Below are 72,089 nucleotides of genomic sequence, written 5' to 3' on the forward strand. Positions count from 1 at the left end.
GAAGATCAATTTGTTGTCTCTGAGAGCCGAGTCGACTCCCAGGAAGCTCGAGTCGACTCCAAGGCAGCGGTACATCAAAAAGGCAGAAGACTAAGTTTCGGAAACTGAGAGCCGAGTCGACTCCGGAGAAGTTCGAGTCGACTCCAAAACTGGACGAGCCAAAAGACAGAAGATCGGGAGTTCGGGCTCTGAGCGCCGAGTCGACTCCCAGGATTGTCGAGTCGACTCGAGTGGGCCAAGTTGAAAATTAGCTCCATGGATTTCATGAGATGAGCCGACTCCGAAAATGCCAAGTCAGCTCCAGAAGTTGGCGAGTCGACTCCGGATCAAGTCGAGTCGACTCTCAGTCGAAGAGGCCACTTTAATTCAAATCCGGAATAGTTGCCGAGTCGACTCCAGAAAAGCATGAGTCGACTCCCGCTACAGCCGAGTCGACTCCTGATCGCGTGAGTCGACTCCGACCCCCAACGGACATATTGTCAGGTTGTGCAGAGTGTGCAGAATGGGCAGAAAAAGGTGTCTAACGGCTAGTTTCCGTGGGGGATGGCTTAAATAGCCACAGAGGACTGTAGCAAGGTAGGAAACTACTATTCCATTCAAAGAAATCAGGCATTCATTCTCTGCAAACTTGCTTTCAACAAAAAAGAAGGAAGAGCGCCATTAACTCAATCCAACAACCTCTTCCCAGCATTGAAAGAAGTCTCCTCCTGCATTCAAGTCGATCAGACGTTTCAGAGGAGACTCAAAGTTCAAGAAGCCTTATTCTACTCCAACGCAAAAGTGTTTGAGGGCTCTTAACTTCTCTCTAGTTTATATTGTAGCAAATCTGCTTTTTAAGAAGCTCAGTTTTTCTGTTTGTTTCTTATTCTTTCCATATTGTCTTTGCTTGATTCAATCGGGGGATTGAATCAAGGGTGTAGAGGTTGGTTGGTGAGCCGAGTGTAAAACCAACGTGTAAGGGTTCGATTGTGATCCCGGAAAAACAATCGGGGTTGGTTCTAGTCGGTGAGCCTGGGAAAACCGACCGAGTTCGTTGTGAGCTCGTAAAACAACAAGTTTGGTTGTGAGCTTGGAAAACAACCGGCTGTAATCCAAGGGGTTATAGTGAATTCCCAAGTGAGACTTGGGGAGTGGACGTAGGAGCAAGGGTTAGCTCCGAACCACTATAAACATCGTATTTGTGATTGCTTGTCTCTCTTTCTCTCATTCTCATTTCACTCACAGCACATAGCAACTAATTAATCACCTTGTAAAAGTATTAATTAGTCATCTACAAAAGTTTTAATTGTAAAATTATTTTAAAACCCAATTCACCCCCCCTCTTGGGTTGTCTATCTGGGCAACACTTTCACTTTCTAAAATTACTTCTAATCCTTTTGTCCTAAAGAAGACCACCTTGTCTTGGATTAGGATATCCTAGAAGCAATCCTAGAAAGAAGAAAACTAATGTAAGAAAGAAGGGATATGAGAGAGAGTTGGAATTGGAATCGGGATGATTGAAAACACCAGGAGTAACTCTCTTTTATAAGTGGCGTACGGATGCTTTACCAATGATGAATCCCATCCATTCAGCCATGAAGAGGGGCATGAGATCCAAGGGAGGCAACTTTGATGAGAGGGCATATCAAAAGTAGTTAGGATAAAATGAAGCACTTATGATATGGCGCTTCATCTTTATCCATTCCCAAAGCACCTCTTCATGATATTGCGCCGTACTCATCCCTTTCTTCACTTCTTATCACGCATGAAAAATAGGAACCAACCTTATCCATTGATCAATGCTTAATGATGATCCAAAGGCCATAATTAGTGGCGCCACATTTATCTTAGGCGTGAGAAAGAGTGAGGAGGGATTAAGTGGATAAGATCAAACACTTATTTCATCCTTATCCACTTGTTTTCCTTTCACGCCATACCCTCTCTTTATTTTCATATCATCATGCCTCCCTTGAATCCTCATCACGCCATCAGCCCATCATGCCATGGATCCCACTTTTTGATGCATCATCAAATGATCCAATGGCTAAGATTTAAGGCACCATCAAGGGAGGGAGTTATGTCATCATCCAATGGCGGAGTGAAGATCCAATGGCTCTAATTCAAGTCGCCTCATCATGATCACATTATCTATTCATCCAATGGCTGATGAAGATCAAACGGTCATGATTAAAAGCCCTTATCTAACCCAATCCAATTGGGTTCAAACCAACTCATCATTATGTCTTCATCTAATGGTAGATGAAGATCTAACGGTCAAAAATGAATATATCATTAAATCTAATCCAATTAGACTCAAAACAAGCCAATTAGGTGACAACTCTTGGCTAACCCATATTAGGATATGATCTAATCAAATTAGATCAATTAAGAATCAGATTCAAATCCAATTCGAATCAGGAGCTAAGGTTTGCAAAATGTGCTAGCATGTTCATCTTGCAAACATGATCTAATCTAATTAGACCCTCGATCAGTTTTCTTGTATGTGATCCATTGGGTTCCATACTTAGCCAGCAATAGGTGTGAGTGCGAGTTGACCCAACTTGATTAGAACTCTTCTAATCGATTTAGGTCTAAACTGTGCGAACCCGAACTTAACAATTAGAATCCTTTCTAATTGGTGATCAAATTAAACTCTTTAATTTGATCAAACCTATAAGGCAAGATTGATGTCTAGCAACGTATCATGTCTATCCGAAAAATATGAAATTTGGTGAAAATACCAAAAATACCCTTTAGTGTCAAGTTACCGCGCAATTCAATCCTTCAATCAAACTGCATCCTGAATATGTATATGAGTATGGATCTATATCAAACTCAATTGCATATTCATGCTTCTCTCAATCTTTTAATGATAATTCGAATAATGAAAAATTAGAAACTCTTTCTAATTTTCATTCTACTTTGATCAAAGATTTTCTGAATTATCATATGATTGGAATAAATAAGATGCGGTCTTCTCTTACTAGAAGTGATTGATTCCTTGTCGACCTACTCATAACCTTCGTGCACAATTCACCATATCCAGAAGATCCCGTGCACAACATATTGTCATGAATAAGAGTAAACCAAAATATGGATTCATGTGCACAAGATACCATGGTGATCTGAGGTCAAAGGATCAGTTGCACAATTTCCACTAAAAGAATCATCTTTAGACATGTAAGTAAGACTCCATAAGATATTCTCTTGAGAGATCAATTCAGTGAACTCATTCCTCTAATGAGCACCCACATCGTTGTATTAGTATCTCCACACAAGTGATTGTAAGATCAATCACCCTCTGTGTCGAGTATACATAAGATGTGCCAGTCTTGCCGGTAGCATTGATCCCCGACTCAATGTACCAATGACTGGAAATACTTAAGATTAGGGTTTTAGGATTTTAGGTCTCACTAGTATGATCTCATCATAGCCCAAAAACCATTGCCTTAATCTAAAGGGTTCGTCACAAATATAACAAACAGCATTTGATGAAATACAATGCCTTTAGTCATAATTGAGCAAAGAAAAATTCTTCGCAATACAAATTGCGATTGGCTTGTAGGGCATCTATTCTTTCATAGGCTAGCTCAAGCGAGAAAATTCTTGATGTTAGTTTTCTACAGTAAAAAGTTTTAGAGGCATCCACTTGCTTGAGAAATCTAGATTGTTTTTTCTTTAGCACATGGCTCTTTTATGATAATTCATCAAGATCAAGCTCAAAACCATAGCACCTCATGACTATTCTTCTCATTGAGTGGATGTTATATCACTTAAAGCTACTTTGGTCAATTTTTAAATTTTTTCCGACATGGCATTTAGTTCTATTTAAGTTAATAGTTTAGCTAACATTCTATTAAGTTATAGGTTAACGTATTAGATAAAAACAAACCTCAGAAAAATAAGCGTAGATTTTTCAAATTATTGGATGTAAGTATAATTTATTCTTAATCTTAAAAAATTTTTGTAATTTATGCGCCAAGTAGAGGAAATTTTAATTTTTTATATGAGGTAAGCAGATTCACTAACGCCATTACTTTAACTGGGTATAAGTATAGGTTTTACAAATTGGTGGGTATAACTATAATAAACGTAAACCTCAAAAGAGTTTTTGTAATTTATGATTAATAAAATGTCCAAGCTTGAGTCTAGATTTGTGACCCATTTAATAGACAGGTTGGATTCAAGTTGACAAATTTTTGATCTATCTTATATCCAACACGACCACCCCTAGTGTGTGTCGATATCATAATATTTCTTTTTGATTTTCTTATACTAATGATCATTTTTCTAAAGCCATGAATTTTGATCTAGTAGTTTTTATCGAATGCTAATATTTTAGCATTATGTTGCACTATTTAAGCATTTGCAAACACACTATTCAGTTGGTTGTATTAAACTATGACATTGTTGCATAGGTCATATTGCATGTTGTATAGATTTTTAACTTCTTGCACAACTATTATTAGTTTTTTGCAACACCTATAGTCAAAGTTTTGCTTGTCAAATTCTTTACAGCCTGTGATGTATATTAAATTCCATTTTCTTATTTAATGACATCTTCAATAAATCTATTTAATGTTTCAATTAATAAATTTTATTGTGGTAAATTTGAAAATAATTCCTAATAATTGCTTAAGTACTTTTAGTTTGTGTAGACATCATAATATTTCTTCTTGATTTTCTTATACTAATGATCATTTTTTGGAAGCCACCAGATTTTGTTCTAGTAGTTCTTACTGGATGCCAATATATTAGTATTATGTTACTATTTTTAAGAATTTGCAAACACACTGGTCAGTTGGCCTGTGTTAAACTACAACATTGTTGCATATGACATATTGCATGCTCTAGAAATTTTTAACTTTTTGCATAACTATTATTAGTTTTTTGCAACCCCTATAGTCAATGGTTTGCTTGCCAAATTCTTTACAGGCCATGATGTATATTAAATTCCATTTTTCTTATTTAGTTACATCTTCAATAAATGTTTTTATTTTTCACTTAGTAAACTTTCTTGCGGTAAATCTGAAAATAATTGCTAAATTTTGCTTAAGTAATTCTAGAGCTAATAATACTGTTAGTATAATCAAAGAGTAAAGAAAGTTCATGATTGAAACCACATTATTTTAACTTCTTTTAGTACTTCAAATTGGGAGTTAGTGTGGGAAAGGATGTGGGTGAAGAGAAGTGACGCTTTAGGAAATTATGGGGTATACGAGTGTAGGAAGCGAGATATCTAAAAGATTGCAAAGCAAGTGCAGCAACTTTTCTCGAAGATTCCATCCAATAGGCATAAAGAGTAGGATGGATTTACTCTATGCAGTAAGGTGTGCTTTGAGTTGAAATCAGCCAAGGAAGCTAGATGACAATTTTGTCCACTTTCATTTTTGTCGTATCCTTGAACCCCTTCTTAGGAGTTGTGTTCCAATCAAAATTAACAATATATAATGAGTTGAGTTTGATCGGCATTTTGAGGCAAAGTCTAACCAAACTATGGTGAAAATAGCACCAACAGGTTTGCAGAATTCATGCTGTCATGTTGCTTATTGAGTTTACTAATCGATACTTAGAGCATCAAAATCAGATGTTGTGTAATAAAGTAATGGTATCCCAAAGACGCAATAGTGATTAAGGTCTTGATGTGCTACTGTGCTGTTGGACCTGTTCCAAACATGACTGATGTATTCTAACGGATTGAAAATAATATGATTCTCCTAGATCAGATTATTTCACTTTGTTAGTTATTTAAAGTAAGCAGTAGAAGACTGTATTTACGGTATTACACTTTTTTGTGTGATATGATCTCATGCCACATGTGGGGAGCCTCATAGCCCTTTTACAATGAATTTTATTGCTAATAAGAATCTAATCAGATTATTCTAACGAGATTATTTCACTTTGAAGATCAAAAACAAATTACGAATTGCTGCTTTGATCTTCAAGCTTGCCATACTTTGACATGCAGGTAATCTCCAATTAGGGAAATCACTCGTTAGACAAAAATAAAATACAAGGAAGCTCCAAATGAATTTTATTTTTATCTTATTTTATTTGGGATGAAGAACTCTAGTATGTATAGGTAAGAGTGAAATACAAGGATATTAATGCCAAGCACAAAACTGGTCTTTTAACTTTATTTCTAATCCTACCAAATCCAAAAGGACCAAGATGTTATCACTAACAATCACAGAGCTTTGCTCAACAAAATGGATTAAAATGACATAATGAATTAGATAAAAAGATATATCTGGTAGTACAAAAAATAATGATGGGAACGAACACGCAAATGGATAGGAGATTTGCTTAGATAGAAAGTTAAAGGTTGCTAGCAGTATTCCTTCATAGATCTGAACCTGCATAAATGGCTTTAAAAATACTAGGATCAGTAATGATTGAATAGTAGTGTAATGTGTTTTGGGAACAAAATAACATCATACAAACTATCTTACGAGATCTTGAAGGGTTATTTCATTGGGCTGCTATATTTGCATCAATAAAGAGGTACTGGAGCAGCTGGTCATCATGCAAGATATAAATGGCTAACAGATGAGACTGCATGATGGATGTGATAAGAGCTTCAAACAAGCACTTAAAAAGATTATCTAGCCTGTGTTGAACCATAATTTGCATCACTTTGGTGCACCTTGGTCTCTTGCAAACTTATCATGCATGAGAAAGTATTTCCTGTACTAAACTTTGACAACCTAATTCATTTCTTGACTAATATCGATTGATCTTGTTACTATCAGATTCAGCTATTTATATAAATGTTCAATCATGTGGTTCTCTAGCAAGCATTTGTTTTAAACAATGGAGTTTGGAAAGTTGTTAAGTTTCTTATGTAGATATCATCCATGTTTTCCTTTTTTCATTATCATATCATTGGCTAACGATAGCAATGACCGATGATAACTGGTGTGGCCATTGGAGCAGGATGGCAAGCATTGGTTGCATATGTGAACATTGGTTGTTATTATATATTTGGTATTCCCCTAGGCCTTATAATGGGTTATAAGCTTGACATGGGTGTTCGGGTAAATACTCTTTTCTTCTTCCCATTTATGCAAATGGCTATTAGCCATCACAATCAGTAGCAATTAGTTTTGTGCATGGTTGGGCCTCTAGCTTGAACAGTATGCGACATGAAAGATAACTATTAATTGTTACCCCAAAAAGTTTCCATATTGATACCTTATTTAGATCACTAATATTGTGAGGCATACACCAGTATTTTCTCATTATTGCCTTTGATTAACTTCAATTCCAGGGCATTTGGTACGGAATGTTATCAGGCACCATCGTACAAACACTAATCCTATTTTGGATGACCTATCGGACAAATTGGAACAAAGAGGTATATAGGTTACATATTTTTTTTTATTATCAATACTCAAAGTATTCACACTTATGATGTTCTTTAACATTCTATCAAGAAATAAGCAATTCGAGACCTTATCTAGTAGCAGATCCAGTAATAAGAGAACAAAAAGCACATAATTAAAGTTCATTTAAAACTAGATGATTTAGTTTGGCCCTCTAAGCTGGCATTGTCTGGTTTATTGTACAATTAATGCAAAGAAATCATCAAGTTGTTCTATTTATGTTTGTAGTTTATTATCATTTCTCATTGAGAAATCAGGTTCTGTAGAATCTCATGTTTATCAGCTACATGTATCATGAAAAATGATATTGCATTGCAGGCTTCAGTAGCTGAGGAAAGTATAAGAAGATGGGGTGGTGAACCAGAAGTAAAGGCAATGCTTTAGAGAAGTAAAATAAGGTGCAAAAGAAGGCACGCGATTAGCCTTCAGGAGTAATTTTCAAAACTTTATTTTATGTTTATGAGTATAAAACAATGTTTAACAAACTTTTCATTCACCTACAAATGGAACAACTCCCAAGTATTACTTGTTGATTATGCACTGTTTATTAACTGAGATTTTTTGGTATCCAAAACCTGAGATTTTTAAACTTAATCTGCTCCATCTACCAATAGACAATAAACTAATACGTTCATAATGTATATACCCAAAGTGCTCTATTTTTTCTAATCTTTCTTATGGTTATTTGATGTGGAGCAAGGACCCCGAGGTTTTGGATACATATCCTTAGTCGATCTTGCAAGAAAATTTGGGACAAAAGCCTCGAGACTTAGATAGAAAGCCGAAGACTGCAAAATTTCAAGAAAATATGATGGTCACATTGAAAATTATACTGGAACAAACCTATACCTCAAGATCTTATTGAGTTACCCCATGCGCGATGCGACAATCACAGCAGAAATCACGCACAGGGTTTGTTCATCCATGAACTTGCTACGGATCGTCGAATTCAAAAAAAAATTTGGATTCAATAATCCAGAAGATCTCTTTGAATCATAAAGGAGAGGAGATTAAGATTAAAACTTGATTACAAAAACAAAAACAAAAATCAGAAGTAAAGATCTCATCTTTACCTTTGTGCAGGTAGAAGCTCGCCGCAATCTGATGATCGTTGCATAGGTTTTCCTTGTAGCCGCACACATTTCCGACCTCTACAAGTATCCATACGAGGATCTGAAAATCAGAGATAGGATCTCACCGGGGTGCTAGCTCCTTGCAGAGATCTCTCCTGATTGTCGTAGAAGAAAGGAAGAAGAACAGCAATCAATCCTTGCTCCTTGAAGAAGAAACTCTTTCTTCTTCTTCTTCTACCTTGCTTGCTTGCGATGGAAGAGGAGAAGGAAAGGAATTTTTCTTGCCACTGTGGAAGAGGAAGAAGGAGAGGAATAGGGGGCTTGGCGTGGAGGAGGAAGAGCTCTCTTATTCTTTCACACGCCTCCCCTTCCTCCTTCTTATACTAGGCGTTTAGGGTTTAGTCCATCCTTGGATTAATGTTAAGTGTCCAAGAAACCTTGATCAAGAGGATTAGAATTCTCTTCATGCTGCCCACCCTTGGATGCATGCCATGTGTTCCATGGCTAAATCCTAATCAAATTAGGAGAAGGAGGGGAGGCGCCATGCATGATCCTGTGCCATGTGGACTTTGGAATCCGCATGGTGTGAACACGACTTAAGGCATATTTATCCTACAATGTCATGTGGACTTTAGAGTCTGTATGGTATGAACACGACTTAAGGCATATTCCAAGAATATATCCTGATCTAATCAGGGTCTAATAATTTGACCCAATTATGAGCCTAATTCAAATTTAGTCGAACCCAATTTGATTTGGCTCATCAAATCAACCCAATTGCAATCCAATTGCAATTATTTTCACTTAATTCTTCTTCCTTTAACTCACTAACATTTAGTGGGTTAATTCAATCACCAATCATATTGATAATTGACACCAATTATAATTTTAAATCACAATTACGACAATCTGACTAATCAAATCCTCTAATGTGTGTGACCCCATTGGTTCTATTCTGTCTGTTAGTAAGATATATTGAGATCTCCATCTCAATATCACTAAAACTTCTTTCAGTTGACTGAAACAATTTCATTTTTACTCATTAGGATTTATCAATCATCAGATAAATGCCCGTGAGCCTCACAATCCGCTAGTGACACCTAGCAGTATGTAGAGGCAACCTAGCAGAATGGAATGTATGAACCTTTAGGTGCAGTTAGTGTATGACACAGTTCCTCTATTGTGGATTTTGATAGGATGGAGGTTATGGATAACTCATCAAACCCCATCGTCTGTCATATACAAGATTTATTTGACTCTAGTTCGATATTTGGAAAACTTTATTTTCCAAAATACTTGGTCAGAAATTTAATCGAACTCAGTCTCATGAATCACATAGGATTACTCCTAATCTATCAAGGTCGATAGATCCCATCTAGATGCACACCTATTCCTACAGTGAACCTGTTGCAGCCAATCTGTACGACAAGGATCCGAATGGCTAGGATCCATGTGTATGTACTCGTCAAACTACAGCAACCTCACAGTGAATAGCTAAGGCACCGCAGGTCAATGGACCAGTCATACAACTGCAGTATAAGTATGTCACTAACGAGTGGATAGACATCTATGTGACTACTTGCTTTGGTCATGCTCAGTGCCCTTGTTCTCTAACAAGCACTTGCACAATCACTCCAGTGTCCCCACACTGTGGACTCGAGACTCATCCATTTGACTAAATAATTTGTGCACTAATCTCGATGGATCGATCACCATCCTCGTGATGATCCATCGATCAGGAGCATTTAGGAATTAATCACTAATGACACTAACAGCCAACTTTAAAGACCACGCAATGGCATGTATCGCAGCTAGTATGATAGTGATTATGGGTATCGATCCACAGCGATTGGGGTACAGTTGTTTTCTTCTCAATTTGTAAAGATGAATTAATAGAGAATATTAACCTATGTAATTTGATAAAGAATGCAATTCGAAATAATATAAGTAGAAGAGCCTAGGGCTAGGAATTCACCACTAACATAGCAACAAGGGTTATTTGCAATTTATTTCGTTCTTGGATTATTATGCAAATTGGCTACAAGCCTAATAAGTATTCGAATAAAATTTCACAAAAGTAATTTAGGCATAGTCCATCTTCAGTTAGCATAAAATGTCTATCCTAATCTAAGGTGGCAACATACCGCATCTTTCTTAAGCATGAACTATCTTATTTTTATTTTAATAATCATGAAGAACATTTGTATAGACCTTATACTTAAAATCACAGAATTTAAGCATGAGATTAAAGGATATTTATTAAGAGTAAGAATGTCTATACAATTTCAAGAACATAAAATTAAATATACAAAACCCGTGTCTCTTTGTTAGGGCTGCATCTAGCCCTAGTGAAGGGCTTAGCCTTCCATACAGACGCGAACAGCCGCAATGCAGGGAGACTTCATGACGATTGGCTCTCCCTCCTTTCTCCCGTTGGCTCTCTCTCCCTCTTCAAGTAATATATTCCAAAGAATTGTCTGGAAGGTGTTAGCATCCCCCATATGCCATGAAAATTTCGAAATAATTTTCAGATTGCAGCGGAAAAACATATGTGTGATCCGTTCATCGCATGAACGTATTTTAAAAACCTTTCGTTTGTAGATAGATTAGAATTAAATTATTTTAAACCATTTTAAAATCATTAAGAAGATCAGATCTTCATCTTGTGCGGGTAGATGGTCTCCGCAAATCTGATTTACGTGGATTTGTAGAAGGTTCGATGGAAGCTGCACACGTGTCCGGCCTCTACGGGTATCCACACGAGGTAGTGAGTCGATTGAAGCCTTTGGATCTCTCCGGGGTGCTAGCTCCCTTGCAAAGATTGCTTTAGATGGCTGAGGTCCTCTCCTTTGAATCAACTTTTGATTGGCTTGAGAGGAGGAAGAAGAAGGAAATGCCAAGGAAGAAGAAACAAAGGCTCTTCGCAGCCTTTTCTTTTTCTCCTACGCTGGACCCAAGGAAGAGGAAGAAGAAGGCCACCCCACCCTTTCTTTTTCTCCCTTTTCTCTTGCGGCTGGAAGGAGGAATGAGGGGAGGAGGGGTGCTGCCGAAATGCCTAGAGAAAGCATGAGAGGAGGGGCCGAAATCCCTCCTCTTTTTGAAGCACTAATGGATAAAGGTGAGTTCCTATTTTTTAGGAACTCATCCTTATCCCATTATTTGAATAGCTAGGAGGGGCGTATGCCCACTACAAAAGAAAGTATATCTCCCGGCGCTTTTTTTAAAGCGTCGGCGAATTTCCAGCCCACGCACCGCAAAGCATGGGTCGGACGTCGGGCAGGTGGGCGTGGGTCGGGTTTAACCCGACGCGTCGAAAAAGCGTCGTCGCTCTATGCCGACGCTTTTAAACATCGTTCATGTTATAGGAACCCGACGCTTAAAAGCGTCGCCGTACTTGAACCCACGCTTTCCACCGTAGTTTGTGTTGGACTATGTCGACACTTAAAAGCGTCGGCTTATGCTACTTGACCGACGCAATAAAGCGTCGTTAAGTATCAAACCTATGAAAGCTCCATACAGGAAGCAATGGGACTAGGAGCAGCTGCAAGTGATTGATTATATGCACAGGATTCCTTGCTGTCCAGCTTCACATCCACCCTTCATCAAGAGAATCTACCAGTTAAGAACCTACTCTCTACTACTCTTTATTGCTGGAGACCGTTCAAACTTTTGCTAACATGGCTACCAGAGAGGCAGATACCCTCTCAGAGTTCACCCTCACAATGCTCTTATTCACACACTGAAGCTTCTCCTACCCTCCTGGCAAATAGAAATCTTGCTCAAATATCCAGTAATTTAGACAGCGTATAGGTTAACCGAACAAGCAAAAAATTATGGGCTTGAAAAAATATTGGATCGAGAAATTTCCTCATGTAAATACAGACACAATGAGACAAGATGTACTGCATGTAACATGATTGTGCTGAGTTAATTTAATACAAAATTGTAGGCATGTGCATCAAGAGATCTGCAATACTACTGGATCAAACTGCTCGACAGAGGTCTCAAGATTTTCTTCCCAGTAACACAGGTTCATCCCATCCAGACACCGGAACCTCTCTTCCCAGTAATACAGGCTCTTCCCATGAGAACCCCAACGGCTCTCTTTCAGTTCAAACTTTCATAACGTCTCAAACGGTTTAAACGTTTCGTGAACAGTAACTGTTGAGACGGAGAAACAGAAACCAGTTGAAACAGGACTCTGAACTCCATGATCTAGAAATTTCATCTTTTTGAATTTTAGATTAGTTACATTCAGTTACAATTTGCATTGCTTAAATAGCTAGATTAGTTACACTTTAATCCAGCTCAATGTGTATAAATATCACCAATCTGTACTATGAAATCATAAGAAAAGAGAATGAAATTAGTATTCTCCTTCTCCCCTGTTTCCAGCTTCCTTCTTCTTCTTTTCTAACATGGTATCAGAGCAGATGCTAGAATTCTAAATCAAGCTTCTTCTTCCTCGTTGAAGATGCAGTAATCTGTATCAGCCATTTCTTTTTGTCTTAGGATTGTTCTAAAATGGCAGATGGAGAATCTTCAGCTCATGTATCCCCTGCATACTCTTCAACTCACATTCCTTCTCCCTCCGAAGATCCAAACAGTCCATTTTTTCTTCATCACAGTGATAATGCTAACACTGTGGTGATCAGTCCTCCTTTAACAGGATCCAACTATCTCTCATGGAATAGATCCTTCACTTTGGCCATTTCTGTCAAGAATAAGCTGGGATTTCTTGATGGAACTATCCCTACACCAGAATCAACAAGTCCTTTTTACTTACCCTGGTTGAGATGCAACAATCTGATCCTTTCATGGATTCTGAATTCCATTTCAAGGGAAATTGCATCCAGTGTTTTGTATATAAATTTTGCAAGGGAAGTATGGGAAAAGCTAAAAATCCGGTTTGCACAACCGGATAATGTGAGGATCTATCAACTTCAACAACAACTTAGCTCGGTGATGCAGGGAACCCAATCAGTGAGTGATTATTTCACTCAACTCAATGCCATTTGGGAAGAACTACACAACTATAGACCACTGCCTTCATGTACTTGTGGACATTGTACATGTAATGCAGTGGGAACTATCAATGAAGCTCAACAGAAGGATTATGTGTTCAAATTCCTAATGGGATTGAATGATTCATATGACAGTATAAGAGGACAGGTAATTCTTATGAGTCCTATGCCCTCCTTAGATAAAACTTTCTCATTAGTTTTACAAGAGGAAAGACAAAGGGAAGCACGTACATTAACGCTTCCTACTTCTGAATCTTCTGCATTTTCTGTAACAAATACAAAGAGAAGGGAAAAGTCAGAACTAGTATGTTATCACTGTGGGAAAATTGGACATACTAAAGACAAATGCTATAGGCTGATAGGATTTCCGCCCAACTTCAAGTTTACCAAAAACAAATCTGGAAATCTCAATGGTGTTACTTCAAACAAATATTCAGCAAATCAAGCAATTATTCAGAGTCAAGGAAAGGAATCAATATCATCTCAGACAGTGCTCACTCAAGCTCAAATGCAGCAGCTCATTGATCATTTCAATGCTCATATGCTTCATCAACCTAAGTCAAATGACTCATCTTCCCTGATGACCAAGACATCCACGGAATCATCAAACACTCATTCCTATGCTAACATGGCAGGTACTTCCATCTTTACTTCTTCAGCATTTTCTGTCATCAAACAGAATTCTAAGCTAGTCAAGGAACAAGGAACTCCATGGATACTTGACACAGGAGCCACTGATCACATGGTTTGTTCAGTTTCCGTTCTTACTTCCATAATTTCTGAAGTACATGCATATGTTCAGATGCCAAATGGAACTAAGGCAAGGGTGACTCATATTGGAAATGTGAAGTTATCAGATCATCTAACTCTCACAAATGTTTTGTGTGTGCCTTCCTTTACCTTTAATCTTCTCTCGGTAAGTAAACTCACCCATGATGCTTCTCTATGTCTTATCTTCTTGGACAAACTATGTTTTATACAGGACCCCTCTTCATGGATGACGATTGGGTTTGCAAAGATTCATAATGGTCTCTATTTCTTCCTTCCAAGTTCTGCAGACAACCAAATCACTCTTCCCAAGTATACTTCATTTTCCAAAAGTCAAGCTCTTCATGCTAAAGTTGAACATTCTTTTGATCTTTGGCATTTTAGACTGGGACACTTATCCAACCTTCGATTGAATTTAATTCAATCTCATGTCTCTGATGTAAAAGGAAATGAGCCAATGCAATGTACTGTTTGTCAGTTAGCCAAACAAAAAAACCAACCGTTTCCTGTAAGCAATTCTGTTTCTTCTTCTCCTTTTGATTTAATACATTGCGACATATGGGGCCCTTATTCTCAAGCATCCATTCAAGGTCATCACTATTTCCTAACCATAGTTGATGATTATAGCCGAATAACCTGGGTATATCTCATGAAGTTCAAATCTGAAGCTAGAAACCTTATGCAAACCTTCATTCATTTAGTTCAAACCCAGTTCAATGCCAAGGTGAAGAAAATCAGAACTGATAATGGAATGGAGTTTCATATGCCTGAGTTCTATAGTTCCAAGGGAATTATACGTCAAAAAACCTGTGTCTACACTCCACAACAAAATGGCATAGTGGAAAGGAAACACCAACATCTTCTCACTGTTTCTAGAGCTCTTCTTTTTCAAGCTTCACTTCCAATAAAATTCTGGGGAGATGCAGTTCTCACAGCCACTTATCTAATCAATCGTATACCCACTCCTACCCTTAAAAACAAATCTCCATATGAAACTTTTTTTGGCTCTGTTCCTTCTTATACCCATTTAAGAGTATTTGGTTGTCTGTGTTTTGTTTCCACACTTAAACACAACAGAACTAAACTCAGTCCCAGAGCTAGCAAATGTATTTTCCTTGGATACCCAGCAGGGAGTAAGGGATACAAAGTCTATGACTTAGAAGCTCAATCATGTATCATTTCCAGGAACGTTGTCTTTTATGAATCTACTTTTCCTTTTCAAAGTCCTAGTGCCAAAGAAATTGAAACTTCATCAATTTCATTACCACCGGCCTTACCAGACATTTATTTACCATGTCAACCGGAAATGAGTCATCTTTCCAACTCTCCAGCATCCAGTTCTGTTGACATTAACATGCCAAATGAGTCACTGTCACAGGATGAACATCACAATGCTGATATTCTCCTCAGAAGATCCAATAGAAATAGAGTTCCACCAAGCTATTTGAAGGACTACCATTGCCAGTTAGCCACAAATGTAACTGCCGAACACCCAAAGTTATGTTCTACCTTCCACCCTCTGTGCAAGCATCTATCTTATGACAATCTTTCATCATCCCACAAAGCATATACAGTAGCCCTCTCCTTGATCAAAGAACCTAAGACATATACTGAAGCCATGACTTCTCAGCATTGGAAAGATGCAATGCAAGCTGAAATAAAAGCACTGGAAGAAAATAAAACTTGGACCATTACTTCTCTGCCTCCCGGGAAGAAAGCTGTAGGATGCAAATTTGTTTACAAGACCAAGCTTAAATCAGATGGAACAATGGAAAGGTACAAAGCTAGATTGGTGGCTAAGGGCTACACACAAAGAGAAGGATTTGATTACCAAGAGACTTTTAGTCCGGTTGCAAAACTCACAACCATAAGGGTATTTCTTGCCTTAGCAGCAATCCATGGTTGGCATTTGGGACAATTAGATGTTCATAATGCATTCCTTCATGGGGAGTTGGATGAAGAATTATATATGGAATTACCTCCGGGTCATCAGATTAAGGGGGAGTCATCTAACATGAATTTGGTGTGCAAATTACACAAGTCCATCTATGGTCTAAAACAGGCTTCTAGGCAATGGTACTCAAAATTCTCCTCTTCTCTTACCACTATTGGTTTTCGGCAATCTAAATCTGATTACTCTCTATTCACAAGAGATGATAAGCATGGTTTTGTAGCTCTTATAGTTTATGTGGATGATATTATTGTGGGCAGCAATAGTATGACAGCAATTGATTCAATCAAAGCATATCTACATACTCAATTCAAGATAAAAGACTTGGGAACTTTGAAATTTTTCTTGGGATTGGAGATTGCAAGATCAGCTGCTGGCATTCACCTATGTCAAAGGAAGTATACTCTTGAAATTCTAGAAGACACTGGGTTTCTTGGCAGTAAATCAATCACAACTCCAATGGAAATCAATCACAAGTTATCACACTCCTCCAAAGATTCCTTGGTTGATGTCACAAGTTTCAGAAGATTAGTTGGTAGACTTATTTACCTAACAATTACAAGACCAGATATAACGTATGCTGTGAACGTTCTCAGCCAATTCATGGATAAACCAGCACAAATCCATCTACATGCAGCTCACAGAATTTTGAGATACTTGAAAAGCTCTATAGGCCAAGGTATATTATTTTCCTCACAATCTCCCCTTCATCTTAAAGCTTATAGTGATTCAGATTGGGCAGCATGTCCCGAAACAAGGAGATCTGTCACTGGTTTCTGCATCTTCATCGGAGATTCATTGGTCAGCTGGAAGACCAAGAAACAAGCTATTGTCTCAAGATCCTCTGCAGAAGCAGAGTACCGGGCCTTAGCTCACACCAGTTGCGAAGTTGTCTGGTTACTTGCCCTGCTAAAAGAGTTCAAGATACAGCATGCACAGCCGGCACTTGTATATTGTGATAATCAAGCGGCTCTTCACATCACCAAAAACCCAATCTTCCATGAAAGGACCAAACACATAGAACTGGATTGCCACTTTGTCAGGGAAAAAGTTATAGCAGGAGTTATTAATCCGGTTCATATCAGCTCAAAATTTCAACTGGCAGATATTTTCACAAAAGCACTGCCTGCTACCTCCTTTCATTTCTTGCTATCCAAGATGGGCACGATGAACATCCATGCCCATCTTGAGGGGGAGTCTCAAGATTTTCTTCCCAGTAACACAGGTTCATCCCATCCAGACACCAGAACCTCTCTTCCCAGTAATACAGGCTCTTCCCATGAGAACCCCAACGGCTCTCTTTCAGTTCAAACTTTCATAACGTCTCAAACGGTTTAAACATTTCGTGAACAGTAACTGTTGAGACGGAGAAACAGAAACCAGTTGAAACAGGACTCTGAACTCCATGATCTAGAAATTTCATCTTTTTGAATTTTAGATTAGTTACATTCAGTTACAATTTGCATTGCTTAAATAGCTAGATTAGTTACACTTTAATCCAGCTCAATGTGTATAAATATCACCAATCTGTACTATGAAATCATAAGAAAAGAGAATGAAATTAGTATTCTCCTTCTCCCCTGTTTCCAGCTTCCTTCTTCTTCTTTTCTAACAAGAGGCAGACTTACTCTCCGAAAAGATTATGAATACATCAATCAAAGAAAATGTTATCAGTTGGTTTAATTTCATCAGTCCATACAGCAGCGCTGAATGTACGGATTGTCAAACTTTACAAACTTGGACCAGTATGATTTGTACTTGGTAAAAGCAAGATCCAGCCATGGCTTGTAGTTGCCATTGTAGTGAACGACAGCTGCATTCTCAATCTCTGAAGGGTTTACAGCAGGATCATAGCCGAGTCCTAGCACATGCCAACTCTGCTCTAGTGGATATGTCAGATTGTAAAATGTTATCAAACCTGGTGGCAGTGAACCAAGCTTCCAGAGTTTCCTGTCTTCATTCTACAGAGATAAGGGAGAAAAAAAGAGGGGAAAATTCCCTGTCAACGAACTGAATAAAAGAAAAGGTATATTAGATATAACACTGCACAAGCATGCTGTCTGAATCTACCCATGTCAATCGCATCAGATATTCATAAAACAATAATACTAAACTTTAGTGCCTGTTCCGATGCATGAACCAGCTATTCCTGTATTATGCCGAGTGAAGTGAGAACCTGTATCTGAACAGGCATGGAAGATAAGCTGGAAGGGTCAGGAAGTCCACCAATGCCCCAATTCCCATTTTTAACAGAAATCACCAAATCCCTTCAACTTCTTCCATGACTCTTCCCCCACCCTTTATGATATATGGAGATCAACAGACTTCCCAAACCCCTTCAGATTCTCTTTTATGCCTCTCCAAGGAACAATTCTTCACACATACAAACAGGCCCTTAGGCATGAGCATATGCCGGCATGAATAAAGCCAACATGTCATTTGTTCAGGACATGATGGTAGAGAATTTTGAAAGAGTGATACAGCCAAGAAAGCATGATTGCAAATAGATTAAAAACTACAATGATAACTTTCTAGGAGTAGCCATGTAGTCATGCCTGCTTACCACCACCTGCAATGCAACTCACACAACAGACTTGCAGACTCTCAAAGCTTTAAACTTCTGAAACATGAACTAATCCCCATGACCCATCACCTAGCAACACATCCATCAACTAGCAGAATATATTTCACTTCCCAAATACCATGCAAACAAAGTCCCAGGAACTGAATTCTGTCCAGAAACCAAGCAGTGGTGTCCATCTATTGCACCAAATTTCTTAGTAATTGAATATGGTTGTTCTACAATGAAAAATTTTGAAGTAAATGAATTTTAGAAACTTACAATTGCTATAATATATATAGAATTGAACATACACATATAGATATTATACAAAGATAAAATATCTGGTATACTATATATAGAATTGAACATGTGATAGATTTAGGCAATTGTTATTGTAATCAATATAGAAGTCATATAGGAAATCTACCGAACAGAAAATAACAACAACCATTTTTTTCTTACCAAGTCTTGCCAATAATGATATATTCCAGTGATATTTCGCTTCTTCCATTCCTTCAAGTCAAAGATGTTCATCCCAAATGCCCATCCACAAGCTTGTGGATCAAAATTTTCAGAGATTTTTGGGTTTGAGAAATTGAGGTAAGTATCAAACCTATGAAAGCTCTCTTTGCACATCTCAACTGCTCCATTCACCATCCCCTTCAAATCTAAAGACCAGAGTAGTGTCAGATACTTTTGAACAACAACATCATCAGCAAGAAAAAGTATCTTATCAAGCCATGGATAAATAGAATGAACAGTTTACTTTCATGAAGAAGATGTATTCCAGTTACCTCATCTAGTTCGTGGGAGTCAAGTCGTCCAGCCGGACTGCCTGTCCTGAAACCATGTTCCTGTCAAGTCAACATAGAGCCATTCCCCAAGTAAGATAAGGTGAAGCAGTAGGGACTCATATATCCCCAGGATAACATCAGGTACTTGAACAGATCAAATACTCTTCTGCGAATCCAGACATAATCAACAATACCTCTACAATTGACTTTGTTCTTGCAGATGTTTTTTGGATGGCAGTGCATGTCTCATTTTTTAGCTTTGGATGATACAATGTAATTTCAATAGAGGAATGAATTACCATGACACTAATTAAAGTTGTGCATATTTGAAGAACATACTAATTTCACAAACAAGAACTTTTCATTCAAAATATTCATATTATCATATTTGATTACATTGTACTTCAAAACATTCTAAAAACATCCATCTCAAATTCCTAAGTACACAATCTATGATGTATCAAGAGTCGACGGCATCATCATCTCTACGAGTAGATGAAGTATCAGCAACCTACAAGAAAAAAAAATACTTTAGAAACTAAAAATACGAAAGTCATCATGCTCATACAAGAATACATTATAATTATATAAAATATTCAAATATATTTAGTTATGTACCAGAGGAGCAAATATCTGCAAAAAAGATGAAATATGGTCAAGCTGATCCTGCAAAGATTGTATCTTCAACTCTTGGCTCTGCTTCAACTCCGCCATATCAGTCATATGACTCTGCCTCATCTCCTCTATCCTTGTCTCATATGACTGCTTTATCTGTGCCATCTCTATCTTCAAACTACAAACCTCTGCAGTGCTAGCACCTTGTCTGGCATCTTGGGTATATCGGCTCACTGCAGACAGCTGAGTGGGGGTAACTCCGATACCGTAACCCCTCATGCGACCATAATGTTCTGGGCCCATCAATTCGGCATAGACCTGAGCCTCGACGCGACTGACCGCGTCGGATGATGATGACTCCCCGACGCGCTCTGAAATAAGATTTGTAGCTCTTTCCTATATCTCTCTCAAAAAAATAAACAGTCACATTAATATTTTAAAAGAAGTAAAATTAATAAAAAAATTATGATCAAATAAAAAATGAATACATACAACTATATCTCTCGACTCGTCCCGGACAAAGCTACCATCTCGGTGAGTGTGGGTCATCTTATAAAACTCTACCTCACCAGGCTCCCTTCCATGCTCTACTATCTACACATACGGAAAGTATATTGACAAACTATATATCATGATACGTGCTATATGTTAGTAGAGTTTCAAATAGTTTCAAAAGAACTTATGAATTCATTTCTACGTCTCGCATAACTCTTTGAGCCTGAAGTATGAGGAACTGCTTGAGATGCTTGTGCAGCTCTACCAATATTAGAATATGTCTGCCAAAATAAAAGCACACAGTATAATATGATTCAATGTATATATTTGCAATCTATATTAATAATAAAGATAATAGAAGATATTGAAACAATATACGTGACCTGTCATCTTTTAGAAAACCAGTAGTGAACAAGCTCCCTCCACTACTGAGGGTATACATCAGGAGGAGTCACACGAGCAACCTCCTCCTCTGTCATACCCTCACGCTTGAAGTCCGTCTTCAATTTTACTTTATATTCTTTCCATTTGCGGTTGAGGGACTTTAGCACCCAATCATGGCTCTCTGGAGGGAGTACAAACTTACTCTACAACAAGATACAGAATGTTATAATAATATTAAACCTCTAAAATAAAATTATGGTACTAAGCAAATTAATATACAGGAGGTGTCGAATTAAAAAGAATAAATTCAATTCATTACCTATATAAGTCTAAGAAGCTCAACCTTATACGAAGGAAGCATGTCATTCCACTTCGTATAGTTGAGCGGACACAGCTGACCCTTGCATGCAACCGATCCTAAAAAGCTTGATAGTAGACTTCCAGCTCTATTGATGGGCTGCCCCAATTCGTTGCATCGGATGATGATCTTCTCACCCGGAGGAAGCTTCCACACATCCTTTGCTTGAGTGGGTCCTCATCTCGTCCTCACTGTCCCTTGTCCATCTATTCAAATTAAATAAAATGTCTTAAAAAGTTGAAGACAAACATGAACATAAAATGTGAACTTTAAATTGAATTACCCTGGATCCGGAGCTCATCCTCCGGACAATCAGCAGGAGGCTCGTGCTGAGATCCTGACTCGTGCTGCTGGTGATCACATGGCTGCTGGGACTGCAGGGACTGCTCAGAAGTAGATCCCACCTGAGAATGCTGGAACTCCACATCTCTAAATCGTCTCCCTCGGAGCATATTGTTACCTGGTATGCACAAAAAAGAATCAATACTTGGTTAAATGATAAATTTATACTAAATAAAGGGCTAATAAAAGAGAATATAATAACTCATTTAACATATGCTTCATAAATTTTACTTACCATTATGAAACTACATTCTCATTCAACATCCATCCTAATCAAACTCGTTGGCGCATTTACTTCATCAGTTGGCACAACATTATAAGGCATACACTGAGTATAAGTATCATCGTCCTCCTCTTCCAACTTTTTTCCAATATCATACAAGTCCCTAGGTTTCGTTTTAATAACAAGAGACCAATTTTTATCTTTTAAGTCTTGCACAAAAAATACTTGTCGAGCTTGAGATGAAAACACAAATGGATCATCTTTCAATAACAAACCAGTATGTATCAACCTTGAAAAATTTACAAGTGTGAATCCATTTATGTCTTGCCTCAAACCTCTAGGTGAGTTTATATCCACCCAATCACATCGAAATAATACTACCTTAAAATTTCCATAATAATCCAGCTCATAAATATTTGTTAGAGCACCATAATAATTTTTTCCGTCCGCCTCAACCATAACTCCACTATTTTGGGTTTTTCTAAATTTCTCACGCTCTTTAGTATGAAATTTAAAACCATTTATAATGAACCCATCATATCTGTTGACAATATTATTCGGACCTCGAGCAATGACTATTAACTCCTCAGAACAATTCCTCTCCATTATCACTGGTACCTAAAAAAAATTATGGAAGTAATGATTAATTTCCCTCTATAAGAATTTTAAAAAAAATCTTAATATATTAGACATCTAACCTGTTTGAAAAGCCATTCTGGAAATAATTCAACCAACCATCGTTGCTCAATCCTTGGTGTAGAACGAATGTTATGGTTGAGACTTCGCTGAGCTATTAAAAATTCTCTGCACGATTAAGGTTATCTTTAATTAAATACCAATATTATATTCTCCTGACATGACAGTAAATTTAGATTTCAATTAACTGTACTAACCTGCGAGACTCGGATATTATATCACTATGAAGTAAGACATAGCGATGTGCCTGTACCAACGATTTCTGGTCAAGAACAACACTTTCAACTTTTCCCAAAACTCTTCCACCAGATGAGAACTTGTAAATATCTGCATTCTCTATGATATCACAATTCCTTGGAGGTCGATTGAAAACCGTTTCAACACCTTCAAGATATCTCGAACAAAATGTCAAACACTCCTCAGCAATATATCCTTCAGCAATCGATCTCTCGAGATAGGCTCGATTGCGTACATAATCTTTTAAGCGCATAAGAAACCTGCAATAATAAATTTTTAAAATAAATATCACAATCAAATTGATTATTAAATATGGCCATTAGAGTTTATTAAAATCACCTCTCAATAGGATACATCCATCGGTAGTGAACCGGTTCACCAAGTTTAGCTTCCACCGCTAAGTGAATGAGTAGATGAACCATAATAGTAAAAAACCCAGGAGGAAAGATCTTTTCCATATGGCATAGTGTAAGTGTAACAATAGACTCCAATTGATCAAGCTCCTTAGGATCAAGAACTTTGGAACATAATGTTTTAAAGAATGATGACAATTGAGAAACAATTGTGAAAACTTGTTTCGATGTTGACGATCTTAAAGCCAATGGAAAGATATCTTGCATCAAAATGTGACAATCATGACTTTTAAGATTTGAAAATTTATGCTCTTTGAGATTTATGCATCGTGAAATATTCGATGAGTACCCATCAGGAACTTTCATATTTTTCAGAACTGTTAGAAAAAGATCTCTCTCTTGAGTAGACATTGTAAAACATGCAGGAGGTGTATAAAATTTATCATTGGCAAGCTCTGTCGGATGAAGCTCTTATCTTATGCCCATATCTTTCAAATCAAGACGCACTTTCAAGTTATCTTTAGTCTTTCCATCAAGATTTAGCAATGTTCCAATCAGGTTATCACAAATGTTCTTCTCTATATGCATCACATCAAGGTCATGTCGAAGAAGATTATACTCCCAATAAGGTAAATCAAAGAAAATGCTCTTTTTTTTCCATAGTTGTTTCTGTGTAGATGCTACCATTGAGTCATCATAATTTTCCTGACCATATATGTTGTCTTCATTCTCAAAAAAGTTGTCAACATCCTCAGCAACCTCTGCTATTAATCCTTCATTCAATGTGCTGCCAACATGCTCCCTTCCCCTCTTCTTTGAACATTTGGAGACCTTACCCGGTATATAATTGGTTCCATGCATTTGTCTGAAGACTTCAGTTCCAGTTGGTGGAATAGGGGCAGATCGCAACTCTATGGTACCATCAAACAAGTCTTTCTGAAATCGAAATGGATGGTTTGCTTCTAACCACCGACGATGGCCCATATAACAAAACTTTCCTCCATATTTTAACCAATATGAATGGGTTGAATCTCCACAAGAAGGACATGCAATACGCACCTTTAGTGCTCCAACCAGATAAATTAGCATATGCAGAAAAATCATTGATAGTCCAAATAAGAGCTGCACGCAATTTGAAATTTTGGCCAGCAAAAGCATCAAATGCATCAATGCCCTCCCATATTTGTTTCAATTCCTCTATTAGAGGCTGTAGAAAAACATCAATATCATTACCTGGGCCCTTGTCACCTGGAATAACCATTGACAGAATTACTAAAGACTGTTTCATACATATCCATGGCGGCAAATTATATGGAATCAAAACAACCGGCCAAGTGCTGTATGTTGAGCTCATCGTTCGGAATGGATTAAACCCATCAGTAGCTAAACCAAGCCTAACACTCCGAACATCAGAAGCAAATTCGGGATGCCTATCATCAAATGCTTTCCATGCGGGACTATCCACTGGGTGTCGTAACATTCTATCCTTTGTACGGCCTTCGTCATGCCATCTCATCGAGGAAGTCATCTTCAGTGATGCAAACATCCTTTTCAATCTTGGTATAAGAGGAAAATACCTCAAAATTTTAGCCGGTTTTTTCTTAATCGGTGAAGCATCCACTTCAGTCACCGAATCATTCTCATCTTCTTTATGTTTTCCCCATCGTGAAGTTCCACATATTCGGCATGACTCTTGGTTGATATTTTCACCGCGATATAAAATGCAGTCATTCGGACAACTGTGTATCTTCTCGTACCCAAGGTCCAACTCTTTTATTAGTTTTTTGGCTTCATATGAAGATGTTGGCAAAGTAACACCTTCCGGAAATGCATCCTTTAATAATTGAAGAAGTATAGTAAAAAACTTGCTAGACCACCCATTTAAATATTTTAAATGTAATAAATGCAGAAGAAAAAAAATCTTCGTAAAATTCTTACAACCCAGATACAGTTCTTGATCACAATCTTTCACCAAGTTATCATAACGAGCTGTGTCATCAGAATGTATAGATGCATCAACATGCATGGACTGATCATTAACTGTACGCTCATCTTCTTCTACAGTTCTAATACTATGTCCAAGAGCATCTCTAAGTAAGCCCCTTATATCATCTTCTTCTACAGAATTTTGTTCCATGTCACTAGTTCCAAAATTGAAGGTGTGTTCTAGATAGGAGGGTTGGTTACGTGAAGGTATGAACTCTCCATGAAGAACCCATTCAGTATAACCCTTTAGAAAACCATTACACACCAAATGTTCTTCAACAATTTTTGGATCAAGAGCAGAACCGTTTACACATTTTTGACATGGACAATAAATCTTTCCGTTCATATTAGATTTCTCAAAAGCAAACTTAATGAAATTCTGAACTCCATCCAAATATTCAGCACTGGATCTCAACTTATTTATCCAACTTTTGTCCATTCTATTAGAATACCGATTGAACTGCAGTTTATAAAAAAAATATAAACAAAATTAGGACTCATATGAAATTAGGACTCATATGATATCTCAAAGTGCAAGAACTGGTTTAATACCTATATGAAAGCATATGGTATAATTCTGTCAATGTACAAAACACTGTCCTCTCAGAAAAAACACCATGGCAAAGAAAAAGTACAATATTTACTAAGGCAGTGAAGATGAGAGTAATCACTTAGTATTCTTCTTTAATTCAAACAATTAATTAAAGAAATGTTGAAATTTCACATGATGTGCAGAAATCCAAATAAATGACAAATCAAACAACTGAGAGGTAACAAGATACAAAAGGATATAAAGTTCTAATGTGCGGATATGTTACCATGGTAACATTTCTTGTGATTTATAATCAAGGAAATACTACAATACCGTGACTATTAGAAGGCATCCTTTAGGACCTGTGACAGCTCGAATGCCCTATAAGATTAGATCAAGTAAGTCTGACTCACAGCAAACAGTGAAAATGAGGTAATTTATGCCAAAGAAAAGAAGAACAAGTTCCTCAATATCAAGAACTTTGAAGGAACAAATCCAAGAGGAGAATTTATTTTTTCTTTCGAGAGAAAATAGCATTTAAGTGAGAAGAAAGATCTCTATTTCTGGTTAGGATGATCATACTGGACAAACTTCAATATTTCAAGGAATGTATCTATTACATGTTATAAATCAACATAGGTATGGTTGACCGAACCAGAACTGCATGCATGACACCATTGTAGAACCACCATATCAGGCCATCAGGCATATATGAGCAAATATAAACTAAGATGATACTCGGTGAGACAATGACGAAGTTCACATGTAACATTTAAGAAATAGAGCTTGCAAATCATGTGCCCATAATTAACATGTCATGAATTTTCCTTTCGCTTATGATCCCTTTATGTCTATGCAAAGCCAATTTGCTTCCAGCAGAGATTATTGCAGTAGCTGTCACTCCAAAATTTGATCCACAATTATTACAGAAAGTTCTAATTATTGCTAGCTGACTATCAGAAAGTTCTAATTATTACTTTCTAGCCAGTCCAACACCATGTTTTTAACATTAGAACACCGACAGAATCCAACAAATATAGCCTGCTTCCCAGACATAATAAGTAGTGTGCAGAAGATCATCATCAGTAGGCTGATATTGAAAGAAACAATAGTTTCTGCCTTCCCTTGGTGACAATAAAGCCTAAATTCCACCCAGAATATTGAGAGTATGTTATCATGGGTATCTGCAGATGCCTAATTTGGACATGTATTTCCTCTGAACAATAATTAATGTGTTAATCGTTTTTTCTCCTCTGTCAGTTAAAAGGTGATGCCTATTTACCCCTTCCATAGTGTTTCCACTCATTCATTGTTTCCAAGATGCCATCTCTATAACTCCTCCATCGTTTCTTCATCTTTCCATGTCTCTTTATATGATCCCTGTATGTTCTTTACTGTTTTTAGCTCTTCAGAATCTCCATTTTCACCAAACTTTCTTAACTTTTGGGACATTGAGTATCAAAATTTGCCCTTGCTCTGTGTATTTGATATCATAGCAACATACTACTCCCAACTATATCTCGACCAGGACATTCAATAGCTAGCACAAGCAATATTTCATCCGGTTGGTGACCATGCATGCAGGCTTTAATGGCTGTAGTATGGGAGGCTAAATTGATGGGTCAAAATCAACTCATGCAGTTTTAATAAGCTGTAGGTAGGCTTTAATGCCTACCTACAGCTTATTAATTCCATACTATCACTGCAGGAAAAAGGGCTTTACCCGACGCTTTCGTGGAGCTTTGGCGACGCTAATTAGCGTCGGCTAAAATACCCCCGACGCAACGCCAAGCGTTGGCAAAGCGTCGGATATACCAGAGTGGCAAAAGTTTTTGCCGACGCTTTACTCAAGCGTCGACAAAAACATGGCTTTACCGACGCTTATATAGCGTCGGCAAAAACATGGCTTTACCGCAAAATGATGTTTTCCCCGACGCTTTTTTGCGTCGGCAATTCCTGATTTACCGACGCTTTAAAGCGTCGTCGAAATTAACCTTTCCCCGACGCTTTTAAGCGTCGGCAATTGCTCAATTACCGATGCTTTTGAAGCGTCGGCACAAGCGTGCCGGTGGTGCCATGACCTTTTTTACTGACGCTTAAAAGCGTCGGAAATTGTCTTTTTTTTAAAAAAAAATAAAACAATAATCCGTATTATAAAATATAAATTACAAAACATATATTATAACAATATGAACCTGTATTACATTGATACATTGACACAAATACTCAGATCATTCAAAATATGAATATTGATATATCTGATTAAAACTCCATGTTTTTGACTCATGTATCAGGAAAGCTGCCATACAAATTACAATGTACTCTAAAAAAACAAATTACAATGTACTCTGAAAAAGCAAATTACAATGTACTCTGAAAAAGCAAATTACAATGTACTCTGAAAAAGCAGAAACATATACATATCAAACTCATAAAAGATAATTTAGAATGCATCAGGGACGGGATTCAGCTCCATCATCATCTCTACTAGCGTTTGAAGTATCAGGAATCTACAAAAAAAATAAAAAAAAACTTTAGAAGTTAAGAATAATGTGATAATTAACTCATATATCATAATTGATAATATGTAAAATATTAAAATATATATAGTTATTTACCTGAGAAGGGAGAAACCGTTGTAACATGGAAGAAATATTCGTAAGCTGAGACTGCAAATTTGCTTGGTTTTGCTTCAACTCATCAATAGTTGCTTGAAGCCGACGAACTTCTGCAGTGTTACTAGATTCTCTGGCATTTCTTGTATATGTGCCCACTGAAGACAACTGAGTGGGGGTAACTCCAACGCCGTAACCCCTCACTCGACCATAACACTCTGGGCCCATCAATTCAGCGAGCACTTCAGCTTCAATATTATGGGTCGCGTCGGATGATGATGACCCCCCGACGCGCTCCGAAATAAGATTTGTTGCCCTATCCTATATCTCTCAAAAAAAAATTCAAATTAATGTATGCCAATAATAAAACCAAAAAAAATACAGCACAAGCCAAAGATGAATACATACAACTATATCTCTTGACTCCTCCCGGACAAAGCTGCCATCTCGGTGCGTGTGAGTCATCCTATAAAACTCCACCCTACCAGGCTCCCTCCCATTATCATCCATCTACAACAAAAAGTATATTTCAAGAGTATACATGCTATATGATAGAATAATTTAAAATAAATTTAAATTATTTCAAGAAAGCTTACGAATTCAGCTCTACGCCTCGCATAACTCATGGAGCCTGAAGTGTGAGGAACAGTCTGTGATGCTCGAGCAGCTCTACCAATATTGGAATATGTCTTCCCCAAAAAATAATAAACAATGTAATGCATATAATGTATAAATTTCTAATCTATAATAATAGTAAATACAATCTAAGGTATTGAAAAAATATACACAACCTGAGCTCTCTCGGAAAACCAGTAGTGGACAAGCTCCCTCCACTGATGAGAGATTACATCTGGAGGACAAACACGGGCCACCTCCTCTTCAGTCATGCCCTCGTGCTTCCAATCCGCCTTTAGCTTCGCCTTATATTCTTTCCATTTGCGGTTGATGGACTTCAGCACCCAATCATGGCTATTTGCAGGAAGGACAAATTTTGTCTACATCAAAGTCAAAAATGTTATATCAATGTTAAATCAAAAAATAATTGAAGATAGTAAGCAAATTCAATTCTTTACCTCAACAACTCTAAGAAGCTCAACCTTATACGAAGGAAGCATTTCGTTCCATTTCGTATAGTTGAGTGGACACAATTGTCCCTTTCGCGCAACCGATCCTAAAAAAGTTGATAAAATGCTTGCAGCATTCTTGATGGGCTGCCCCAGTTCGTTGCAATGGACGACAATCTTCTCATCCTCAGGTAGGCTCCATACGTCCCGTGCTCGAGTGGGCCCTCGTGTTCTCCTCACTCTTCCCAGTCCATCTATAAAATAACAAGTCCATTAAAGGTAAATGATTTAAAATAGTTAGAACTGGAATGAACATCTAGCCATTAAAAGCAAATGATTTAAAGCAAAATAGTTAAAACTGGAATGAACTCATAAGCAAATGATTCGGGTGTACTATTTCTAGTTTTTGCCGTGGCTACATTCTTTGGAGTTTTCTAATACACAGTGCAGACAAAATTATTGTGCAGCCTTCAAAGGAATATTTCATGTTCCAGAAAATAGAACGTTGCAGCTTGGCAAAAGAACAGTTGGACTACCCTGAGGCATATGGTTTTCTCCAAGGTAGTATTAAGCTAGCTGTTATTCAAAGACGTATGACAAGTAGTTTCTTTGCAGTGTATTCATAATTTGTAGCTGCAATGTAATCATGATTGTCAAAATATTATGTTAATTCTTTTTATTAGAATGAAGAGACATTAATCAATTGCTTTGCAGTGAACTGCATGAGAAATTTGGTGTCCCACAACAAACTTAGTCAGATTACTGTTTGATGTCAAACTGCCTGGTAGTGAGAGTTCATATAACATTTGAGAAACTGGGCATTAAGTATCATGATCAATCGGCAAATCATCAATAGATATATGGCATATCCGAGCATAATACTAAACCTTAGAGCTAGAATTGGAGACGTATTGTTTTTTGCTCACTCAAGTGGTGTAATCACCAAAGAAGAAGAAGCCATAGGTGGAAAGCTGACTAGTGTGAAGTGGAACAGCAGTCCAGAACCATATCAGCCTAGATGAATGACAGGAGGGATAAGAAAAATGAAGAATTACATGTGTGCAAGACAAGCTCCCATCAATGATCAGATGCTCTATGTAAGTTTTAGAGGTTCCCGACAAAATGTGAGCAGCCACTGTAGCTCAAAAGACTAGGTTGTCTTCTGACAGCCTTCTCATTAGCTTCAGAAGAAACTTTATTAGCATGTCAATGGTGAGCGCATCAGTTGAAAAGGCATGACTAATCAAAGGAAATACTGCAGTCATTGTCATGAAAATGTGCAAAATAGAGGGAAATAAACGCCTTGGAGACACAAAAGCCATCTTCATTGAACAAACGAATGAAATGATGCTTTTGATTGAAGAAAATGGAAGGTTTGAAGCACCATGACTAGCAACTATCATCCTGCCAATAAAGAAAGCATCACGACTAGCAATAATCATGTAGGACAGAGTCTCAAAGAAAGCATCATATGACATTCTCAGCAAGGGCCATCATTAAACATGTGCAAAATCAATGGCTTATCATTTCTGATCATTTCTGGCAGGTGCTTGCAGCATCCAAATGGCTTATCATTGCTAGTTAAACCTCTTTTGTTACAAAATCTTTCTTAATCAATCTATCCTATATAAATGAATTCAGAAGATTGTTATTTGCCCATCAGTTCTAACTAATATATTCATGGCTTCATTAGACTGTCCATTAAGAATTTATATAGCCGGAAATGGTGGTGTCTGCAGAATAAATTACAAATCTAATAATGTTAGTTCAGGAGTAATTCTCTGTATCAGACTTCAGGTGAATATAAATAATTTATGAATTACAGTAAAATAAATTGCAATGTAAGAAGATCCACACAAAAAATGAAAGTAGCAAATCCTCTAGATCCTCTCACCCCAATATTTTTCTTTTAGATTTAAGGGTCATAACTTTCTCATCTTCATATCATTATTTTCTAACTACATACTGAAGTCGATAGTTTAGCATTATTTGCATAGATATCCAAAATAAAATATAGAAGCATCTTTCAAGCACTATCAGAGAACACCAATTTAAAGGCAAAGGATTGCAAATCAAATTACCCAGGACGTCCACGTCATCCGTGTCTGGACGATCTGCAGGTGGAGCGTGCTCCGACTGGGACCCGGACTGAGTATGGGGCTCATCGGGCTGCTGGGAACGATCAGAAGTAGATCCCACAGATGTGTGCTGAAACTCAATATTTCTGAAACGTCTTCCTCGCGGCATATTGTAATCTAGTATGCACAAAAAAGAATCAATATTAGTTAAATATTAAAAGTACATTACTTTTAATATTCTTATAAAAGAAGCATTTGATGTAGGAAAGAGCTCTCCTTGTCATTTGTTAGGTTGCCTGTACTTGCAGTCACACATAATAAAGAACTCAATCAACAATATAAGCAAAAAAGTTACGATATCTGAAAATCCGGAATAAAAACACAACAGCAAAGATACATGACAAAAGCTGAAGCCTCCTTTGTCAAACAGACACCTCGCCAAAATAGATATCTCGTAACAAGTGGGTTTAAGGAATACTACCATCCTCACACATATGAAAAAAAAATAATAAAAGTTGTTCTTTTTGAAGATCAACATTGGACTTTTGATCGAAAAGAATGCCAATTGTTTGTTAATTTTTGTATATGAGTCTTTGGTCCCACGGATGTGTGCTGAAACTCAATATCTCTGAAACGTTTTTCTCGCGGCATATTGTAATCTAGTATGCACAAAAAAGAATCAATATTAGTTAAATATTAAAAGTATAGAAATAATTTATAAATTGCAAAATAATTTAATGCATAAAACTAATGTTTTACTTACCATTAAGAAACTAGCCAGCTCTCATTCAACATCCATCCTAACCAAACTAGTAGAATTCAGTTCATCAATTGGCGGAACATTAAAAGGCATACACTGAGTATAAGTCTCATCATCCTCCTCTGTTAACCCTTTTCCCATATCATACAAGTCCCTAGGTTTAGTCTTAATAACAACAGACCAATCTTTATCTTTAGAGTCTTGCACGAAGAACACTTGTTGAGCTTGAGATGAAAAAACAAATGGGTCATCTTTCAATAGCACACCAGTATGTATCAACCTTGAAAAATTTACTAGTGTGAAGCCATTTATATCTTGCTTCAAACCTCTAGATGAGTTTATATCCACCCAATCACATCGAAATAATACTACCTTAAAGTTCCCGTAATAATCCAACTCATAAACATCTGTTAGGGCACCATAATAAATTTTTCCGTCCGCCTCAACCATAACTCCACTATTTTGTGTTTTTCTAAATTTTTCACGTTTTTTTATATAAAATTTAAAACCATTTATAATGAACCCATCATATCTGTTGACAATATTGTTCGGACCTCGAGCAAGGACTATTAATTCATTGGAACAATGTCTCTCCATCATGGTCGGTACCTAAAAAATTTAAGTCAGAAAATAATTAATTTTAGAAAGTTCCGATCGTAGAATATAATAAAAGACCTAATAGGATTCAACGTCTAACCTGTTTTAATAACCATTCAGGAAATAACTCAACCAACCATCTTTGCTCAATCCTTGGGGTAGGATGAATGTTATTGTTGGCGCTTCGTTGAGCCACTAAAAAATCTCTGCACGAGAAAAAAATTATTTGTTTTGAATATTACATCTGATATGACAGTAAATTGTGATTTGTTATAACCATACTGACCTGCGATACTCGGATATTAAGTCACTGTGAAGTAAGACATAACAATGTGCCTGTGCCAATAATTTATGATGAATTACAGTACTTTCAGCTTTCCCCACAAATCTTCCACCAGATGAGAACTTGTACTCCTCTGCATTATGTATAATATCGTAATTCCTTTGTGGTCGATTAAAAGCAGTTTCAACTCCTTCAAGGTATCTCGAGCAGAATGTCAAACACTCATCAGCAATATATCCCTCCGCAATCGATCCCTCGGGATAGGCTCGATTGCGTACATATTTCTTTAAGCGCACAAGATACCTTCAACAGTAAATTTTAATGCTCAACATCAACATCGAGGAAGATAATAGGATATATATTCATATTAATAATAAATATGGACATTAGAGTTTAGAATATCACCTCTCAATAGGATACATCCATCGGTAGTGAACCGGTCCACCAAGTTTAGCTTCCGCCGCTAAGTGAATGAGTAGATGAACCATAATAGTAAAAAACCCAGGAGGAAAGATCTTCTCCATATGGCACAGTGTTAGTGCAACATTAGACTCCAATTGATCAAGCTCCTTGGGATCTAGAACTTTAGAACATAATGCCTTAAAGAAGGATGATAACTGAGTCACAATTGCAAGAACTTGTTTCTGTGTTGATGATCTTAAAGCCAATGGGAAGATATCTTGCATCAAAATATGGCCATCGTGACTTTTAAGATTCGTAAGTTTTCGCTCTTTAAGATTAACGCATCTTGAAATATTCGATGCATACCCATCTGGAACCTTCATATTTTTCAAAACCGTTAGAAAAAGATCTTTCTCTAGAGTAGACATTGTGTAACATGCAGGAGGTATAAAATATTTATCATTGGGTTGTTCTTTCGGATGAAGCTCTTGTCTTATGCCCATGTCTTTCAAATCAAGACACGCTTTCAAGTTGTCTTTAGTCTTTCCTTCAAGATTTAACATTGTTCCAATCAAATTATCACAAACATTCTTTTTTATATGCATGACATCAAGATTATGTCGAAGAAGATTATACTCCCAATAAGGTAATTCAAAGAAAATGCTCCTTTTTTTCCATAACTGCTTCTGTGTAGATACCGAGTTTGTGCCATCGTCATTTTCCTGTTCATAAATACTTTCATCATTCTCGAAGTTGTCAGCGCCCTCAAAAACCTGTGTCACTGAGCTGCCAACATCCCCCCTTCCCCGCTTCTTTGAACTGTTGAATGCCTTACCAGGTATATAGTTAGTGCCATGAGTTTGTTTAAGAACTTCAGTTCTAGTTGGTGGAATAGGTGCAGATCGCAACTCTATGGTACCATCAAACTGATTATTCTGATGTCGAAATGGATGATTTGCTTCTAACCATCTTCGATGACCCATATAACAGAATTTTCCTCCATGTTTTAACCAATATGAATGAGTTAAATCTCCACAAGAAGGGCATGCAATACGCCCCTTAGTGCTCCAACCGGATACATTAGCATATGCAGAAAAATCATTGATTGTCCAGATAAGAGCTGCACGCAATTTGAATGTTCGGCCAGTGAAAGCATCAAATGCATCAACACCCTGCCATAGCTTTTTCAATTCATCTATTAAAGGCTGCAGAAAATTATCTATATCATTACCTGGGCTCTTATCACCGGGAATAACCATTGACAGAATGAGTGAAGACTGTTTCATACACATCCATGGTGGCAAATTATATGGAACCAAAACAACTGGCCAAGTGCTGTATGTAGAACTCATCGTTCGAAATGGATTAAATCCATCCGTTGCCAAACCCAGCCTTACACTGCGAACATCAGAAGCAAATTCATGATGCCTATCATCAAATGCTTTCCATGCTAAACTATCTGCTGGATGTCTTAATATTCCATCCCTTGTACGTCCTTCATTATGCCATCTCATTAAGGAAGCCGTCTTTGATGATGCATACATCCTTTTCAATCTAGGTATGAGAGGAAAATACCTCAAAACTTTAGCCGGAATTTTTTTAGACTGTGTAGCATCCACTTCATTCGACAAATCATGCCCGTCTTCATTTTGCTTTTTCCATCATGAAGACCCACATGTTCGGCACGAATCTTCATTAATATTATCACCACGATATAAAATACAATCATTTGGACAACTATGAATCTTCTCATATCCAAGATTTAAGTCTTTTACTAGTTTTTTGGCTTCATAAGAAGTTGACGGCAAAATAACACCTTCTGAAAATGCATCTTTTAATAATTGAAGAAGCATAGTAAAAGACTTCCCAGACCATCCATTCAAATATTTCAAATGAAATAAATGCACCATAAAAGAAATCTTCGTAAATTTCTTACAACCCGGATATAGTTCTTTATCACAATCTTTCAGCAAGTTATGATACCGAGTTGTGTTATCTTCAGAGTATATAGGTTCCTCAACATGTATAGATTCAGTAACGGTATGCTCATCACCTATTGGAGCTCCTTCTTGCTCTCCACTAAAATCTGTTAAATTTCTAATATTATGTTCAAGAGCATCTCTGAGTAAGCCCCTCATATCATCTTCTACAACAGGATTTCTGTCTGTGTTACTAGATCCAATACTAGTAGTGTGTTCTATAACTAAGGGTTGGTTAGATGAAGACGACAATTTAGACTCTCCATGAAATATCCATTCTGTATAACCCTTCAGAAAACCATTCCATACCAAATGTTCTTCAACAATTTGTGGAGCGATAGCATAACAATTTACACATTTTTGACATGGACAAAAAATATTCCCATTCATTTCAAATTTCTCAGAAGCAAATTTAACGAAATTCTGAACTCCATTCAAATATTCGGCACTGGATCTCGACTTATTTATCCAACTTTTGTCCATTCTATTAAAATACTGATTGAACTGCAAGTAATATAAAAAAATAATAAACGAAATTAGGGTATGAATCACCAATACGAAATCATGGTACAAAAAGATCTTGGCAAATTTTATTAATACAAAATATAAGATTCCGAGAAGCATATGTTGTTCAGTAATTTGATGCAGATCGGTCGAACCCCAAGCTAGATCATGAAAGAATCCAGAGGTCAAGCAGCAGTAGTAGATTCACTCATAAGGGATACAAAGGCAGGAGGTATAAGGTTCCACACACAGAATTATCTCATCACCAGCTAACATGTGGCACATGAAGAGTACCAGTTCACAGAAGGTATGGTTTTGTTTATACTGATGTTTACATTGCGGCAGAGTTTATCTTCAAGTGAACTGCCTTTGCAGGATATGAAACATCAGTAATCATATTATCTTACAAAAGTAATGTGTTTTAGGAATTCTATTTGCATGGTAGTGAGATTGTATGCACTTTAAGAGATTTGATCAGCGACCTAGAGCATTCCTTATTTGAAGTTATGGAAACTGTGTTTCATGCTATCTTCTAGGGACTCTTTTTAGGATTTAAGCCATGTTTCTGTATTGTTATAACTAACAACAAAGATAACTTAATTGTAAGATATCATCCCATATATGTTCAGTGATTGGAGACTTCAGTTATTTATGAAGTATAATTGGGTGCATCATGCTATCAATGTGGACCAATGTGTGAAGCTGACAGCAAAACAGGCAGGTATATATGATCTCAGAGTTTCCAGCCATATATATAGGTGTTCACCAGGAGGGAAGAATTAACATTGAGATCTGTCAAAGTACGACTATTCAAAAGATTACGTCTCTCTATAGTCTCTATAGTAAACCGATGTCTGTATCAGAGGTTAAATCATAGATAGAATCAAATTGTTCTAGGCTTTTTTGTTTGGGGCTGAAGCACTGACTTATCACTATTTTTTAACTAGTCTAGACATTGACATGCACTGATAAAAGAGGAACAACCATGACATCAGTTGACCTGATCTGAACATTAATTTCTTCCACACTGGTTCAACTGCTTAACTTATTGATGATAATTTTACAAATTTTTATCATATGTGTCTTAAAGAGAAACAAGCATGCATATAGGTATGCAGAAGCATAATTTGTGATAATTATCCTCTCTTAAAAAATAAATTGTGTTAATTATCAAATTATATGTGATGGTTCGGGATAAACAAAACATTGAAATAAGCAAATTACTTTTTAGGGGAATCAAAGGAATGATTGAGTGGAAGTTATCAACATCCTATGCAATGAGCTGCTACATAGCTAATTGATGGTGCATCAAATATTTCACAGAACTTATTGAAATTATTGCATGGATAAATAGATATTGTAATAATGAGAAAGAAGAGATTCAGGGGAAAAAAGAAAAATCTACCTCTCCAAAGCAATGGTCCTGCAGCCATTGCGGTCTAAGATTGTAGATTGTTGCATCATAAAAGGTGCATTAGGTGGTGTTTTTGTCGTCGTGAGTTGAGCTAGAACTCAATCATGAGGGTTAAAGCTCAAATCTTTTATGGTGCAAGTAACATAATCAATCGACCAAATTGAAAACCCGTAATATCATGATGGACACTATTTGAAATGCTTAGAACAAGTTAAAATAAACATTTCTTAATATGGGTTGAATGCACAGGAAGAAACCTTCAGAACAATCAATCTTAAGTCAACATTGATATTTTAAAGTCTAAATCTGAACGGTGCATAATTTAATTTGCAGCAGTAGGATTCAAGTTCTATTCCTTATTATCTACATCGTTGTTTTTGTTATTGGCAGTGTCGAAGATATGATTAAAAGTTTTCAAGCTATAACTGGGATAAAATAATTTAGAAATACATTTTGCTCACTTGTGACATTAAAATTATGCAGTTAGAAATCAATCCAGTTCCTCTCAGTTCCATTTTACTAATAAAGCCTGATTTGAATTTCTGGGCTGGCTCACGAGGCCAAAATCTAAGCTTGCCTCTACGGATGTGCCTCACTCTTTCAACATTTAAATGACCTTTACCTCACAGCAAAATTATAGATAATGAGGGCAAAATGATGGCTTTATTTGACAAAATTGCTGTTTATATGATTATGTTATTCTATGTATTTGACAAAATTGTGTGTCCATCTGTATTTTTGCATTTACTATAATACAATGACTTCTTATAACTGTTTCATAAAACCATAATGACATGTTTCTATATCTTTTGCAGAAGGGTCACACACTTATAAGAAACAAATTATGTACAGTGGTATTATGAAAGGCCAAAAAAAAGGAGTCGAAAAACTAAGAGAGGGAGAGAGAGACCTTGCAGAGCTCGTTTTATGTATAAAGAGATTAGATAAAAGCCGTGACATGTTTTCACAATTTGTTATACAAATAAACAGTCTCATGTACCAAGTAATAAAATGAGCGTTACTGAACACACAATATTTGATGCAATTACGGGCTTGGGAACAGTTGGTCCTCATGGAATTTTCTTAATGAAAGGTTTGCAGGCTGGCTTAACCACAAGTCTTCAGCAGCGAAACCTTGACTACCAAGTGCAGCTAGCTGGTTTTAACGTTAAGAAAATGATGTCGGTAGAGTTGTCAAAGGGTGGACTAATAGTCTAAAAAATATGGTTCACAAGGAATACCGTGTTGCAGCCATGGAACATCCATGCAAATAGCAATGAATTTCTGCTAGTAACATGAAAACTGGAATTATTTACCCGAAAATTTCTTTACGGAGATTATGAGGATCACTTACCTCAGACGACGGCGATGTCGACGGCGGCGGAGTAGCTACGGCTCGCTCGGGATGGAGGTGAGATGTCGGCGCGCAGCTAGGGCATCGACCGGCAGAAGATGAGGAGACGGGGCCGGGTGAGAGTTAAAGACAAGAAGAAAACAAAGAGGAGGAGGAGGAAAAGGAAGAGAAGGAGGAGTAGGAGGCTTACCACAGACGACGGCAAGGACGACGGCGGCGGAGTAGCGGAGTCTTCGATCGCCGATCGGGGCTAGGGATGGAAGTGAGATTAGGGCTCAGAAGGAGAGGGGGCCGATCGAGCTAGAGCTTACCTCAGAAGGAGAGGTCGACGGCAGCGGGGAAGTCGGCGCGCTCGCAGATAGGAAATGAGGAGAGGGGCTAGGGCTCACAGATAGGAAATGAGGAGAGGGGGCCGATCGGGGGTTTTAAGTTTTCTAACGACGCTTATAAGCGTCGTTGTTTCTTAAACTTATAACGACGCTTTAAAGCGTCGTTGTTTGTTTCGCTTTTCCAACACTAACCCAAAGCGTCGAGAAAGGTTGGCGCTGAGCCAAACTTTACCGACGCTTTCCCCTAGCGTCGGGAAAAGTTAGTCGGCAAAACCAACATTTCTTGTAGTGTATCCATATAGAAGTGTAAAGCAATTGCATCCAGATGAGCTAATAGTTAAATCATATGCATCTGTTACAGCATCTGAAAACAAAGGAAAATAAAATGACAAGACCAATCACTAGAGAAAACAGATAAAAATAAATCATAGGAATGTTTCCTCTGGGTGGTAATGAAATCCAACCTGGGTTTCCCTTTAAATAAAAATCAGATAAAAAGAACAGTACCTCGTTGCTTCAGGCCGGTCGGTCGACGCCGGTCTCCGGACAGGAGGAATACTGCTCGATCGAGGCTTGAGGGCTGCTCGTACGGCGCCGGAGAGAAAGGAGGAGGAGGAGATCCTCGTGTGGAGGCCAAGCAAGATAATCAGTAAAATTTGGAAGAAACACCAACGAACACACGAACAAGAGGAGGCGGAGAAGGAGGAGAACAAGCGAGAAGGAGGGAACGGAGGGAGGAGGAGAAAAATACCTCGGGCGGAGGGGTTGGGGTCGGTCGGTCGGCGCCGGAGAGCAGGGAGGAGGAGAAGGGGTTGGAGTCGGATGGCCGGCACCGGAGAGGAGCAAGACGGAAGTGACGATAGCGCCGGAGAGGAGCAAGACGGAACCTAGGGCAGCGCCGGAGAGGAGTACGGAAGCTCGAGCAGCGCCGGAGAGGAGAAATAAGGGCTCGATCGGGGTCGGTCGCTGGGTTAGGGTGGTGTGCTCGCCTTCGACGATGCTTATACGGGTCATCTAATATCGACGCTTATAAGCGTCGTATTATTCCGACGCATTTAACCGTCGTTGGAGGTCCGGAAGAACAATGACGCGTAATAGCATCGCCCTATAACCAGTTCCCACGCTTCCGAGCGGTGGTTGGAATTGAGGACTATGACAACGCTTTTAAGTGTCGTGGATTCCTTTATTTTGCCGACACTTCTAATAAGCGTCGGCAAAAGTTCTTGAGCCAGCCAACTTTGCCGACGCTTTTCCATAGCGTCGGCATTCAAGAGTCGGCAAAGATCTTTTTTGTTGTAGTGGCCCCTCCTTCTTTCTCCACGCACACCCCAAAGGGAGGGGCGTGGGCCCCTCCCTCAAATCTATTTAAATCTGCCATTTAAATAAATTAAAGGGTATTTTCAATTTTGGTCTATTGCATGAGTCCAATCCTAGTCAAAATAGGATTTATATGCACCCATTTCAATTTCCTCCAAATCGTAATCTAATTAGGATTTAATTGAACCATGACTCTATTAAACTCTTCAATCCTAATCCAATTAGGAGTCATGAAATTAATTAGATTAAATTTAAAATTAATTAGAACTTAAAATAATCCTAATCTAATTAGGACTTATTAAATTTCAGCCCTAAGATAATTAGGACTTTAGAAATCATATTCCAAATAGAATTCTAATTTAATTTGAAATCCTAATCCAATTAGGACTCCATGAATCCTACTCCAAGTAGGACTCGTGATCAAGTCCAATTAATTAAATCTAATTAATTAAATTAAATTGCAATCCGATTGCAATTATTCCTTTTTCTAACCACTAACTCTTAGCGGGTTATCCATTTATCAATCTAATTGATTATTTGTGATTCCTAATCACATTCAACCATCGGATCGGTCAATATCTCTAATGTGTGTGACCCCATAGGTTTTATTCTGATTGGTAGTGAGATATATTGCGATCTCTATCACAATATCATTGAAAACTCCTTTCAATGGGTTGAAACAATTCCAATTCAACTCACTAGGGATTATCGACCATCGAGATGATCCCTGTGAGTCTCACCATCCACCAGTGACACCTAGCAGTATGTAGTGGCTATCCAGTAGAATAGAATGATGAACCTCTAGGTGCAGTTATCGTATGATACAGTTCTTCTATCGTGGATCCCTATAGACCGGAGGTCATGGATAACTCGTCAAACCCCGTCGTCTGTCATATGTCTAGATTTATTCGACTTGAGTTCGATAGTGGAAAACTTTTTCTCCACTTTATATTACTGCCCTGGCCAAGGTCTTAGAATTCAGTCTAATAAATCACATAGGATCACTCTCATCTATCAAGGTCGATAGATTTCATGTAAGTGCATATCCTACTCCTACAGTGAACTTACTGCAGCCAATCTACACAATAAGGACCCATATGACTAGAGACCATGTATATGTGCAGTCAAACTACAATAACCTCACTGTAAATAGCCGAAGCACCGCAGGTCAAAGGACCAGGCATACTACTGCAACATCAAGCAAGTCACTGATGAGTGGATAGACATCCAAGTGACTTCTTGTCTTGGTCACGCTCAATACCCTTGTTCTCTAACAAGCACTTGCACTCTCACTTCAGTGTCCCTACACTATGGACTCGAGTCTCGTCCATCCATAAGAAAAGCAATCTGTGCACTGATCGGATCGATCACTGTCCTCGTGATGATCCATTGATCAGGAGCATTTAGAAATTAATCACCAATGATACATGGCTCAAATTCTCAACTCTTGAGAATATGTATCATCATCTTATTAATTCCTTGGATGATTCATAGACACATAAATAATATGAATGAAAAGATGCCCATTTATTATTCAATAATAATAAAGTCAAGTACAAATTTATGTTCCGGAATTAATAATGTGTCCGCCAGATTGGCTTCTAGGGTATACATCTAACAATCTCCCACTTGCACTAAAGCCAATCAGACATATATCTAAGTCCCATCTTCTCAAGGTGGGCTTCAGTCTTCTGCTGATTTAACTGCTCAGTGAGCGGGTCCGCCACGTTATCCGTGGAGTCTACTCTCTGCACCTTGACATATTTCTTTTCGAGGTAGTCGCGTATGAGGTGAAAGCGCCGCTCTATGTGCTTGGACTTCTGATGAGACCTAGGCTCCTTAGCAAGAGCTATGGCGCCATTATTATCGCAGTAGAGTGTGATGGCATCTGATGGCATTACATCTAGCTCTATAATGAATTTCTTGAACCAGAAGGCTTCCTTTGCAGCTTCAGAGGCGGCGATATACTCAGCTTCCATGGTAGAATCAGCAATGATCGGTTGTTTGTAACTCTTTCAATTTACCGTACCACCATTGCATAAGAACACATATCCAGATGTAGACTTTCTATCATCAATATCAGTCATGAAGTCTGAATCTGTGTATCCTTCTACCTTTAACTCTGATGATCCTCCAAAAACCAAGAATAAATCTTTAGTTCTTCTTAAGTACTTAAGAATGTTCTTCACCGCAGTCCAGTGCTCTTCATCTGAATTCGACTGATATCTGCTAGTGACACTCACAGCAAGGGCTATATCAGGTCGTGTACATAGCATGGCATACATGAGGCTCCCTATTACCGAAGCATAAGGGATCTTGCTCATGTGTTGTATCTCTTCAGATGTGTTGGGGCACATCTTCTTGGAGAGATGAATCCCATGCCTTAGGGGTAATAGACCCCTCTTGGAGTTTTCCATACTGAATCTCTTCAGTACCTCCTCTACGTACATCTTCTGTGATAGGCCAAGCAACCTCTTAGATCTATCTCTATAGACCTTAATCCCCAAAATGTAGGATACTTCCCCAAGGTCTTTCATGGGGAACTCTTTTGACAACCAGACCTTGACCGAGGTTAGCATGGAAATATCATTCCCTATCAGGAGGATGTCATCCACGTACAGTACGAGAAACACGACAGCACTCCCACTAACCTTCTTGTAAACACACGGTTCCTCTTCGTTCTTGATGAAATCAAACGATTTGATCGCATTATTGAAACGAGTGTTCCAACTCCGAGATGCTTGCTTTAGTCCATAGATGGACCTTTGCAGCTTGCAGACCTTGTGATCTTCATCACTGGAAGTGAAACCCAAAGGCTGCTCCATATAGATATCTTCATCAAGATATCCATTCAGAAAAGCAGTTTTTACATCCATCTGCCATATTTCATAATCATGAAATGCTGCAATGGCAAGCAATGTTCGAATGGATTTCAGCATGGCTACAGGTGAAAAGGTCTCCTGATAGTCAATGCCTTCGCGCTGACTATACCCTTTCGCCACTAGCCTTGCCTTATAGGTCTCTACCTTTCCATCCGAACCTATTTTCCTTTTGTAGATCCATTTACATCCAATAGGTACTATACCTTCTGGTGGATCTACTAAAGTCCAGACTTGGTTGGAATACATGGAGTCTATCTCTGACTTCATGGCTTCCAGCTATTTCTCGGAATCGATATCAGATATCGCCTCGTTGTAGGTATTAGGATCCTGTACATGTTCCCTATCTCCCATGAGGAACATTTCTTCTGTATCCTCTACTAGTATACCTAAGTATCTATCGGAAGGATGGGAGATCCTACTTGATCTACGAGGTGGAGGACATACTACGTGTACTGGCTCTATGTGAATAGGTTCTATAGGATCCATTACTCGTTGCTTTTCAGAGACTTTCTCTTCAAGCTCAATTTTCCTTCCACTGCCTCTATCAAGGATAAACTGTTTTTCCAAGAAGACGGCATGTCGGCTCACAAACACATTGTGATCCTCTGAGACGTAAAAATTGTATCCTAATGACTTTAGGATATCCTATGAAACGAGCACTTATGGTCCTAGGCTCTAACTTGTTCGCCTGTTGTCGCTTGACGTGGGTCGGACATCCCCAAATCTTGAGATGACCAAGACTCGGCTTCTTACCATGCCATATCTCATACGGTATGGTAGGAACGGATTTAGAGGGAACTCTATTCAATAAGTAAATTGCGGATAATAAGGCATCTCCCCAAAGAAACATAGGTAGATCAGTGAAGCTCATCATGGATCAGACCATATCCAATAGAGTTCGATTCTTCCTTTCTGACACCCCGTTGAGTTGAGGTGTACCTAGAGGCATCCATTGTGAGACTATGCCATTCTCCTTGAGATAGTTCCGAAATTCTCCACTAAGGTATTCTCCTCCTCGATCTGATCGAAGAACCTTAAGAGTTTTTTCGGTCTGTTTTTCTACTTCATTTCTGAATTCTTTGAACTTTTCAAAAGACTCAGATTTGTATATCATAAGATACACATACCCATATCGTGAATAGTCATCGGTAAAGATAATGAAGTACGAATAACGACCCCTGGCTGACACATCAAATGGGCTACACACATCAGTGTGCATCAGGGTAAGTATTTCAGTGGTCCTCTCCCCATGTCCTATAAAAGGTAATCTAACCATTTTTCCTTGAAGACAGGACTCACAAACTAGATATGACTTGAAAGTTAATGGGCCGAGAAGCCCATCTTTCTCCATTTTGTTCATTCTATCCTCTCCAATATGGCCAAGCCTGAGGTGCCACAAATACTTCTGGTTTATCTCATCTCTGGATCTTTTAGATCCTATGGCACTCAGTACTTGCTCAGACACATTCACTGACACATCAACATGCAAGTGATAGAGACTATCAATCATGAAACCACGTGCAACTAATTTATTTCTAAAATAAATAGAACAGCAGTCTTTGTCAAAGGTCAAAACATGACCATCCTGTGCTAAACATGAAACAGAAATCAAATTCCTTCTAGCAGCAGGGACATAATAACAGTCTCTAAGCAATAAACTAAATCCAGACGGTAATCGCAGAGGATAGGTGCCCACAGCTACAGCAGCAACTCTTGCCCCGTTGCCAACCCGAAGGGTTACTGCACCTTCCGCCAGCCTTCTACTTTTCTTTAGACCCTGCATAGTAGTGCACAAATGAGCACTAGAACCAGAATCTATAACCCAACTAGAAGTAGAAGAAACCGTAAGGTTAATTTCAATTATGAGAAAGTCTAACATACCTTCAGAAGGTGTGTCCTTTTTGTTCTTTAGGCTCTCGAGGTATGAAGGGCAGTTCCTTTTCCAGTGGCCGTCGACATTGCAGTGAAAACATTTTTCCTTGTCACTAGCCTTTTTCTTATGAACTTTCTTCTTAGGCTTCTTATCTTTCTTCTGCTTCTTTACAAGCTTCTTTTTCTTCCAAGTAGACTTTCTCTTGAAACCAGAAGTCAGCTCAGCAGCCAGAACAGAGCCCCTTGAACCTTTCAAGGCCCCTTCAGCAGTTACCAACATGTTCAACAATTCGGTCTTAGTGCATTCAATCTTATTCATATGGTAGTTTACTATAAACTGCCCAAATGAATCAGAAAGGGATTGCAGGATCAGATCTATCTGCAGTTCCTTATGCATGGACATACCGAGCTTCTCAAGCTCCTCGAGGTCATTAATCATAGTCAAACAGTGATCGTGGAAAGACTGCCCCTCGCGCATCTTTGCCTTGAAGAGTCTCTTTGACACTTCAAAGCGTGCAGTGCGGCTCTGCTCACCATACAACTCTTGCAGGTAAGCCAGTATTTTCCTAACAGTCTTCATGTTCTCATGCTGGCATTGAAGTTTATTAGTCATGGATGCCATGATGTAGCACTTGACCCTAATGTCGTCATCTGTCCACTTTTGATGCATCTCACGCTGATCATCAGTAGGACGTGCTGGTAACCTGGGGATGTCACTCTCGAGCACATATCCTAATTTCTCACAACTCAGAACTATTTTGAGGTTTCTCAGCCAGTCTTTGTAATTGGTTCCGGTCAGTCAGTTGGTTTCAAGAATACGGGTCAAAGGGTTTGAAGCTGACATTGTGATCTGTAGAGAGTAAAGATTCTAGTTAGACTTTGTACTTGAACTCTATTTGTTTTAGGGACTTTTAAAACAAATATGCTCCCACTATTTTCTCAAATCCCTCATACTTCCCTGATGGAGAAACGAAAATCCTACGCAACTAGGATTTCTAGTGGATACTGCGGTCTCACCGATTTACATGCCGCCTCACCTAACAGTTATTGGTGATATATAAATAGATGAGTGTACAACTCTTGTACAATGCTTCTCAAGCAAATTGCAGTGGTACTTGGTCTCTAAGTCATGAAGACCTCACCTAACAGTTATTGGCCCCATTATTTAGTTAAGTCAGACCCACCGTATAACCGTAGAAATAAAGTCATCATTGGGTCCTCACCTAACAATTATTGGTGCCCAACCCCACCTTTACCCCACAACATCTCATGTCTAATGGAGAGGTCCAGTCCTCCGATGCAACTTGCCCACTGTGTCCAGCCGAGACAAATCAACACCGAAAAGACCTTAGTAGCTCTACTACGGTGGAAGACCTATGGACTTAATATTGCATAATCAAGTCTTAGTGTTTGCAACTTAAGTTCTTCATAAGAGGTAATCGAACAATTGGCCAGGTAAGCAGATGGGAGGCTCTCCTTACTCAGAGAGTAAGGTCCTAATTAAGTAATCACCTTTTAGGCTTGCCTAGACACCAATTAGATCAATTAATCTAATATGACTAACTCATGTTGGTTCACCCTTGACTGATTAGGAAGGTTTCGATTTAGGTCTCACTCGATCGCGTATTCACATCTCATGCAAATATAAATCTACCCGCATAATCATAAGCATTAAACATCCAGGCATTTATCAAAAATAAAATTAATGGTGATGATCATGGATCCAGGATGGGGTCATTTTACAAGCACATGCACGTCAATTGGTTTGATCGTCTTCAACTCTTGACTCGATCTTGATCCCTTAGGTCCAATTGTGATCAACTCCTTGATCTATCTTCAATCAACCCTTGATCTCGATCCGCGCATGTTGAGCTTGTTGATGTACATATCGATCAACCATCGACGTGCAACACACATCACAGATTACATCCCAGATTGCTTTAAAAATTAAAATAAAAATAAAGAATAAATTACAACCCTTTTTATGAGACACGCAGGTCTCTAATACATGAATTTAAGATACATGCAGGCATCTGAAAATTAAAATTACATGCATCACAAAATATTGCAGAACATTTTTGCACATTCATAAGGGTCTATCCATGATCATCACCATACGCATCTCATGCATAAAAATTATTTTCAGATCTGTAATTTAATTGATTATTCCATCTCATGACTTGCTGATTATGCAAGATTTGATTCTAAATATTTGTAATCACATTAACAAAGTATTAGAATCATTAATCTAAGCATCCATTCATTAGTATGCAGAAAAATCAGCAAGCTGAAAATTCTGCATACATAAATTTCAGCAAGCATAATCCCTTAAATTTTAGATCTAAAATGCCTTGAAAAATTTAATTCTAATCTTAATCTACATAATCATGGCTCTGATACCACTGTTAGCATCCCTCATATGCCATGAAAATTTCGAAATAATTTTCAGATTGCAGCGGAAAAACATATGCGGGATCCGTTCATCGCATGAACGTATTTTAGAAACCTTTCGTTTATAGATAGATTAGAATTAAATTATTTTAAACCATTTTAAAATCATTAAAAAGATCAGATCTTCATCTTGTGCGGGTAGATGGTCTCCACAAATCTGATTTACATGGATTTGTAGAAGGTTCGATGGAAGCCGCACACGTGTCCGGCCTCTACGGGTATCCACACGAGGTAGTGAGTCGATTGAAGCCTTTGGATCTCCCCGAGGTGCTAGCTCCCTTGCAGAGATGGCTTTAGATGGCTGAGGTCCTCTCCTTTGAATCAACCTTTGATTGGCTTGAGAGGAGGAAGAAGAAGGAAATGCCAAGGAAGAAGAAACAAAGGCTCTTCGCAGCCTTTTCTTTTTCTCCTACGCTGGACCCAAGGAAGAGGAAGAAGAAGGCCACCCCACCCTTTCTTTTTCTCCCTTTTCTCTTGCAGCTGGAAGAGGAATGAGGGGAGGAGGGGTGCTGCCGAAATGCCTAGAGAAAGCATGAGAGGAGGGGCCCAAATCCCTCCTCTTTTTGAAGCACTGATGGATAAAGATGAGTTCCTATTTTTTAGGAACTCATCCTTGTCCCATTATTTGAATAGCTAGGAGGGGCGTATGCCCCTCCTGGCGTATGCCCCTCCTTCTTTCTCCACGCACACCCCAAAGAGAGGGGCGTGGGCCCCTCCCTCAAATCTATTTAAATCTGCCATTTAAATAAATTAAAGGGTATTTTTAATTTGGGTCTATTGCATGAGTCCAATCCTAGTCAAAATAGGATTTATATGCACCCATTCAATTTCCTCCAAATCCTAATCTAATTAGGATTTAATTGAACCATGACTCTATTGAACTCTTAAATCCTAATCCAATTACGAGTCATGAAATTAATTAAATTAAATTTAAAATTAATTAGGACTTAAAATAATCCTAATCTAATTAGGACTTATTAAATTTTAGCCCTAAGACAATTAGGACTTTAGAAATCCTATTCCAAATAGGATTCTAATTTAATTTGAAATCCTAATCCAATTAGGACTCCATGAATCCTACTCTAAGTAGGACTCGTGATCAAGTTCAATTAATTAAATCTAATTAATTAAATTAAATTGCAATCTGATTGCAATTATTCCTTCTTCTAACCACTAACTCTTAGCGGGTTATCCATTTATCAATCTAATTGATTATTTGTGATTCCTAATCACATTCAACCATCGGATCGGTCAATACTTCTAATGTGTGTGACCCTGTAGGTTCTATTCTGACTGGTAGTGAGATATATTGCGATCTCTATCACAATATCATTGAAAACTCCTTTCAATGGGTTGAAACAATTCCAACTCAACTCACTAGGAATTATCGACCATCGAGATGATCCCTATGAGTCTCACCATCCACCAGTGACACCTAGCAGTATGTAGTGGCTACCCAGCAGAATAGAATGATGAACCTCTAGGTGCAGTTATCGTATGATACAGTCCTTCTATCGTGGATCCCTACAGACCGGAGGTCATGGATAACTCGTCAAACCCCGTCGTTTGTCATATGTCTAGATTTATTCGACTTGAGTTCGATAGTGAAAAACTCTTTCTCCACTTTATCTTACTGCCCTGGCCAAGGTCTTAGAACTCAGTCTAATAAATCACATAGGATCACTCCTCATCTATCAAGGTCGATAGATTCCATGTAAGTGCATACCCTACTCCTACAGTGAACTTACTGCAGCTAATCTACACAACAAGGACCCATATGACTAGAGACCATGTATATATGCAGTCAAACTACAATAACCTCACTGTGAATAGCCAAAGCACCGCAGGTCAAAGAACCAGTCACACTACTGCAACATCAAGCAAGTCACTGACGAGTGGATAGACATCCAAGTGACTTCTTGTCTTGGTCATGCTCAGTATCCTTGTTCTCTAACAAGCACCTACACTCTCACTTCAGTGTCCCTACACTGTGGACTCGAGTCTCGTCCATCCATAAGGAAAGCAATCTGTGCACTGATCGGATCGATCACCGTCCTCGTGATGATCCATTGATCAGGAGCATTTAGAAATTAATCACCAATAATACATGGCTCAAATTCTCAACTCTTGAGAATATGTATCATCATCTTATTAATTCCTTGGATGATTCATAGACACATAAATAATATGAATGAAAAGATGCCATTTATTATTCAATAATAATAAAGTCAAGTACAAAATTATGTTCTAGAATTAATAATGTGTCCGCCAGATTGGCTTCTAGGGTATACATCTAACAGAAGAAAGTGGATCCGAAGAGAAGTGTCCTCCCTATTTCACGCCTGGGCCTTTTATAGGCTGCAATCTCCCTCTCCTCTTCCCTATTTCACGTGGAGATAAGGATGGAATGAAGCAGGATGAAGCTGAGGGATTGTTGCTTGATCTTCGGACGTGTTGTAGGTGCTGGCTTTGATCCTGATGGTTGGAATGATGCTCACAGCTGAGAGGAGATGAGGACGAATTGCGGAGAAGACGCGTGAGGTTGCTGGGAGTTGGAACTCATCCCGTGGATAATGGAAGGTCAGAAGCAATCGCTTGTCTTGATTCGCTGGATCCGTGGACGTGAAGCTTGCGATGGGAAGACAGACACGTGGAAGACGGCTGCTCGCTCTCATCCGGAAGCAGAGAACAACTTAGAACCGGGGAGGATGGGAGATGATCCGTGGAGCTCGGGATGCTAGGAACAAACGCCTAGGTTGGCTTGATCCGTGATGAAGAGATGATGGGATGTACGCAGGGAAGATGCGTGAGCTGAGAGGATGATGCTGGATGCGAAGATCGTGGGATCTGGATGCAAGGCTGGTTTAGATTCGTGAGCTGCTTTGTTCTGCTTCCATGAAGTCTGGGAAGACTGGCTTGGGTGCATGCGGAAGAAGTTGGGGATCCAGTTGGATGCGGGATAAAAATAGATCACGAACGGGTTGAGGGCTGGTTCAGGGAAGTTGCTTGATCTGATCTTGATGTTGGAGGAGATCTCACGGATGGCTGGAACACCTAGATGAAGCTTACGAATGAGTGACCGTTGGGAACGAGCTCTGTTTTGAGGCTGGGAAGCTTAATTTGCGGACACGGGATGGATTACGTGGAAGAAGCTCACGACTAGGGGACTCGGACGACGCGGGAATTCGAAATGGAATGAAGGGGCCTTGCGAACGACGGATACGGCTGGGATGCGGAACAGGTGTCGGATTACCCCCGCATGCATTGCGACGATCGCAGCGAAAAGATACGCACGAGGTCATTCATCTTATGAACATTCTAGAAAATGTAGATTTCAAAAATTTTCTAGAGCTCTCTAACTCAGATTTATGAAATCTAAAGAAAAGATTAAAATTAAAAGACTAGACTAATTTCAGATCTACTACAATTTCTAATTGTATAGAATTTATAAAGATCTAATCTTTACCTTTGAGCGGGAAGAACTTCACCGCTATCTGATGATCGTAGGATTTCTGGTTCTCTTGAAGCCACACAAACGTCCGGCCTCTACAGATATCCACACGAGGTACAGATCGTTCCAAGATCTCACCGGGGTGCTAACTCCTTTGCAGAGATCACCTTTGATGGCTGAATTTCTCTCTCTTGAATCAATTCTTTGACTCCTTTGAGAGGAAGAAAAGAAGGACGAAGAGGAGGAGGAAGAAGATGCTTCTTCTTCTTTTTCTCTTGCTCACGCCAAGGAGAAAGGAGGGAGAAGGATGGCCGGCTGAGTGAAGGCTCCAATAATCTCTATGTCCCATGCCATGCCTCCTTTTATGGGCTTCTTATGCCCATTCAAATCAGGAATAATTTCAACAATCAATCACTCTTTGATTCATCCCTCTAAAATCAGCTACACCCCTTACTTAATTCTATCGCAACCCTTACTTAAAAATAATTGGAGAGAATCCAAGGGATGTTTTCGTGCCATGTGGCAATCCGTGTGAAAGAGGAGGAGGAGCATCTGGCCTTCCATGTGGCATGGGACCAAAGTAGGAAAGGAGGGGCGAACGCCCCTCCTTTCTTCATGCGTGTGAGAAGGAGGATGGGCGTCCGCCCCTCCTTCTTTCCTTCTTTCCTTCTTTCCTTCTTTGCTCCACACGCATGGAGGGAGGGTCCCATCCCCTTCTTCCATGCGTGGGTCCTTCCATGCGTGGGTCGCCTAATCCTATTAGGATTTACATGGTCCTACCTAACCAATTAAATTCTAATCCAATTAGAACCCAATGTATCCTCCAAATTGATTTATATGAATCCTAATCTAATTAGAACTTGAATTGGACTTCATGAATCCAATAAGGTTAATTAATTAGGCCTTATCTAATAAGAAGTTTTAATTAATTAGGCCTTCTCATCCTTATCCAATAAGGTTAAGCCTAATTTAATTAGGTCCAATTAAATCAATTAAATTGCAATCCAATTGCAATTTCTTCTTCTTTAACTCACTAACTATTAGCGGGTTAATCCAATTGACAATCAATTTTAATTGCGATTCTAAATCGCTATCCAACCGTCGGAACGATCAAAATCTGTAATATGTGTGACCCCATAGGTTCTATTCTGACTGGTAGTGAGATATATTATGATCTCTATCATAATATCATCGAAAATCTTTTCAATGGGTTGAAACGATTTCAACTCTACTTTTAGGGTTCACTGATCACCAAGTGAATGCCTTCAAGTCTCACGATCCACTAGTGACACCTAGCAGCATATACTGACAACCCAGCAGAATAGAAGGAATGAACCTCTAGGTGCAGTTAGCGTATCATACAGTACCTCTATCATGGATTTCGATATGACGAAGGTTATAGATAACTCGTCAAACCCCATCGTCTGTCTTATGTCAGATTTATTTGATTCAAGTTCGAGATTGAAAAACTCTTTTTTCAAAATTGCCCTGGCTAAGGTCTTTCGAACCTAGTCTTATAAATCACATAGAATCACTCCTAGTCTATCAAGGTTGATAGATCCCATCTAGATGCAACCCTAATCCGAGAGTAAAACTACTGTAGCCAATCTGCACCACAAGGATCCTTAGGACCCATGTTTATGTGCTCGTCAAACTACAGCAACCTCATCGTAATTAGCTGAGGCATCGCAGGTCTAAGTTCTAGTCATACAACTACAGCATCAAGCAAGTCACTGACGAGTGGATAGACATCCAAGTTATTTCTTGCTTTGGTCACGCTCAGTACCCCTATTCTCTAACAAGCACTTGCACAATCACCCCAATATCGTCACACTGTGGACTTAAGACTTGTCCATCAAGAAAAGTGATCTGTGCACTAATCTCATTGGATCAATTACCGTCCTTCGTGATGTCCATCAATCAGGAGCTATTCAGGAATTAACTATTAATTACACATACCTTAAATTCTCAACTCTTGAGAATATGTGTTATTATTTTATTAATCCCTAGGACGATTCATGGACACATAATAAAATGAATGAAGAAAATGCCTGATTTTATTAATTAATAAAAGATCAAATATAAATTCATGTCTCCAAAATAATTACAATGCATCTGCCAAATTAGCTTCTAGGGCATACTCCTAACAATCTCCCACTTGCACTAATGCCAATCAGACATATATCTAAGCCCCATCTTCTCAAGATGCGTTTCTGTCTTTTGCTGACTTAGCTACTTAGCAAATGGGTCCACCACGTTATCTGTGGAGTCTACTCTCTGCACCTCTACATACTTCTTTTCGAGGTAGTTGCATATTAGGTGATATCGTTGCTCTATGTGCTTGGACTTCTGGTGAGACCTCGGCTCCTTAGCTAGTGCTATGGCGCCATTGTTGTCGCAGTAGAGTGTGATGGCATCTGATGATATCACGTCTAACTCTTTAACAAACTTTTTGTACCAGAATGCTTCCTTTGCAGCTTTAGAGGCGGCAATGTACTCAGCTTTCATGGTAGAATCTGCAATGATCGGTTGTTTGGAACTCTTCCAATTTATCGTACCATCATTGCACAAGAACACATACCCTGATGTAGACTTTCTATCATCAATGTCAGTCATAAAGTCTGAATCTGCGTATCCTTTTACCTTTAATTCTGATCCTCCTCCAAAGACTAAGAACATATCTTTAGTTCTTCTCAAATACTTAAGAATGTTCTTCACAGCTGTTCAGTGCTCTTCGCCTGGATTCGACTGATATCTGCTCGTGACACTTACAGCATGTGCTATATCAGATCGTGTACATAGCATGGCATACATGAGGCTTCCTATAGCCGAAGCATAAGGGATCTTGCTCATGCGTTGAATCTCTTCATATGTGTTGGGGCACATCTTCTTGGAGAGATGAATTCCATGCCTTAGGGGTAGTAATCCCCTTTTAGAGTTTTCCATGCTGAACCTCTTTAGCACATCCTCTATATACATTTTTAATGACAGGCCAAGCATTCTTTTAGATCTATCTCTATAGACCTTAATTTCCAAAATATAGGATGCTTCCCCAAGGTCTTTCATGAAGAATTCCTTAGACAACCACACCTTGACCAAAGTAAGCATGGGAATATCATTTCCAATGAGGAGGATATCATCCACGTACAAGATGAGGAATACGATAGCCCTCCCAGTAACCTTCTTATATACACATGGTTCCGCTTCATTTTTGATAAAATCAAACGATTTGATTATATCGTTGAAACAAGCATTCCAACTCCGAGATGCTTGCTTTAGTCTATAGATGGACCTTTGCAGTTTGCAGACTTTGTGATCACCATCACTGAAAGTGAAACCCAAAGGCTGCTTTATATAGATATCTTCTTCAAGATATCCATTAAGAAAAGCAGTTTTCACATCCATATTCCATATCTCATAATCATGATATGCTGCAATGGCAAGCAATATTCAAATGGACTTTAGCATGGCTACAGGTGAAAAGGTTTTCTGATTGTCAATGCCTTCACGCTGACTATAATCTTTTGCCACTAGCCTTGCCTTATAGGTCTCTACTTGGCCATCCGAACTTATTTTCCTCTTGCAGATCTATTTACATCCAATAGGTACTATACCTTCTGGTCGATCTACTAAGGTCCATACTTGGTTGGTGTGCATGGAGTCCATCTTTGATTTCATCGCTTCCAACTATTTCTCGGAATCGATGTCTAACATCACCTCATTGTAGCTATTGGGATCCTTAGAATGATCCCTATTTCCCATGAAGAACACTTTCCCTACTTCCTCTATAAGCATACCTAAGTACCTTTCAGGAGGATGGGAAATTTTACTAGATCTACGAGGTGGAGGAGGTTCTACGTGTATTGGCTCAATGTGAATAGGTTTTATAGGACAGTGGCTCATTGTTCTTCTAAGACTTTCTCTTCGAACTCAATTTTTCTTTCACTGCCTCTATCAAGGATAAACTGTTTTTTCAAGAAGACAGCATGTCGGCTCACAAACACTCTGTGATCATCTGGGACATAAAAATTGTATCCTAATGACTCTTTAGGATATCCTATAAAATGAGCACTAATTGTCCTAGCCTCTAACTTGTCCGCCTGTTGTCGCTTGACATGGGCCGTACATCTCCAAATCTTGAGATGACAAAGACTTAGTTTCTTACTGTGCCATATCTCATACGGTGTGGTAGGAACAAACTTAGAAGAAACTCTATTCAATATATAAATTGCTGAAAGTAGGGCATCTTCCCAAAGGAATAAGGATAAATCAGTGAAGCTCATCATGGACCTGACCATATCCAATAGGGTCCGATTCCTCCTCTCTAACACTCCGTTGAGCTGAGGTGTTCCAGAAGGGGTCCATTGTGAAACTATACCATTTTCTTTAAGATAATCATGGAATTCTCTACTAAGGTATTTTCCTCCTCGATCTGATTGAAGAACCTTAATGAGTTTTTCTGTTTGTTTTTCTACCTCAAATCTGAACTCTTTGAACTTTTCAAAAGCTTCAGACTTGTATCTCATAAGATATACATACCCATACCGAGAACAATCATCGGTAAATATTATGAAGTAAGAATAATCTTCCCTAGCTTGCACATCAAATGGGACGCACACATCAGTGTGTACTAGGGTAAGTATTTCAGTGGACCTCTCCCCATGTCCTACAAAAGGTAATTTGGCCATTTTTCTTGAAGGCAGAATTCACAAATTGGATATGACTCGGAAGTCAATAAGCCTAGAAGCCCATGTTTCTCCAATTTGTTTATTCTGTCTTCTTCTATATGACCAAGCCTGAGGTGCCACAAATACTTTTGATTTATCTCATCTCGAGATCTTTTAGATCCTATGGTAGTCACTGTTTGCTCAGATACATTCGCAGACACTTCCAAATGTAAGTGATAGAGATTGTCAATCACAAAACCATGTGCAACCATTTTATATCTCAAATAAACATAACAGTAGTCTTTATTGAAATTGAATTCAAAATATTTCTGTGCTAGACAAGATACAGAAATCAAGTTTCTGCTTGCAGCAAGTACATAATAACAGTCCCTAAGTATCAAACTAAATCTATACGGCAATCGCAGAGGGTAGGTGCCCACAGCAACAGCAGCAACTCTTGCTCCATTGCCAATTCGGAGGGTTATCGCACCTTCCGTAAGCCTTCTACTTTCCTTTAGACCCTGCATAGTAGTGCACAAGTGAGCACTAGAACCAGAATCTATAACCCAACTGGAAGTAGAAGAAACCGTTAGATTAGTTTCAATAATGAGCATATCTGATATACCTTCAGAAGGCGTGTCACCCTTCTTGCTCTTTATACTCCCTTCTTGCTCTTTATACTCCCCATGTAGATTGGACAGTTCCTCTTCCAATGGCTGTCTTCGTTGCAATGGAAACACTTTTCCTTGTCTGCGGCCTTTTTCTTTGGAACATACTTCTTTGGCTTTTTCTCGGTCTTCTGCTTCTTTGCAGACTTCTTCTTCTTCCAAGTAGACTTTCTCTTAAAAGTAGAAGTCAATTCGGCAGCAAGAACTGTGCCCCTTGAACTCTTCAAGGCTCCCTCAGTTATTACCAACATATTTAACAATTCAAGTTTGGTGCATTCAATCTTGTTCATATGGTAGTTTACAATAAACTGCCCATATGAAGAAGGTAGGGATTGCAGGATCAAGTCAGTTCGCAATTCATTGTGCATGTTCATGCTGAGCTTCTCAAGCTCCTCCAAGTCCTTTATCATGGACAGACTGTCCATCGTGCACCTTGGCCTTGAAGAGCCTCTTAGACACTTCAAACCGAGTTGTGCGACTCTGCTCACCATACAACTCTTGTAGGTGATGCAATATGTCCCTGGCAGTCCTCATGTTCTCATGCTGACATTATAGTTCATTAGACATGGATGCCAAAATATAGCACCTAACTTTATTATCTTCATCCATCCACCTAGCATGTGTCTAACGCTGCTCAGCATTCGGACGAATCGGTAAAACTGGGGCATCATGGTCCAGTAAATGCCCTAATTTCTCACAACTTAAGGCAATCTTCAAGTTGCGGAGCCAATCCTTATAATTGGGTCTGATTAATCGGTTGTTCTCAAGGATGCAGGTCAAGTGATTAGAAGCTGACATTTTTATCTATAGAGAGTAAAGATTCTAGTTAGAGTTTTGTACTTGAATTTGAATTTCTATTTGTTTTAAGGACTTTTAAAACAAACATCTCCCACTATTTTCTTGGATCTCCTACACTCCTCTAGTAGAGCAACAGAAATCTGCGACTCTAGATTAAAAGTGGGGTGCTACGGTCCCACCAATTTATATGCCACCTCACCTAACAGTCATTGGTGACACATAAACGATGAGTGTACAACTCCTTGTATGATACTTCTTAAGCAAGTTGTAGCCTACTTGGTCTCCAAATCATAAGGGCCTCACCTAACAGTTATTGGTCCTATTCCTTGGTTAAGTCAGACCCACCATAATTTCTGTAGAAGTAAAGTCGTCATTGGGTTCTCACCTAACAGTTATTGATACCCAACCCCACCTCTACCCCATAACATCTCATGCTAATAGATATTGGCGCTATGCGGAAGCGTGTGGATCCCTGATATCCGCTAACCTAGGGCATCCCATAGGGTGTCAGGCCGCGTGGTGAAAGAAGAAAGAAGAGATGAAGAATCACAATCACAAACTAGGATTTTCGTGGAGAAGAAGAGGAAGAGAAGAGAGAATGTGGAAGAAAGTTTTCTGGCGGCTCCTTTATTGCTCAAGCAATAATCCAAGTGATAACCCTAAAACTGATTACATCAAGCCTTTATATAGGCACCCAATTTTAGTCTAATCATACACCAACTCAATCTTCTCCTAAGCCACATTAGAAAGCACTCAACCCAAGTCCACGACTTACATGCTCTCCCTCTTTGAGCCTAAACCTAGCCCAAGAATGACTTAGACCCTTGGAGACTTGAAAAACCTTGACTTGGTCCGCTTGACACCTGAAAATTCCGTGAAAATAGTGCTCGGGTTGACTCCTCCAGTCCCGGGGTCGACCCCTGCTGTCCTGGGGTCGATCCCTGCAGTCCTGGGTCAACCCCCGAAGCTGTCTTAGAAAACAGCTCTCAAACTTTTTCCTGTCGCTCTTAAGGAGTCAACCCCTGAAGTTATGGGGCTGACCCCTGCACTGTGCCAAGTCTTCACAGCGTGCCGGAGTCGACTCCAAGTCTCCAAGAGTCGACTCCAGTACTGTTCACAGCCCAGAAACTTGTTGTTTTCCTTTGGATGCGCCACACTTGAGCCTACAATCTCCACCTTGGCGCTCCAAAGCCTCCGCAAGCTTCTTCTAGTCCATCAATCCCATCAGCACCACACACCTGAGGAAGCCATCCCTTAGAAGAGACTTGGTTAGTGCATCTACCAGGTTCTCCTTCGTATGAACTTTAGCAAGCTCCACTTCACGTTCTTCCACCAACTTCCTAATCCTGTGGTACCTGATGTCAATGTGTTTGGTCTTTGCATGATAGACTAAGTTCTGAACCAAACACAATGCACTCCGGCTATCACAATGCACCCCGACAGCCCCCTGTGCAAATCTCATTTCCAATGCGAATCCTTTCAGCCATAGAGCTTCCTTGGTAGCTTCTGTGATGCCAATATACTCCGCTTCCGTTGTAGACAATGCTGTGATTGGTTGCAAGCTTGATCTCCATGACACTGGACCTCTGTTCAAGCAAAACACTTAACCTATGGTAGAACGCCGTGTGTCCATGTCTCCTCCGTAATCAGCATCCACAAAACCAATCATCCAGCTTGGGTTCTCCTTGGTCATGTTGGAATTCTTCTCCTTGCTACCTTCCAATCCATAGCAAATGCCAACTCCAACTGTGCCCACCAAGTATCTGAAAACACCTTTCAGTGCTCTCCAATGCTCCTTGCCAGGGTTAGCCATGAACCTGCTGACCTGGCTAACGGCATGTGCAAGATCTGGTCTACAGCAAACCATGGCATACATCATACTCCCAACTCCTGAAGCATATGGAATTCTCTTCATATCCTCAGCCTCTACCTCAGTCTGTGGTGGCATTGTCTTCGAAAGACTGACATGACCAGTTATTGGTAATGCTGCCGGTTTCGCTCCATCCATGCCATATCTCCGCAAGACCTTTCTGATATAACCTTCCTGAGATAAATGCAGCACCTTTCTGGTTCTATCCCTGAGAATCTCCATGCCTAGAATCTTCGTGGCTGGACCCAAATCCTTCATCTCAAATTTCCGAGATAAGGCTACCTTCAAGTCTTCCACAATTCCTCTACTCTTGCAAGCAATCAGCATGTCATCTACATACAAGAGTAGATATAATATAGACTTATCCTCAAGAGTCTTCACATAGACACAAGGGTCATACTCACATCTGGTCATGCCAATGCTCCTCACATATGTGTCGAACCGCAAGTACCATTGCCTTGATGATTGCTTCAACTTATAGAGTGATCTCTGCAGCAAACAGACCTTTCCTTCTGACCCTGGCTCACCAAACCCCTTTGGTTGCTCTATATAAATCTTCTCCTCCAAATTCTCATAGAGGAAGGCTGTTTTAACATACATTTGCTCCAACTCTAAATTCTGGATGGCAATAATGCTCAACAGCATCCGAATAGAAGTATATCGAACAACTGGGGAGAGTACTTCATTATAATCAATGCCCTCCTTCTGGAAGTATCCCTTAGCCACTAACCTGGCCTTGTATCTGATGCCTTCTCTATCTGAAAGTCCTTCCTTGTATTGGAACACCCACTTGCATCCAATGGACTTCTTTCCATTTAGCAACTGCACCAACCGCCAAGTCTGATTTTTCTGGAGAGACTGCATCTCTTCTGCCATAGCTTGGACTCACCTATCGCTATCCTGGTGTGCCAATGCCTCCTCATAGGTCTCCGGGTCTTCATTCACAACAACCAATGCATAAGACATGGTTTCGCCAAAATCATACCTCTCCGGCTGCCTCACAATCCGCTTAGGCTTGTGTAGTGCAACTCCGATGCTTCTACTGGGATCTTGTTCCTCCCTTTACACATCTCGTCTCCGAGTTAGCATCTCGCTTCTCTCCACATGTGGAGGCACCTCTGACTGGTGCTTCACCTGAATTTCATGTCCTTCTGGTGCACCTGCAAAAGGTAAAACTGACTAAGAAGTTAGCTGTCCAACCCTATCCGATTGGTTCTCCCCCCGCTCTTCTTCCATCCTTTGCATCTTTATGACTGAATTCTCATCAAAGACCACATCCCTACTGATAGTAGTCTTCTTCTCCAAGGGATCCCATAACCGATAACCCTTGACTCCATGCGGATCCTATGAACACCATCTTTCGTGACTTGTCATCCAACTTGCTCTGCTCACTGGGATCAATATGCACAAATGCCGTGCACCCAAATACTCTAAGATGGCCAACCTCCAACTGCTTTCCAGACCATAGCTCCTTTGGAATCCTCCCATCTAGCTTTGTATGAGGAGATCGATTCACCAAGTAGCAGGCCGTGTCTACTGTATCCACCCAAAACACCTTGGGAAGCCCTGCTTGCAATCTCATACATCTAGCTTTCTCCATGAGAGTCCTGTTCATCCTTTCGGCCACCCCATTCTGTTGAGGAGTCTTCCTTACTGAAAATTGCCTCTTGATCCCACAATCTTCGTAAAATTTCAAAAACTTCTTACATGTGAATTCGCCACCATTGTCGGACCGCACACACTTCACGCAGCATTCCTTCTCTTTCTCTACCTCTGCCCTCCAGGCTTTGAACTTAGAGAAGACCTCTGACTTTTTCCTCAAGAAGTACACCCAAACTCTCCTTGAAAAATCATCAATAAAGGTTAGAAAATACCTTGCCCCATTTCTGGCTGTGACCCAGTTCGGTCCCCAAACATCTGTGTGCACTAGCTCTAGGGGACCACCACTGCGTATAGTACTGGTAGTAAACTTCACCCTGTGTTGCTTCCCTAACTGGCAAGGCTTACACACCTCTGGAACTCCTCCATCCAGATCTGATATCAGTCCATCTTTGCTCAGCATCTTCATACCACGATCTCCCATGTGGCCCAAGCGGTAATGCCACAAACGATATGCTTCCTGCTGGCCCTGTGCCACTGCTACTGTTTCGGATCCCCCACACACCACGGATCCTTCCATCCTGTACAAATTATTCTCCAACCTCCTCCACTTCATCACAACTATGGCTCCTATGGATATATTCAAAATACAACTCCTGGAACGGCAACTAAGGCTATAACCGTTCTTCTCCAAGTAGCCAAGTGACACACTAGATTCTTTTTCAGATTCGGGACATGCTTTACATTGGTAAGAGTCCGCATCATCCCATCAAACATCCTCACCTTGATAGTCCCAATGCTGGCCACCTTGCAAGGATGATCATCTCCTAATGTCACACTCCCCTTATCGATTTTGGTGTACGTAGCAAACCAAGACCGATTTGGTGTGTAGTGATAAGAGCAGGCTGAATCCATTGTCTAGATATCCGTGTTGTTCCTATGATCATCCGAAACTAGCAAAAGGTCATCCTCCACCTTGAGATCAGCCACGGCACTGACTGAATCCTTGCCATTCTTCTCTTCCTGAAGCTTTTTCTAAAGCGGACAATTTCTCTTCAAGTGTCCTGCTTCATTGCACTTGTAGCATCTGAACTCTTTCTTGCCTTTCTTGGACTTTGATCGTCCCCTTTGCTTGCTCTATTCCTTCCCTCTACCAGGCCTCTCTCCGACAGTAAGACCTTTCTGAGGAACTCCATTCTTTATCAATCTTTCTCTTTACTCATTGGACCTTAGCACAGAAATTATATCTTTATGATTCAGCGTCTCCTTCCCATACAGCAAAGTAGTAACCAAAGGATCATAAGAACCTGGCAGCGAGCAAAGCAAGAGTAGAGATCTATCCTCCTCTTCCATCTTCACCCCAAGGGTCTGCAAGTCATTGCAAACCTGGTCAAACCTCTGAATATGAAGAACAATATCTCCACCTTCATGCACCCGAAGGCTGTACAATTGTTTCTTCAACATCAACTAGTTGCACATATTCTTCTCCATATACATGGTATGCAACTTTGTCCATAATCCCTTGGGTGTCTTCTGCTCTAGGACATTGCACGAGGCTGAATCCGCCAAGTGTAGGGTTCTAGCATGTCATAATGGGCAGCGGAAGCTAGGGATTTTAAAAATTTTCTTAATAAAGTCCCTATGCATGAAACCCTTTTAAGCCTAGATCACCTTAATGATTACAATCAAATAATATAAAATAAATGCAGAATTAGTAGAATACCTCAAATGCTAATCCAAAGTGTACAATCTCCACGAGGCGTCCAAGTGTCCGCCCTCCAATGGTAATCCACACGAAAACTTGATCAAGACTTTAGCTCCAAAGACTTTTGATCCTTAATGCAGAATTCTTCTAAAGAACTCTAATGGCTTGCTTTCCTTCCTTTCTATTTTTCTTTAGCCTTCTAAAATCACTTCCAATCCTTTTGTCCTAAGGAAGACCACCTTGTCTTGGCTTAGGACACACTAGAAGCAATGTTAGAAAGAAAGAAACTAATGTAAGAAAGAAGGGATATGAGAGAGAGAGAGTTGGATTGATTTCCGATGATTAGAAAACACCGGGAGCATTCCTATTTATAGATGGCGTGGGGATGCATCACCAAAGGATGCATCCCATCCACACATCCTTCAGATGGGGCGTGATAAGAGGAGAGAAGGCGCCACAAAAATAGGGAGAGGCGTATCAAAAGTGGTTATGATAAGATCAAGCGCTTATGATGTGGCGCTTGATTCCCTAAGCACCTCTTCATGAAAATGCGCCGTACTCTTCCCTTTTTTCACTTCTTCTCACGCAAGAAAAATAGGAACCAACCTTATCCATTCATCAAGGGTTGATGATGATCCAAAGGCCATGAAAGAAGGCGCCATATATCCCTTAGGCGTGATGAAGAGAGAAGAGAGAGAATGGATAAGATCAAATAAATGGTTCATCCTTATCCATTTAATCTTCACGTATTCTCTCTCTTTCCTTCACCTATTTTTCATCTCCACGTCTCCCAATGATATCCATCACGTCATCATGATCTCCCATCATCCTATGATGAAAATCCAATGGCTCCAATTCATGGTGCCATCCATTTGATCCATCTCTTCATCCAAATGTTGATCCAACGGTCAAAAATGAATGATTTATCAAATCTAATCCAATTAGACTCAAACCAAGCCAATTAGGAGCCAACTCTTGGCTAACCCATATTAGAATATGATCTAATCAAATTAGATCAATTAAGAATCAGATTCGAATCCAGTTCGAATCAGATTCGAATCCAGTTCGAATCAGGAGCTAAGGTTTGCAACACCTGCTAGGATGTTTATCTTGCAAACATGATCTAATCCAATTAGACCCTTGATAAGTTTTCTTGTGTGTGACCCATTGGGTTCCATACTTAGCCAGCAATAGGTGTGAGTGCGAGTTGACCCAACTTGATTAGAACTCTTCTAATCGATTTAAGTCCAAACTGCGCGAACCCGAACTTAACAATTAGAATCCTTTCTAATTGGTGATCGAATTAAACTCTTTAATTCGATCAAACCTATAAGACAAGACTGACGTCTAGCAACGTGTCATGTCTACCCGAAAAATATAGAATTTGGTGGAAATACCAAAAATACCCTTCAGTGGCAAGTTACCATGCAATTCAATCCTTTAACCAAACTGCATCCCAAATATGTATATGAGTATGAATATATGTCAAACTCAATTTTATATTCATATTTTTCTCAATCTTTTAATGATAATTCAAATAATGAAACATTAGAAACTCTTTCTAATTTTCATTCTGCTTTGATCAAAGGCTTCCTGAATTATCATATGATTAGAATAAATAGGATGCTATCTTCTCTTACTAGAAGTGATTAATTCCTTGTTGATCTACTCATAATCTTCGTACACAATCCACCATATCCAGAAGACCTCGTACATAACTTATTGTCATGAATGAGTGTAAACCAAAACATAGGTTCATGTGCACAAGATACCATGGTGATCTCAGGTCAAAGGATCAGTTGCACAACTCCCACTAAGAGAATCATCTTTTGACATGTAAGTAAGACTTCATAAGATTTCTCTTTATAGGTCAATTCAGTGAACTCATTCTTCTAATGAGCACCCATATCTTTGTATTAGTGTCTCCACACAAATGATTGTGAGATCAATCATCCTCTGCATCGAGCATACATAAGACATGCCAGTCTTTCCGGTAATCATTGATCCCCGACTCAATGTACCAATGACTGGGAATATTTAAGATTAGGATTTTAGGATTTTAAGTCTCACTAGTATGATCTCATCATAGTCTTAAAACCATTGCCCTAATCTAAGGAGTTTATCATAAATATAATCAACAGCATATGATAAAACATAACGCCTTTATTCATATTTAAATGTCATGTACATGATTTGGACAAATCAAAAGAAAAACCCTTCGCAATACATATTGTGATTGGCTTGTAGGGCATCTACTCTTTCAATCTCCCACTTGCACTAAAGCCAATCGCTCTTATATTTTATCCCCATACAATCGAGGTGGCGATCGAACTGCTGTTGTGGTAGAGCTTTAGTGAACGGGTCTGCTAAGTTGTTCTTTGTGTCTACTCGTTCAATGACTATGTCTTGTCTTTCGACAATCTCTCGAACAAGATGGAAGCGTCTTAGAATGTGCTTGGATTTGTGATGAGACCTTGGTTCCTTCGCTTGAGCAACAGCTCCAGTGTTATCACAATAAACTGGGACTGGTCCAGCAATCTCGGGAACTACTCCTAACTCAGAGATGAACTTCTTCATCCAGACAGCTTCCTTAGCGGTTTCACTTACAGCAATGTATTCTGCCTCAGTAGTTGAGTCAGCTACAGTTTGTTGTTTGGAACTCTTCCAGCTCACTGCACCACCATTTAGGGTAAAGACATACCCTGAAGTGGACTTGCTATCATCTGGGTCTGATTGAAAACTAGAATCAGAAAATCCTTCTAGTTTCAACTCAGATCCTCCATAAACTAGAAAAATATCTTTAGTCCTTCTCAAGTACTTAAGAATATTTTTCACAGCTATCCAATGATCCTCTCCTGGATCAGCCTGGAATCTACTTGTTATGCCTAAGGCATAAGCAACATCAGGCCTAGTACATAGCATAGCATACATAATCGATCCTACTGCCGAAGCATAGGGAATAGAATTCATTCTATTCCTCTCTTCAGATGTCTTAGGAGACATCTTCTTAGAGACGTATGCCATGACTCATAGGCAAATAACCTCTTTTACTTTCTTCCATGCTGAATCTTTTCAGCACATTATCTATGTACCTAGACTGGGATAAGCCTAGCATCCTTTTAGATCTATCCCTATAGATCTTTATACCAAGTATATAGGATGCTTCTCCCAAGTCTTTCAGGGAAAAGCTTTTTGACAGCCAAGTCTTGACCGATTGTAACAATGGAATATCATTTCCAATGATCAGTATGTCATCTACATACAATATTAAGAAGACAATGGCACTCCCACTAGTCTTCTTGTACACACATGGTTCATCCACATTTTTGAAAAAACCAAACTCTTTGACTGTTGTATCAAAACGGATGTTCCAACACCTCGATGCTTGCTTTAATCCATAAATGGATCTCTTAAGCTTGCATACTTGATTTGCTCTCTTACTTGAGACAAATCCTTCTGGCTGTGTCATGTAAACCTCTTCCTCAAGATAACCATTAAGGAAGGCGGTTTTGACATCCATCTGTCAGATTTCATAATCATAGTATGCAGCTATTGCAAGCAAAATCCGAATAGATTTGAGCATAGCTACTGGCGAAAAAGTTTCATCATAGTCAATTCCTTGCTTTTGCCTGAAACCTTTTGCCACCAATCTAGCCTTGTAGGTTTCTACTTGGCCATCTGCTCCAATCTTTTTCTTATAGACCCATTTGCAACCTATAGGGTTTACACCCTCTGGTGCATCAACCAAAGTCCATACTTGGTTGGTATACATAGAATCTATTTCAGATTTCATGGCTTCTAGCCATTTGTCAGAGTCACTACTCATGACAGCTTCCGAATAGGTCAGAGGATCATTATTCTGAACAATGTGGGCTTCATCATTCTCAATGATGAACCCATACCTCTCAGGTGCTCTTCACACTCTATCTGACCTTCGGAGAGGAGATGTGTGTTGTGGTTGTACCTCATCAATAGGTACATCTGGTTGAAGAATTTCTTGTGTTTCTATTTGTAGGTCTTGAACTTCTTCAAGTTCTATTTTTCTATCCTTGCCCTTTTCTAAGATAAACTCTTTTTCTAAGAAAATGGCATGCCTACCTACAAAAACTTTTTGTTCGGTAGGATGATAGAAGATGTATCCTATACTATCTTTAGGATAACCTACAAAAATATATTTATCTGATCTAGCACTTAGCTTGTGTCCAAAATTTCTTTTGACATAAGCTTGACAACCCCATATCTTAAGATACTTAAGATTAGGCTTCTTTCCTCTCCATATCTCATATGGAGTGCTAGGTACAGACTTAGAAGGTACCCTGTTTAATATTAGTGCAGCAGTCTCTAGGGCAAAACCCCAGAAGGAAATAGGAAGATCAGTAAAGCACATCATGGACCGTACCATATCTAATAAAGTACGATTCCTCCGTTCAGCTACACCATTTAATTGTGGCGTATACGGAGGTGTCCATTCAGAGAGAATGCCCTTTTCTTTAAGATGATTTAAAAACTCACTAGAAAGGTATTCACCTCCTCGATCAGATCGAAGGATTTTAATACACTTTCCGGTTTGTTTTTCAACCATACTTTGATACTCTTTAAACTTATCAAAAGCTTCGGATTTATGTTTCATAAGATACACATATCCGAACCTTGATAAATCATCAGTGAATGTGATGAAGTAAGAGTATCCACCTCTAGCTGGAGTTGTCATAGGACCACATACATCTGTGTGTATAAGTCCTAATAACTCACTTGCCCTTTCTCCATGTCCAGTGAATGGAGACTTAGTCATTTTACCTATAAGACAAGATTCACAAGTTCCTAATGATTCATAATCATAAGGATCAAAGAACTCTTCTTTGTATAACTTGTTGATTCTTGATTCACTTATGTGACCAAGTCGGCAATGCCAAAGAAGGGTGTTATTTACTTCCTCTCTCTTTCTTTTATTGCTTTTATTAATATAAAAGACATTGTCATTAAGTAATAAAACAAGAAGACCATTTTCCATAATGCCATTGCAAAGATGCTTATTAGAAAAATAAATAGAGCAACCATTGCCCTTTTCATTAATTTCAAATCCTTTCTTTAACAACAAAGGAATGGAAATTACATTTTTAATAATTTTGGGCATATAATAACAATCTTCTAATTGTAGGAGCTCTCCCGAAGGTAACTCCAAGTTGTAGGTTCCAACAGCTTCAGTCTGGATGGACTCTCCTCCAGCGCCATACAGCTCGAAGTCACCTTTCTTCAAAATTTTAATTTTCTGTAGTCCATGCAAAGATTTGCAAATGTGAAAACCACAGCCGGTATCCAATACCCATGAATTTGAATTTGAAGAACTTAATGACAAGTTGGCATGTAACATAAACATACCTTTTGATGCAACTCTTGCATCGGTCTTCATACTTGCAAGAAAACTCTTGCAATTTCTTTTCCAGTGGCCAGCTTTGCCGCAATGAAAACAGGTACTTGATCCGGAGTTTTTCTTTCCTTTTTTCTTTTTGATGCTACTCTTGGGGTTCAATCGTTTCTTAGAACCCTTATTTTCCGATTTCCTTTTAGAAGTGCCATCTATAAGAAGGAGTGGACCTTTATCCTTCTTAATATGGCCTTCAGCTGTTTTGAGCATATTTAACAGCTCGGGCAGGGAGGTGTTCAGCTTGTTCATGTGAAAGTTCACAACAAACTGAGAGAATGAATCAGGCAGTGATTGCAGGATCAAATTCTGACTGAGCTCACTATCCATAGCAAAACCTAATTGACTTAATCTAGTGATTAAGTCTATAACCATAAGAACATGGTTTTGCACTGGAGTTCCTTCATTCATTCTAGCACGGAACAACTGCTTAGATATCTCATACCTAGCAGTCCTGCTTTGTTCTCCATACAACTCTTTTAAATTGAGAAGTATGGATTGAGTGTCCATGCCTTCATGTTGCCTCTGTAATTCATTGCTCATAGAGGCAAGTATGATACATTTGACAGTCAAACTGTCATTTTTCCACATCTTATGTGTGGCAACCTCCTCTTCTGTAGCATCATCCCCTAGATCTCCAAGATCAGGGGTTTCAAGTATATAGAAAATTTTCTCCTGAGTGAGTACTATCTTTAAATTCCTCAACCAGTCCACATAGTTTGGTCCGGTCAACTTGTTGGCATCTAAGATGCCTCTTAGTGAAAGTGAAGCCATTTAATAATTCTACATATGCAAGAGCATAACTAATATAAGCAGACCAATCATGATGACATGTTTGCAACTAGATAAGGACTTTAATCTAATTTGTCTCCTACTATTTTTATCGAATATCATAGCCCTCTCCTATGATAAACGTGAAAATATAATTTTTCTTAGTAGGGTTGAGATCCTAATTCATCATAAAAAGCCTTGTGTTTACACAACAAACTCTTATGAGTTCAAAGGTAGGAAACTCTTTCCAATTGCATCTCATGCAATTCTCAACTTTATCTTGTCCTCTTAAAATACTTATTGCCTTGTGTTAGCATAACAAACAATAATATTTTAGTTAAGTCAAACCCTTCATTTCCATATAGTCATATTCGAATAATATTGCCCTTGTGGTTGCACAACAAGGCAATATATTAAAATATGCCATAAGCATCTTAATGCACCAAGACAGTATAACATCAGTCCCCATTGCAAGTTTTGTGTTAGCACAACAAACTAGCATGGATCTTGACATAATAATATCGAGGCATGAAGGAAGGCTATCAATAGTATTATATCAATATTAAGCTTATCCATAATAGACAATCAAACAATTGGCCAGGTAAGCAGGTGGGAGGCTCCCCTTACTCAACGAGTAAGGTCCTAATTAAGTAACCACCTTTAGTGCTTTTCTTAGACACCAATTAGATTAATTGTTCTAGAATGGGTTAGCTCAAAATTTTTTAACACTATGACTTAATATAATTTTTATTGAGGGCTTACTAGTCTCTAGCACATTCTTTAATTGTAACATATATTTAACATATCTAAAATAAGCTATCATGCATCATAGCTATCTCATAGCATGTATAAATCATAAGCAACTAATTAACATGCTTCAACATATTTTCATATGGAAAATATCATATCATGACATTTTATTACATATCATATCATATATGAATCATATATTTCAGCATTTCATTAAGCATATGACATTACTATCTCATAGTAAATTAATAATCATACATCATGCATTATTATTTGATTGAACCAATTAAGGATGGCTCTGATACCACTGTAGGGTTCTAGCATGTCATAATGGGCAGCGGAAGCTAGGGATTTTAAAAATTTTCTTAATAAAGTCCCTATGCATGAAACCCTTTTAAGCCTAGATCACCTTAATGATTACAATCAAATAATATAAAATAAATGCAGAATTAGTAGAATACCTCAAATGCTAATCCAAAGTGTACAATCTCCACGAGGCGTCCAAGTGTCCGCCCTCCAATGGTAATCCACACGAAAACTTGATCAAGACTTTAGCTCCAAAGACTTTTGATCCTTAATGCAGAATTCTTCTAAAGAACTCTAATGGCTTGCTTTCCTTCCTTTCTATTTTTCTTTAGCCTTCTAAAATCACTTCCAATCCTTTTGTCCTAAGGAAGACCACCTTGTCTTGGCTTAGGACACACTAGAAGCAATGTTAGAAAGAAAGAAACTAATGTAAGAAAGAAGGGATATGAGAGAGAGAGAGTTGGATTGATTTCCGATGATTAGAAAACACCGGGAGCATTCCTATTTATAGATGGCGTGGGGATGCATCACCAAAGGATGCATCCCATCCACACATCCTTCAGATGGGGCGTGATAAGAGGAGAGAAGGCGCCACAAAAATAGGGAGAGGCGTATCAAAAGTGGTTATGATAAGATCAAGCGCTTATGATGTGGCGCTTGATTCCCTAAGCACCTCTTCATGAAAATGCGCCGTACTCTTCCCTTTTTTCACTTCTTCTCACGCAAGAAAAATAGGAACCAACCTTATCCATTCATCAAGGGTTGATGATGATCCAAAGGCCATGAAAGAAGGCGCCATATATCCCTTAGGCGTGATGAAGAGAGAAGAGAGAGAATGGATAAGATCAAATAAATGGTTCATCCTTATCCATTTAATCTTCACGTATTCTCTCTCTTTCCTTCACCTATTTTTCATCTCCACGTCTCCCAATGATATCCATCACGTCATCATGATCTCCCATCATCCTATGATGAAAATCCAATGGCTCCAATTCATGGTGCCATCCATTTGATCCATCTCTTCATCCAAATGTTGATCCAACGGTCAAAAATGAATGATTTATCAAATCTAATCCAATTAGACTCAAACCAAGCCAATTAGGAGCCAACTCTTGGCTAACCCATATTAGAATATGATCTAATCAAATTAGATCAATTAAGAATCAGATTCGAATTCAATTCGAATCAGATTCGAATCCAGTTCGAATCAGATTCGAATCCAGTTCGAATCAGGAGCTAAGGTTTGCAACACCTGCTAGGATGTTTATCTTGCAAACATGATCTAATCCAATTAGACCCTTGATAAGTTTTCTTGTGTGTGACCCATTGGGTTCCATACTTAGCCAGCAATAGGTGTGAGTGCGAGTTGACCCAACTTGATTAGAACTCTTCTAATCGATTTAAGTCCAAACTGCGCGAACCCGAACTTAACAATTAGAATCCTTTCTAATTGGTGATCGAATTAAACTCTTTAATTCGATCAAACCTATAAGACAAGATTGACGTCTAGCAACGTGTCATGTCTACCCGGAAAATATAGAATTTGGTGGAAATACCAAAAATACCCTTCAGTGGCAAGTTACCATGCAATTCAATCCTTTAATCAAACTGCATCCCAAATATGTATATGAGTATGAATATATGTCAAACTCAATTTCATATTCATATTTTTCTCAATCTTTTAATGATAATTCAAATAATGAAACATTAGAAACTCTTTCTAATTTTCATTCTGCTTTGATCAAAGGCTTCCTGAATTATCATATGATTAGAATAAATAGGATGCTATCTTCTCTTACTAGAAGTGATTAATTCCTTGTTGATCTACTCATAATCTTCGTACACAATCCACCATATCCAGAAGACCTCGTACATAACTTATTGTCATGAATGAGTGTAAACCAAAACATAGGTTCATGTGCACAAGATACCATGGTGATCTCAGGTCAAAGGATCAGTTGCACAACTCCCACTAAGAGAATCATCTTTTGACATGTAAGTAAGACTTCATAAGATTTCTCTTTATAGGTCAATTCAGTGAACTCATTCTTCTAATGAGCACCCATATCTTTGTATTAGTGTCTCCACACAAATGATTGTGAGATCAATCATCCTCTGCATCGAGCATACATAAGACATGCCAGTCTTTCCGGTAATCATTGATCCCCGACTCAATGTACCAATGACTGGGAATATTTAAGATTAGGATTTTAGGATTTTAAGTCTCACTAGTATGATCTCATCATAGTCTTAAAACCATTGCCCTAATCTAAGGAGTTTATCATAAATATAATCAACAGCATATGATAAAACATAACGCCTTTATTCATATTTAAATGTCATGTACATGATTTGGACAAATCAAAAGAAAAACCCTTCGCAATACATATTGTGATTGGCTTGTAGGGCATCTACTCTTTCAA

At 38.8% G+C, this 72,089-nt stretch overlaps 1 protein-coding gene, 1 long non-coding RNA gene and 1 pseudogene across 3 annotated transcripts; all 3 read right to left on the bottom strand.

The window, feature by feature from the left end:
* Window positions 1-17,819: 17,819 nt before the first annotated feature.
* On the bottom strand, window positions 17,820-19,490 carry LOC148703741 (putative galacturonosyltransferase 3 pseudogene; annotated as a pseudogene). The gene is made up of 2 exons (XR_016400427.1): window positions 19,206-19,490; window positions 17,820-18,141 (listed from the first exon to the last, which is right to left on the bottom strand). The product of XR_016400427.1 is annotated as a putative galacturonosyltransferase 3 pseudogene (transcript).
* An 8,556-nt stretch (window positions 19,491-28,046) lies between these two features.
* On the bottom strand, window positions 28,047-29,346 carry LOC148703681 (uncharacterized). Its single transcript, XM_089930090.1, has 5 exons — window positions 29,165-29,346; window positions 28,970-29,062; window positions 28,782-28,883; window positions 28,377-28,694; window positions 28,047-28,268 (listed from the first exon to the last, which is right to left on the bottom strand). The coding sequence occupies exons 1-5, from the start codon at window positions 29,258-29,260 to the stop codon at window positions 28,212-28,214; spliced, it is 666 nt and encodes a 221-aa protein (XP_089786216.1). The 5' UTR covers window positions 29,261-29,346; the 3' UTR covers window positions 28,047-28,211.
* Window positions 29,347-29,435: 89 nt separating this feature from the next.
* Window positions 29,436-39,171, bottom strand: LOC149753678 (uncharacterized). The gene is made up of 4 exons (XR_016400212.1): window positions 39,120-39,171; window positions 38,809-39,058; window positions 31,519-31,692; window positions 29,436-29,691 (listed from the first exon to the last, which is right to left on the bottom strand). It is a non-coding gene; the product is annotated as an uncharacterized LOC149753678 (long non-coding RNA).
* Between the last annotated feature and the right edge of the window lie 32,918 nt (window positions 39,172-72,089).

Source organism: Phoenix dactylifera, chromosome 4 (genome assembly GCF_051530095.1).
Source record: "Phoenix dactylifera cultivar Ajwa chromosome 4, Ajwa_hap1_PhDact_Kaust_v1.1, whole genome shotgun sequence".
NCBI lineage: Eukaryota > Viridiplantae > Streptophyta > Magnoliopsida > Arecales > Arecaceae > Phoenix > Phoenix dactylifera.

Coding starts and splice junctions, on each gene's coding strand:
- LOC148703681 (XM_089930090.1), bottom strand. CDS start 29,260: ATGACTGAAGAGGAGGTGGCCCGTGTTTGTCCTCCAGATGTAATCTCT. Junction 28,695..28,781: donor AGGAGTCAAGAGATATAGTT/GTATGTATTCAT, acceptor TGAGAGATATAG/GATAGGGCAACAAATCTTAT. Junction 28,269..28,376: donor AACGGTTTCTCCCTTCTCAG/GTAAATAACTAT, acceptor TTTTTTTTGTAG/ATTCCTGATACTTCAAACGC.